This window comes from Eumetopias jubatus, unplaced genomic scaffold, assembly GCF_037043125.1.
Source record: "Eumetopias jubatus isolate StellerSeaLion01/CBP00866 unplaced genomic scaffold, mEumJub1_p1.0 scaffold_6, whole genome shotgun sequence".
Classification (NCBI taxonomy): Eukaryota; Metazoa; Chordata; class Mammalia; order Carnivora; family Otariidae; genus Eumetopias; species Eumetopias jubatus.
This window is the reverse complement of record NW_028274812.1, coordinates 108,909,339-108,980,867: the sequence shown is the minus strand read 5'-3', so window position 1 is coordinate 108,980,867 and position 71,529 is coordinate 108,909,339. Positions and strand designations below refer to the sequence as shown.

The 71,529-nt window shown below is 47.0% G+C and overlaps 1 protein-coding gene and 1 pseudogene across 3 annotated transcripts; one reads left to right on the top strand and one right to left on the bottom strand.

Annotated features, from left to right (window-relative positions):
- Positions 1-288: 288 nt before the first annotated feature.
- On the top strand, positions 289-11,348 carry NCR2 (natural cytotoxicity triggering receptor 2). 3 transcript variants are annotated; one of them, XM_028097913.2, is made up of 6 exons: positions 289-473; positions 805-903; positions 1,052-1,393; positions 6,336-6,465; positions 6,582-6,692; positions 7,338-11,348. In XM_028097913.2, the coding sequence occupies exons 2-6, from the start codon at positions 813-815 to the stop codon at positions 7,519-7,521; spliced, it is 858 nt and encodes a 285-aa protein (XP_027953714.1). In that variant the 5' UTR covers positions 289-473; positions 805-812; the 3' UTR covers positions 7,522-11,348. The 3 variants fall into 3 exon arrangements, with proteins under 3 accessions (XP_027953714.1, XP_027953713.1, XP_087880123.1); XM_028097912.2 differs by lacking the exon at positions 289-473 and having other exon boundaries at positions 586-903; XM_088023997.1 differs by lacking the exons at positions 289-473; positions 7,338-11,348 and having other exon boundaries at positions 586-903; positions 6,582-7,331.
- A 26,818-nt stretch (positions 11,349-38,166) lies between these two features.
- Positions 38,167-38,891, bottom strand: LOC148164124 (uncharacterized; annotated as a pseudogene).
- Between the last annotated feature and the right edge of the window lie 32,638 nt (positions 38,892-71,529).

The window sequence follows — 71,529 nt, the reverse complement described above, 5'->3', positions numbered from 1 at the left end:
CATTCACTAAAGAAAGAGATGCCGGAGTCCTGCGTCTGTTTGTGTAGCAATTACACAACCAGCGCTCTTGTGCCCACAGGGGGCAGGAGTTGAAGATTTAGAAGTAACTGGGGGTCCAGGCTCTTGAGTTCTACCCCCCCGCCCCTCATTGACCCATCCCTGCCACCAGCCCGGCTCTCTTTGCTCCCAGCCTTATTTTCCCCTCCTTTGCACTTTCTTACTGGTATTGAAACTCCGCCTGCTCTCCTCTCCCCTCCAGCACCTATAAAACCTCCCAGGGTGGAAACACATCACTGACTCACCAGGCAGGACTGGGCATGAGGTTTCTGACCAGTCCCAGGGCCAGTGGGATTTAGGGTTCTTGCTCAGACCTCTGAGTGCCCCTGAGCTCGTCACCCACCTTCAGCGTGGCTTTCCCTGGAGAGGGGGGCAAAGCCAGGGTCCTGCAAAGAAGAGGCAGTGCACAGAGAGAGGTAGGTGGGCAGCCCATTACTTGACCACAGCTTCCTCCTGGCCATCCCAGCTCCTCCCCCAAGGGCAGGTCCTGATGGGGAAGGGGCAGCTGGGCACAGAGGAGAGGAGCAGCCTCTATGGAGACCCAGGAGCCGCGCTCCAAGCAGGGCTGTTGCCTCCACGTCCAGCTTTGCACCTGCCCCTGGAGGTCTCTGCTTCCCTCTGCGTGCAGTCAGCCTTCCCCAGGTCTCCCGCTCCCCAGGCTGGCCTTGGCCTTTCTCGTTTTGTCTATCTTGGAAGCACTGGAAGAGCTAAGCAGAGTGAGACCAGCTCCTGGTTCTCTCTCCCCAGTGTCCCCCATGTCTCCTGCCACCAGCCCACAGGGAAAGGGCTGGAGGGTCTGGAGAGACTTACTCCTGCTTCTGCTGCTGCTGCCACTGCTGATCCCAGGTGAGGGGGAAGGGAAGAGCGTGGGGAAGAGAGGAGAAGGTGCTATGAGGACATTTGGGACAGTGGGACGTGGCACTAGTGCTCTGTGCGCGGGGATGGCTGGTGGAGCTGATGCTGGTGTGACCCTGACCTGCAGCCTGCTCTCCAGGCTCGTGGGCACTACCGGAGGCTCAGCATCTTCACCGAGTGGCGGGGCAGACGCTCTCTGTGACATGCCAGTACCCCCCCAAGGGCTGGCCCTACGAGAGGAAGGGCTGGTGTAAGGAGCTGTCAGCGTTCAAGTGCACCAGGCTAGTCGCCAGCTCCAGTCCCGGCAGACTGGTTCAGGCCTCTCGATTCTCAATCTGGGACAACCCTAGTGCTGGCATCTTCACTGTCACCATGACTGGTCTGAAGGAGGAAGACTCGGGACACTACTGGTGTAGAATCTACCACGCTTCCAGCAACTCTGTCTCTAAGTCCACAAGATTCTATCTGGCAGTGTCTCCAGGTAAGCCCTTTCCCGGGGGTCCCTTCGCTCCCTCCTGGTGCCTCCTTGTTTCCTAGCCCCCCCATCCAGTTCTCCTGGGAAAGCTGTTGGGAACAAGTGCGCGCGCGCGCACACACACACACACACACACACACACACACACACACACACACTTCATTTGCTGTCCGTCTTGATGATTTACAGGCCTCCTAAAAGATGCTCAAACAGATCATTTGAGCATGCTGACCAGCCTGAGCTCCTATGACCTGGCCACAGGGGAGCCCAAGACTGCTTGGCATTTTTAGAGAAGGCACACTATGTACCTGGCACATAGTAGGTACTCAGTTAATGTCTGGCCACTGGCCACAAACTGCCCCCCACCATGTTGGTAGCATGTTGGGCTGTCCATTCCTCCTGGCCCAGATCAGCAGTCAGCAAACAGGTCTGAAAGCCAAGGATAGTTTTTAGATGGTTGGAAAACAAGTAAAAGAAAAATAAGATTTTGTGATACATGAGAATTCTAGGAAATTCAAATTTCAGTGTCCAGAAATAAAGGTTTTTTTGGGAACACAGCCATGCCCATTTGTATATCTATGGGCTGAGGCCATTGTCATGCTACAGGAGTGAAGTTGAATAGTCCCAACAGAGACCATATGGTCCACAAGGCTAAAAGTTGTTATAAAAACGGACCACGTTTTTCATTGCATGTATGCATGTAGGTGATGGATGTAGTTGCTGAACATTCTAGTCGTAACGTTGTTGTGCCTCAGTCATAACTGAGCAAAAACTTAGAAGTGAAATAGCAATTTCCCATATTAAATGCCATCCACACTTTGAACAAACACCCTGTATATCCACACTGAAGGATTTTAATGTGACAAAAGAGTATTCTTTTTGCTTGTTAACTTACCTAATCTGAATGACACTAAGACACCATAACTCTTCAGAGAAAATACATTCAAATTGTTTAAATGTTTTGTTTTATAGACTTATAATAGAATATATTCTTATAATAGAAAACCGGTCTCACAGAGTTATGTTGACAGAAATCCAGGAATTTTAAATCAATTTCCACAAGCTCAATATTTTTATTTTTAATTTTTACAAAAGGAAGCGAGTGATGTTATATTTTCAAAATGCATCCTCAATCCTTCATCAGGAGCTAGTTCCAAAATTTATCTTATGAAGTTATGTTTATATTTAAAATATCTTTTGATGAAAAAATGGATTCTGGATCTATGAACTTCCTATCACATATCTTCTTTTGGCAGAAAATAAAATTGAAAACATTGTATCAAATTATTAAGGTTTTTCCATGAGTACTTTTGCAGATATGCAATATCAAAATCATCTCCTGTTCTGTTGATAATTGTTACCAAATTAAGAACATGCTGTAACAACTCATAGAAACTTCTTCTAAGCCTCCAACTTTTGTTTTTGCCCTGAGATTTTGTTAGCCACTGAAAAATATGTTGTGTTCTTCCCTTGCATGGAATAACCTCAAAGCCCTAATATAAACAAGGCTGACTGTGTGATTCACATCTTTAAAAAGTTGGTCATAACTCCATTTCAATCTTGCCAAAACATCAGAAGCCGTTTTCATAGATCAAACATTCTCAACAGAACTCTCCCCCTCGGTAATCACTGTGAACTTAGCATGCAATAACAACCATGCAGGGTTTCCACATTATCACATCATAAAGAGAACGATTTCAAATTCAACGCATTCATCTTTATGTAATTCACAATTTTTACCACTTTGAGAAGCACACAGTGGAGGTCAGCTGGTACTTTTTTATAGCAAGTATCCTTAATCTGAATGACCGCTCCAGAATGTCCTCCTGCCCAAGCAGCTACAACCATCAGAACATAGTCCTACCTGAAACTGGAGCCCCAAAACTCTGGTCAATAATACAACCCTTCAGAGCTCTCTTCAGCTCAGGGTTAGTTATGTTTCTGACAATGAAGCAAAACGAGAGAGGAAAACCTCTCAACCTGTTCAAAATTGCACGTACAATAAAAAGAATAGCTACGTTTGCAGTATGTGTGCATTTTTCAAGTTGCCACGAAAAATACTTTGCTAGCTTGACTTGTTCCAGGAGCTGATCTTCCTTCTCAATTGCCAATTCCTGACGATGTGGAGCTAATGTGTCAATAGAAAGGGATGTTTAAGCTCCCTTCCTTGCCACAGACTAACAAAACACAGAGGAGCAAATACCTATAATACAGTCTTGTGATAACGTTTGACAACTGTAGATAGATACTCTGTCTTTGCAACACAAAGCTGCTACTTTACAAGAAGTCCACAGCACGTTAGAGTTTGTATGTGAAATACTGACTGCTTTTAAGAACTTTGTAATTCAATCCTCTTTTAAAAAAAAAGTTTATTTTGAATTTGTGGTTTTATGTTTTCCACGTAAATGTCACTTGTTTTCATGATGTATTTGTTCATTAACTTGTTCATCTTAACAGCTAACTCGCTGGGTTTTAGTACTTCATTCATTGTAACTACAAAACTCATACTATAGATGAGTGTCATCATTTCCCATGGCTGTTGGCACAAATCTCCACAAAGGTAGTGGCTTAAAACCTCACAGATTTATGATTTTACAGTTCTACAGATCAGAAGTCTGGAAGGGGTCTCACTGGGCTAAAATCAGGCATCAGCAGGCTCTGCTCCTTCCTGAAGGCTGTTAGATAGAATTCACTTCTTGCTCATTCAGGTCTTGGGCAGAATTTTGTTCCTTGTAGCTATAGGACCAAAGTCCTGTTTTCTTGCAGACTATGGACTTTTCAGCTTTCACAGCTTCTAGAGGCTGCCACATCCCTTGGCTTGTGGCCCCCTTCCTCCGTGCTCAAAGCCAGAGGCCCTTTCCCAGCTGCATTTCTCTCTTACTACAACTGGGAAACACTCTCTGCTTTTTTTTTTAAGACTTCATCCATTTACTTGACAGAGAGAGAGAGCATAAGCAGGGGGAGCAGCAGAGGGAGAGAGAGAAGCAGGCTCTCCGCCGAGCAGGGAGTCAGACTCGGGGCTCGATCCCAGGACCCTGGGATCACGACCCGAGCCGAAGGCAGACACTTGACAAACTGAGCCACCAACTGAGCCACTGAGGTGCCCCCACTCTCTGCTTTTAAATACTAATCTTTAGAGGGGGCCCACCGGGAATATCTCTCCACCTCAAGACCTTTAACTTTAATGGCATCTGAGAAGTCCCTTTGGCCATGTAGGGTGACATTCACAGGTTCCTGGGATTAGGTAGGACACGGACATTGTTCTGCCTACCACAGTGAAGGATTACATTTTCAAATAAAACCAATGCAAACCCTTTGGAATAACTTCAGAAGGGAAAGTATCTTTAGAATTAATTCCACTATCACCATTTGGTTTATTATTACTGAGACATTCAGAAAACAGATGGCTTTTCTTGATAAAAAGCTCAGTGACTTTGTTTTGCTGTTAAGTATTCCTTGAATGAGCTAATCACTACTCTGTCTTATCTAATCATGTTAAACTCTAAATTTTTTTAAAAGGATAGATTGAAAATTTCAATGATTATAAGAATAACAAATTATAAAAATAATTTTTTCAGGTTTTTATACACTTTTGGGTTAGAGTTGACCAACTAATGTTCAAATGTCATGGTCTTGCTCTGCTGTCATGTACCTTGCCCCATATGGAGCCCTCCGTGACAGGGTGACAACACCCAAACTGGTCTATATCCTGTTCAACTGCACCAGTTTACCAATCACATGCTTGGACCTTGAGGCAATGTCAAACTGATATAAAAGTTTCAAGATCCTTACTCCCGATTTCTATATTTACCTTGTGCAGGCAGGTCATAAACAATTTGTGGACCGGGACCAAACCATAGATCACACACTGTAGCTCAGGACTAGAATTTTCCCTGAGGGTCCTGAGGACCTCCTCCAGTTTAGACGTAGGGGTTGCTCCTGGTCATCACTCCAGGCAGCCTCAGAGAGAGTGCCCTTGTGGGACAGGATCATGTCCACATGTCCGTTGGCCTGGGACTCTCTCCAGGGAAGTCCCCAGCCATGAGGTATTCCAGTATCAAGTACTCTTTCCTCCATGCCTCCTCGGGCCCTGCCTCTCTCTTTTCCCCAGCTTGGGGGACACTGCTCCCCTCTTGGGCCCTGGGTGGGTGTGCAGATCTAGCTGAGGACACTGAGAGACCACAGTTCCTGTCACAAGGTTGGGGCTGACACCATCTGTTTCCCTTCTGGGCCTCACCCACCCCCGATAGTCATTGTCTTCTCTGTCTCCTTGATAGCCCCATCACCTTTCCAGAGGTGACCTTCCACCAGCCTCCATCAAGAGCTCTTAGTGTTGGTAGGTCTGGGGACTTTCTGGGAAGGCAAGGCAGTGGGGATGGGGGACAGGTAGCTCACAAGGTTTCAGAATCAAGAGGGGGCCCCAGAAAAGGTATTTACACAGGCCACTGAGGCAGTGGGGCCTGCAGAAGGGCTTAAGGTTCTGTTGCCAAACCAGGAAGGACAGGGGTGGGAAAGCAGCCTTAAAGTTCCCCATAAGGGACCCCCTTCCCCTAATAGCCCCAGAAGTATGAGGAAAGGAACGGATGCCAGAGATGAGAGCTGCTTAAAAACAGTGACTGTGTCTACACTCAGGAAGGCTGAGAGCTAGAGAGTGCCCTTCCAGATGTGTACAAATGCTTGGAGGGAAGCCCAGGCGTCCTGACTCCTCTTCCAGGGCTCTTCCTAGATCCAGGAACACGCCCACAGGCACTGGATAGAGCCTGAGCTGCAGCTCTCTAGTGTTGAGCCACAGGACTTCACAGCCCAGTCCCACCACCACGAATTGGTTTTTTCCAGGGTTGATGGGCTGTTCCCAGTCCAGCCCAGGCCCCTGCCCCATCTTTCCTACCAGCCAGAACAGACATGCTGTCCCACCAGCTAATGAGGGTTCTTTCTTTCTTGCTGACAGCTCGTGCCTCCACACAGGCCATCCGGGCTTCTGGTGAGCTGGTCTCATCACCGACCCAGAGCTCTGTGCCCCCCACTGGAAGAGTCAGGGTGGCCTCCGGGGCTTCCTCTGCCCTCACCGCCCCTTCACAGTGAGTTCAGAGTGGGACCCTCTGGGACCCTCTCCCAGATGGCCCTGGCTCAGGGGCCCGCAGGTGAGACTGCCCCCCAACATGCTCCTCTCACCTTCTTGTCCCCTGTCCTCCAGGCAACAAAACTCCACCCTCCAGTCTCACCCTGCAGCCCCCAGTGCTCTGGTCCCCATGCTCTGTGCACTGCTTGTGGCCAAGAGCCTGGTGCTATTAGCCCTGCTTGTCCGGTGAGTGGGTTTGCTTGGGCTTGGGGGGAAATGGAGCAGGGAACAGCTTCTGTCCCTGGACCCATGGTCAGACAGGGAATCAGCCGGCAAACACAGAGACAGGAAAAATTATACCCAACAGAGGGTTGGGTATTATTATACCCAGTCCAGAGGAATCCCTCACGGACTCCATCCATCGTGCGTGCTCACTAGTGGCTCCCCTGTGTCTCTCTCGAACTCAAGTGCCTTGTCCACATTTCTCCATCTGTTCTTCCCCCGCCTCTTCTCCTCCTCCTTTCCTTCCCCTGCCCCTCTCCCACTCTGATTCATCCCTTGTCCTGTACCACTGGCCTGTATACAACCTCCCACCGCCTGCCCTTCCAGGAAGGTCTACCCAAAGCCACCAACCCAGGGCACCTCACAGGGCACAGCCCCTTCCCAAATGGCGAGGGACAGAGGCTGTGCACGGGACAGGACAGAGAACCGTGCCCTGGGGAGCGGGGAACGCAGGAGGGGGAAGGTAGGTGGGGCTGGGTGAAAAGCAAGACAAAGAGTCCCGGTGGCAGGCTTGCTGAAGGAGGGACGGGCTGTGGGGACAGAGCAACAAGATCCAAGAGTGGATTTTTCACTTTCTGTATTTCTACCCCCCTCCCTACCCCGTCTCAGAGCCTTAAGGAGTCCACGTGTGCAACATAGAGGGATGTGTCTGATGTGCGCAGCTCGGCCCAGACTCCAGGCCTTGGGGTCCAAGAAGGATGGCCATTCTCCCCCAGGCCCCCGGGGAGCCCCTGCCTGGCCTCTGAACCCTTCGCTCACTGCAAAGAAAAGGCAGAAGTCCCCCAGAGCTTGATCCAAGACCCTTGACTACACCCCTCACTCCAGGGCGGAGGATTTCCCAGCCTGGCCTCCTCCCAAGATCCAGGCCCACTAGTGGCTCACAGGCAGTTGGCATCTGGGACAGCACCGTCCAAGTACGGGAGCCGAAGGCCAGTGCAGCAGCTGCCCACCAAACGCGAGCCAGCGCTGCGGGCGACTCTGACTCCTCTCCCCACCGCCTCCTCCCCAGCCCTGCTCCTCATGCCCCTGCTCCCGTCCTCCTGCTCCCCTCCCCGTCTTCCCTCTCCCTCCCTCCTCTCCTTCCCCTCCTCCTTATGCCCCTTCTTCCCTCCCCTTGCCCCTCCTATCTGCAGCCCTACAGCTCAGCCAAGATCCCAGGTCACTAACACCTCCCTCCCTATCTCCATTTGCTCAGCCACACTCTGCCAAGACCCTCTGTTCTGCTTCTCTCTGTTGCTTCCACCTCTCCCTCCTCTTCCTCCCACTTTGCAAATCCCCACCACCGGGCACTTGTACACGGCCAGTCTGTCAATCACCTAACTGGTGTCCTGCCTTTGGTCCCTACCTCCTGGATTGTTCCTCCTTATCCATTCCTTCTCAACAACACCCCTGTGCACTTTTACTACATGGGGGTGGAGTCCAGTGTCATGACTGGGGCCTCATGCTCTGCCAGGTTCGGCCACCCTTTGTCACCATGTCACTGTGCACCCCCCGTGCTGCCCGTGTCACTGCCACCAAGATGGCTGCAGGCTCTAGAGAGGAGTGACCCTCCTTTTTCCTGTGCCAGCTGAGCAGGAGGCTCCACAATAGAAACCAGCCTGGTGTGACCCCAGGCTCTGCCCCTCGTAGGGCTATTGTCTCTCTGGCACTTACTCTCTCAATGTCAGACTTTCCAGACTGAGCCTCTTTCTTTTCCCTCCTGTTCTTCATCTATTTTTCTTTATTCCTCTTTCTGGGAAAGTTCCTCAAGTTTATGTTCCAGCTCTTCTATTTGAAGATTTACTATTTATGCTACCATATCTTAACATTTCTAAATGGTCCATTTGTTCTCTGAATGTTCCTCTACAGCATGCATGTTTTCTTTGGGGACGCCATTTTTTCTTGGGCAATATTAAAGTTTTCACTTTTGAGGGTTTTTTTTTTTAAGCCTTGTGTATCTTCTGTTTCCTCCAAATACTTTTTCGTATCTTCTGTTTTCTCCTTTCCTTGACCTCTGTCTTTCCTCAGAACTTTCTGGAAACCTGTGCTGCTTCTTGGCAGCCCGTCAGGAGTTAAAAGCTTGGATGCTCCATGTGTATTACAGAGCTTTATGGACCCTACATTGATTTGGCGAGGGCATTGTTATGGACTGTTATGTACCCCCTCTCCATTTATATGTTGAAATCCTAAACCCCCCGCCAGATGATGGTATTTGTAGGGGGGCCTTGAAGGTGACTAGCTCATGAGGGCTCCTCCCTCATGAATGGGATTGGTGCCCTTATAAAAGAGGCCCCACAGCATTCTCTGGCTCTTTCTACCATGTGAGGACACAGCAAGTAGACAGCCCTGTATGAAGCAGGAAGTTCTTGCCAGACACAGAATCCACCGCCAACTTGGTCTTGGACTTCCCAGCCTCTGGAACTGTGAGAAATAAATGTTTCGTAAGCCACCGAGTCAATGGTATTTTTGTTACAGCAGCCCAAGTGGACTAAGACAAGCCCGGCTGCATTTTTTTTCTCTTTGACAGCTCAGTTTCTCCAAAAAGGCTCTTTGAACTGTCCTCCTGGGGGTGGAAGCCTGGTTTTAGGCACCAACTGTAACAAAGCAAAGGGGCCTCTCTGCCCAGCATCTGTTTTCACTCACTTGGGCACCAAGTGGAATACACTTTCTCTCTCCATGGTGCCTGGTGCCCTGACTGGGCGTCTGTGTGACTCAGCCCTCGTCAGAGGCTAACCTGCAGGTTGTCAGCGGGGCTTAAAGAGCGGAAAGAGAAAGGATGTGGGCAGTTGACCCACTCTCTCTGTCTCGGGGGAGGCAGAGAAGCTACAAGTCCGACTGCTTCTCAACCCCAGCCCCCCACTTGTAGTCTGCATCCTGGACTACCCACGCCTCCAATTTCTAGGGCTTTCTGGGCTCCTAAGGTAAAAATGACTCACTTCTTATTTCTCCTACCCCCACCTTTCTCTGGTCCACTAAGGTCACCCAATTGTTACCCAGCCTTAAGACATCCATGGAGCTCCCTCTCCATCCTTGAAGATGGATTTATATAATTTTTACCCATTTACTACCACTTCCCTCACACAGCTTCCATACCTCCTTAGCAGGAGCAGACGGGACTAAGATTTTTCCATCAAACCACCCCTCCCCACTCCCACCACCATGGGCAGGACTGAGCAAGACCCCAGATCTCCATTTGCTCCTGTAAAGACTCCTGGCCCCTTCTCCACCCCGCCCCCCTACAGCCAGTGCTGGAACCCCTAGACTTGTGGTTTCATTCCTTTTTCCCTATCCATCCCAATCATAAGAGCCCAGGGCTCCCTGGTCCTCCCTCATCACCCAGGATCACGTTGCAATAAGACCTTGTGAATTCATCAAGTTAGCCCCATTTCCCACTCTTCCCCAAATCTATCAATCTTTTCTCTCTGCCCTCTGAAACATGAGCACTCGTGGTCTCAACTTCTCTGTAGGTCACCTTCCTATGTTCACTAAAATCTGCCTCTCTTCTGAGAACACTGCTCTCTCTGTAGTTGGGGACATTTCACTTTCCTTCACCACAAGGCCTGAGGTGGGAAGGGTGTCCTCTTCACTCCTCATTGCCACTTCCTTTCTTATTACCCTCCCTAAAGCAGCTCCACGATTTGATTTCCTGTCATCAGACTATATCATAGACCCCATTATTATCACATCTCCTATACAATCTGGAGTATCCCTCTTTCTTCTCATTGGCCTTAACCCCTGGCTCATGGTCACTCCCATGGCTCTTGTCATCATCTTTGGTGAGCTGGGGCCCACTTGGACTCATAGATGATCCTTCCAAATCCCTGGCCTCCCAGTTCCTGACCTCCTCTCCCACAATGATCACATCCCCTTCCCTGCCTTGGCCACCCATTCAGATGGTCAGCAGGAATAGCAGCTCCCCTCCTTGCTCTCAACTCGGAGCACCCACTTTCCAGCCACCACCTGTCTCTCTAACTCAAGCCTACTGACCTGATCACAGTGCCTTTTCAACACCACTGGGATCCCTGATCCACTAGTCCTGCCATTTTGTTCCCCTCCCTCAACTCACTCATGGTTTCCTTTCCCTTGGATTCCATGGCCCATCCTTACAATCACTCTTTGGCACACAGTTTCAGTTTCTTTTCCCCCTCTGCTTTCATTGAACTCCCCTGGCACAACTCCAGTCCTGGTTGTATCCAGCTTTCCATTGCTCCATCCTGCATCTTGTCCTAAAGCTGAACATGGCTGGGGAAAACCAACCTATCATGGGAAGTGTCTCCCTGTACAGAAATGGTCTCCATTCTAGACCTCTAGTTCACACAACCCTCTGGACCCTCAAACTCCAGTGTCCTCTCTTCACCCTCAGCTGGTGCCCTTGCATCTAAACTCACTGAGAACAACAAGGCCTATTTGGTCCAACTGCACCCATCAATCATCCCCCTTCTGTACCCCAAGTGCATTCTCTTCTCCCTGTTCCCATCACAGGCCAAACTCTCCATATAGGACCCATCCCATCTTCTCTTGTCCTACATAAGAAAATTGCTCCAGAAGTTTGCCCCCCTCTCATGTGTCATGACAACCAGAATATAAATGGGCTATGATGTATTAAAAACTCTCTCTTGACCCCACAGCACCTCCACCTACTGCTCCATATTTTATTGCTCTTTATGACAAAACCCATTAAAGAAGTTTTTCTCAGCTCCCAATATCTCTCTATTTGTTGTCTCTTGAACCCACTCCAATTAGGCCTTTGTTTGTACCACTCCCTGAAACATCTTCCCCCAGTCTCCAGTGACTAACTCCTGAGGTCAGTCCTCAAAACTCATCATATTGGAAAGATGAGCAGCGTTGGCTATGACTCACCACTCCTCCCTTCTTGAAATGCTTTTTTCCCCTTGGCTTACAACAGTAACAACAAAATCTTGTCATTTTCCTCCCAACTCATTTGATGCTGTGTAATAATTTACCCGAAAAGTTAGTAGCATAAAACAACAAATGACATATTTATTATCTCAAAGATAGGTCTGGAGGGGGGAGTCAGAAATTTGGGAACATCTTAACTGGTATTCATGATTCAGAATCTCTCATGCATTGCAGTCAGGATGTCAGCAAGAAATGGGTCATCGGAAAGCTTGACAACCGGACCACTTCCAAGATGGCTTACCCACATGGTTACCAGGACGAGGCCTCAGTTTCTCACTATGTGGACCTCACTTCATGATGTGGGAGCTAACTTCCCCAGAGTGACTGATCCAAGAAAGACTGAGGAGGAAGTCACAGTGCCTTTCATAACCTAGTTTCCGAAGTCACACACACTTCATCAGAAGCTGGTCGCTGGAGCCAGCCCACACTCAGAGGGAGAGGGATGGGGCTCCACCTCTTGAAAGAAGAGACATGGAACCCCCGCAGTACCTCCTCTGGCCACAAATTATTGAGGTTTCTCCCACATTCAAAATACACTCAATCCAAAATACACTCAAGGGTGAAGGGAGTCAAAAGGTAAAAATGAAAGATAAAGAAATGGAGAGAAGAAAGATACACACAATCCCCTCCAGAAGCCTTTGTAAATCTCACTTGAATATGGTGTTGGCAAATTGGTCCAGAAGTTTGTCGCTTAAAGGTCCAGAAGATTGTCACTTAAATCAGGCCCAGGTATGGATGAGGCTCCTTTGGTGCAGTTCCTTACATACAGCTCTTCATGTGCAGTTAGTTCTCCATATGAAGACCTGTGGATGGAAGAGATGAGTTATCTGCCAGATACAAACCCAACATACAGTGGTGATACAGGCCTGGGCTAGCACAAGAGATATCCCTGGGAGGCCAACAAAGCACTGATCCATGGAAAAACTGGAGCTCTGCTGGACAGATGTTGGAAATTCCTTGATTTGGACTCTGCCCTGCTTCTACCTGGGAATGATTCATCGTGGCTCTTGGCCCCTCATGCTGGGCTCCTGGGTCTGCACTCTGAGGCATCCTTCACTTTCCATGAAAGGCAGCCTGTATGTACATCTTCACAGTATTCTCAACCTGATTCCTTCCAGTAGAATTGGGAGGATGCAAAGGCCTTTTTTAAATTTTATACTCTGTTCCTTTCAGTCCAAGCTGTCTTGTGAATATCGCTCTCTAAAAAATGTGTGGGTCTCCTGTGATTCTTATTGAAATCCGCTAAGCCATACTCACAAATCTCTTCAAGATAAGGTCTCTTCCCTATGTTGGGCTTCTGCTGAGAAGCTGAGGGGTCATATCTTTTAGCATCATAGAAGCCCTTGAGTTTCATTGAAGGAATCCATGAGGCACACACCCTCAAGCTCCTTAAGGGGCCTTTGTCTAAAGCATTACCTTTATCTTTCTCAGTTCCTAACAAGGGATTCCACAGCCACCCTTGGTTTCATCTTTAGACCACATTTTCCTGAAAGCGCCCTGGGTTTCACTTCAGCATCATTCGCTGTGTGGAGATCCTGAGAATTTTCAAAGCCATCAGGATCCAGCTCCTTTGTGTTGAATAGTCCTGCCTGTAGTTTACCTCCCTGCACTCACAGTTTCCAATAAGCCACAAGAGGAAACCAGACAGCATCCTCAACACTTCGCCCGGAGACCTTAGCTATACCACCCAGGTCGTTACGTATTTTTTCTACTTTCCACATGACTGCAAGTGGCAATATTGCTAAACCTTCTGCCAGTACACTGCAAGGATTCCTTCTCCTTCTCCCCTACTGGCTCAGTGAATTTGGAGAATGTTCTTTAAGTCTCTATGCCCAAGCTCCTCAGCAGTAAAGGGAGAACTGATAATAGCCAAGCTATTTGGATTACTAAGTAGGATGATATATATTGGATTACTAAGTAGCATCAGATATATGGAGGACACAATGAACAAATGCTGAGCTTTAAGAGGGAATGAAGTATAGTAAGAAGAGGACTCACCTGTTCCACAGCAGGGGCAACTCAGAGCTAATTTCAGCTGAAGGCACAGAGAGCCTACAGGGAGTCGGCTCCTTTTCTTGGTGGACAGCAAAGAGGAAAACAGGAGAGAATCAGGGTGAAGAAACTGACCAACCTAGGCCCAAAACACATGCATATTCACTGACAACTCTCTTCGGGCCAGCAGTGGCCAGGGGTAGCCTTCTTCCTTGCTGGGAGGCTGTGGTGACCAAACCAGTGTAATGGGATGGGAAAGGGGTTGCCTCTGCATCTGGGTGCTGTTCTGACACAGTGCCTGTCCTCCCCTTCCTGGATTCCTGCTCTGATTGCAGGTGGGACATGCAGTGGAAAACACTGATGGAACTCAGGAGTCCAGATGCCAGTAAAGCTACCTGCCACTTTCAGTAAGTCATTGACCTTCTCCAGACTGGTTTCCTCACCTGTAGGGAGATAAATATTACCACCACACTATTGGGAGGACTTAGATAAACAATGCAAATGGACAAGCCTTGCAAATTATAAAATTATGTGATTATATATTGTTTCCTAAGTTTTCTTCAAATTCTTTTTTTGTTTGTTTTATTTTGTTTCTTAAAGTTTTATTTAAGTAATCTCTACACCCAACATGGGGCTCGAACTCACGATCCTGAGACCAAGAGTCACACGCTGCTCCACCTGAGCCAGCCTAAGTTTTCTTCAAATTCTAAAACTGTTCTGCATTCCCACATTTGATCTCCAGGGAACGAACTTCTCCACTTTGCCCTATTTTCTCCATCATCTCCCTTCTTATCCTCAGTTCTCCCATTGGCCCCTGGATGCCCAAAAACCCCCGTCAGTGCTGTTCTAAGCAAGGAAGGGCACTGCATATAAGCCCAGTGAGCAGAGGGGCACAGGGTGAGCAAGGCTTGGAAATAAGACCCCGATTAATTGTCTCAGCTCAGCCCTGTATAAGCTTAAGCGGGTCATTGCCCCTCTCTGAACTTCTGTTCTTCTCTGGAAAACGAAGGGGATGAAGACGAGTTCTAAAGCCCCTTCCACAGGAGGCTAAGCCGATGGGCATGAGATGAACTTTCCTGCACCTGGCTGGGTTGCCAGGGACAGAGCACCATGAGATACAAACAGACAAAAGGAGCCAGCAGCCCTTGAACTCAGAGTCTATAGGTGGAGGGGCCCCCATAGAAGATTCCAGTGTGGACAGAGGGAAGGAGCAATGGCGTGGGAACAAAGTCGGATGGGAGTGGCTGGGGAGGGGATGGGAGAAGAGGAACACTGGTGAGCACCAGAGAGTGGCAGAAGGAGCCCAGCAAGGATGAGTGTGATATTGCAATTTATAATACATGTTTATTGTGGTCTTCATCCACGGTTCCTGCTCACAGCTGCTAAAATCCTTGGAATCACCTGAGCGATCAAAGCCTCTTTTTTTTTTTTTTAAAGTAGGCTCCATGCCCAGCATGGAGCCCAACATAGGGCCTGAACTCAGGACCCCATGATGAAGACCTGAGCTGAGATCAAGAGTCGGACACTTAACCGACTGAGCCACCCGGGTGCCCCAATCAAAGCCTCTTTTGCTCCTGAGATGGAAGCATCTTTTGTCATATTTGGTCTCTGTCCCCAGTTCCCAAAATGGCTTCAGAGCCATAAAGGTGACATGGGTGACTTGTTATTCATAACAAGCCCCTGGCCACCACCTCTGAGTTTATGTTAATGTGCTGACGTTTGGAAACCCCCTAAGGATGAGGGCTGGTTGCCAGGGGAACCAACTGTGGTTAGAGGGTTGGAACTTCTAATCCCAGTCCCTGATTTCCCAGGAGGGGAGAGGGGCTGAAAGTTTAATCAATCACCAATGACCAGTGATTTAATCAATGGTGCCTATGTAAGGGAGCCTCCAAAAAATCCAAGGAAGGATGGTGCTTGCGGCACATCCACATCAGGGAACGTGAATGCTTCCACGAGCCCCTGTATCAGGCCCCAAGCAACCCTGGGACAGAAGCTCTTGCACTCTGAAACTTGCTTTATGCATTGCTTCCTCTGACTGTTGCCTCATACACTTTAATATCCTTTGTAATAAACTGGTAATCCTTTATAATAAACCAGTAATCTAGTGAGTCAACAAGTTTTCTGAGTTCTGTAAGCCACTCTACAAATTAGTGGAGCCCGAGGAAGGGGTCGTGGGAACCCCCGATTTGTAGCTGGTTAGAAGCACAGGTGACAACCTGGGACTTGTGACTGGGGTCTTTAGTGGGGGCAGTCTTTTGGGACCAAGCCCTTAACCTGTGGGATCTGATGCTGACTCCAGGTCCAAAGTGTCAGAACGAAGTTCCACTTGTGGAACACCCAGTGTCCATGAAGAATTGCGTTAATTGCTTGGTGGTATGGAAAAAACACGCATCTTAATGAGGAGCTTTGCTATGGAGTCACATTAGTCTTTGGAGTAGCCAAGACCTCATGAGCTCCCTAGCGAGGACACAGGTCCCAGGAAGGGGCTGAAGCCCCTGTCCCACCCTAAGAGTCTGGCAGCATGCTGGTACCCAGGGACAATTCAGGCTCCCAGGTGTGGGATCTTTTCCTCAGAAATCCACCTCCTGTTTTTGTAGTCCTCAGCCTCCATTCTGGGTTCCTTCGAGGACCAGGCTCCACACCAGGTCCAAGGAGGGGCATTCTGGGGAAATCGGCGGTCTCGCTTGCAGAGATCAGAATTTCTGCTCATATGGACTGGGTAGTACAGCCTATAAAATGGTTTTTAATTGCATTGGCTATGATAATGTTAATCTACTATGTAGCAAGAAGCTCTTTTATTTTTTTTTTCAGAGCTGCATACTGAATTATTTAAGGGTGAAATGTCAGGATATCTGCAATTTATTTTAAAATACTTCCTCATAAAGAATACAGTGAGTTAAAAATAAAGAAGTGGAGTGGAGTACCTGGACTCTGAGCTCCAGTGACCTGTCTGCCGCAGGCACATCCTGCTCCTCTCTGGAAATTAGACAAATGCCTCCTCCCCACCCCCCCACCAGACCCCATTCCCATGGAGAGGTTACAATAAAGCACTCTTTGAGGCCCACTGATGAGAAAAATGCAACCCCTTCCAAGGGCTGACTTACCCCCACCGCCCCCCCCCCAGCAGCCCCGATGACTGATACACCCAAGGGTTCTACCTGGGTGTCATCAGATGCAAATGAAGCCACCATCGGAACCACAGTCCCAGCAACGTGCTCAGGTCTCTATGAGGCCCTGGCCTTGACACCAGTTGGCGGATCTCTACGAGGGCTGCGTCTAGAATCTCACACATATCACACCAGGTTTCTTGGGTTTTTTTTCTCTTTCCTTTGTAAATTATGTATAAACATCAATATTTTCCTGATTCTAAAACCTCTGAAATTCACTAAAGGAAAATCTGTTAGATTCTTTCATCTACTTATTTTTTCAAGTGACATGTCACAAGCCTCAGGAGGTTGGACCACAGAGGGAACTAAGGTATGGGCTGGGGCAGGGGGGCAGCACTGAGGCTGCTTCTGCCCACCTGAGCCAGCCCCTTCCTCTCCCACCAGCCCCTCTGAGGACCCTGGCCCGGCACGCTCTCCTCCCTCTGCTCTCAGCTCTCCTCTCGCCACTTTTGCCCGAGACCCTCCCTGCACCTCCCATCGTCCTTCACCTCCAGCACCCACAAGACCTCCCAGTGTGGACACACATCCCTGGCCCAACACTTAGACCTGGATAAAAGGCCTATGGGGCTGAATGGGACTTAGGACTGTGGTCAGGACCCAAATGACCCTCTGACTCTGTCATCTGTCTTTAGCCCATCCTTCTGGGGAAGAGAGGTAAAACCAACACCCAGGAAATGACAGTTTGCAGAGACACAGTGTGCAGAGAGAGAGAAAAAAGAGTGGGACAGTGCTTAGTTGACCACAGTTTCCTCCAGGGACTTTTCAGCTCCTCCCCTGCCCACCCAGCGCTCCTGCCCCTCCCAAATGGGGAGATGAAAGCTGGGACCAGGGGAGCCAAGAGCATCTCAGTTTCCTGTGACTGCTGTGTGTGGGCGGCAGGGGAAAGGTGATGATTCTCAGGACCCGGAGACGATCCATGCCCCTTAGGGGAGACATTCTCCTGGCTCCTCTTTGCTCCTTCCCTATTCCCATAGAGCCCATTACCCCATGCTTCCCACTTCCCCAAAGGAAGCCTTTGCCCTTGACAGGAGATGAGGGGTTGGGGAAAAGGGTAGGAGAGAATGTCGGGGATGGGAGAGGTGGGGCAAGGAGAAGTAGCTCTGCAACCAGAGGGTCAGCCAGGAGGCATGTTCCGGCTGTGGGGACACAGCTGGTTGCTCCCTTCCCCCCGCCCTGCAGGGCCCCTGATCTGAGGCATTGTATTCCAAGCTGCTGGGGAGAGAGACTGGACCCTGAAGGAAAGTGGCGGGTGCCAGCCCCAAGAAGAAGCACAAAGGAGAGAGTCTCAGCAAATCTCTGTGATCTTCCAGTCACTGGCACAAGGCAAGACTCAGCCCAGGACAACAGGTCTGGCTTCACCCTCACCCTAGCTGGGCTCCAACAGGCAAGCTCAGGCCCGCTGTTGGGAAACACAGTGCTCCCTGCAACTGTTGATATTTTCACAGATGAAACCTTCCCTGAGGAAGTGGGTCTTCACGGGCTTCAGTCTTCTGCTCACCCACCCTTTCCCCAGAGGACTGCACCCGCCTCCCCGCAACAGCTCCCCTCCCCACCACAGAAGCCAGGAAGAAAAACACTGACAGATTTATTACCTAAAAAAACAATTTTTGTTGTTAAAACAGAAACAACAGATCCAAAATGGAGTCACTGTGCTAAGCCCCATCAGCAAACCAAGACTTAATACCTAACCTAACTGCAGCTTCCGCCCCTCCTGGGAACCAGTCAATATGGAGTTACCTGGTCAGGGCTGGTGAACACTACTTGATAGAGCCCTGCCTTCCACTAGTGAAAGGTGACCTTGCCTGAAACACTCCTTGCTAGACACTTCTTATTTCTGCCCCCTTCTGCCTATAAAAGCATTTTGTACATTTTGTACAGCTCCTCGGAACATCTTTCCAGCTACTAGATGGGATGCTGCCCAATTCATGAATCACTCAATAAAGCCAATATCTTTAAATACACTCAGTTGAATTTCATTTTTTTAACAATGTGTATGATAAAGAACACCACAAAAAATATTTTTTAAGTGACAGGATAGAGAAAATAATACATGTTATACAAAGATTAATATCTGGGATGTATAAAGAACATAAAATCAAAGAAAAGGACAATGCTCAATGGAAGAAACAGAAAAGGTAGAAACTACAATACAAAGAAACACCCAGAGAAAATTCATATGTACGAGACAGGATCCATTTTATCAGTAAATGGGAAAATGCAAATTAAAACAATGGGGGGAGGATCATTTTTCACCCATTAAGTTAATAAAAATTTCAAAGATTGGTCATTTCCAGTGGTGATAAGGTTGTGAGAAAATTGATAGGAATATAAATGAGTGCATCCTTTTAGGAAATCAATTTGTCCAGATTTATCAAAATATTAAATGTCCTTCCCTTTCCTGCAAACAAGTTAATCATTTCTAGGGTTTCTGTGAGAGAAGAGAATCATGCGTGCACAAAGCCATATATAAAAGGTTGTTTGTCACAATGTTTTATGTAACAGTAAAACTTCAAAATAAATTAGTCATGAATAAGAAAGGAAGGAAATAAATGATGTATCGTCTCTCGTACTGCGTGGCAGGTTACAAAGAATGAAGCAGAACAGAATGCACGGATCAGATTGCCAAGCTATATTTAGGCCCCCCAGAAATCAAGCTATTGAGTAACACATCATAGTACCTCATTATTATAAGTTAAAAAGATACAGAGATAAAGCCATATCCATAGATACTGTGTGTGTGTGTATGTGTTTGTGTGTGTGTGTGTAAAAAAACAGGAAAGAATGTGTATCAGGATTACATGCTCACAGGAGCCAAGTCTGGGTAGGGGGTGTGTGACAGGGATGTGAAGGGGGACTTTCACATTTTACTGAGTATCCTGCATTTGAATATTTTTACAATAATGTGTACTTGGGTAAGATAAGATGGAAATTTGTTTGTGACTGTTGAAGCAAATGGACAATGAGGAAGTCAGAGGTCACAGCAGTTTGTGCCACCAGCCTTTGCCCCCAGGAGGGCAGTGGAGGGATGTGTGCATCCTGTTGACCATGTCCCACGGTGACAGGATAGTCTCAATGTCCTCTCTGGAGGCTCATCTTCCACGTGGTGTGTGCTCTCATGAGTTGCCTAACCCTTTAATTGCATATTTGTTCTGTCACCTCCACCATCCAGTGAGCTCAATACCACCAGCTGAAGCCCTACTCCATGTCCCACCCCTGACTTCTCACTAACTATACAAACAGCAAGCATTCTTTGTGTACTTTATATTCACACAAAGACCCAGACACAAATGCTCATAATGCCCTTATTCGTAATTGCCAAAAATTGGGAACAACCCAAAGGTCCTTCCACTAGCAAACTGTAGTACTTTCTTTTTTTAAAAAAGGTTTTATTTATTTTAGAGAGAGAGAGAGAGAGCGTGAGCAGTGGGGAGGGGCTGAGGGAGAGGGAGAGAAAGAGGAAGAGAAGCAGACTCTGTGCTGAACATGGATCCTGACACACGGCCCAGTCCCATGACCCTGAGATCATGACCTGAGCCAAAATCAAGAGAGAGAGATCTAGAGAGATCTTTGGATCATGAGATTGAGCCCCTCAGCGAGCCCCACACTCAGCAGTCGATCCTTAACCAACTGCACAGGCACCCCTGTAGTATTTTCATACAATGGAATACTAACCAGCAGTACAAAGGAACAAACTACCAATGCACGGACAAAAAAAAAATTGATAAATCCCCAGTGCACCTTGAAAAAGGTCAGGTTCAAAAGGCTAATTATGCCTCTATTTTAAAAAAAAAAAGGCAACATAGTACATGATTCCATATATCTGACATCCTGGAACAGACAAAACTATTGGGACAGAAATCACTGATTGAGGGAATTTGGGTGGGTGGGGAGATAAGTCTGTCTATATCTGGGTTGGGTTGATTGTTCCATGACTATGATTTGTCAGACTCCTAGAACTGTACACTATGTATGTAAACCATACCCCCAACGTAAATAATAAAACAGAGACATTTGTCTCATGTCAAAGAGCCTGTTCACTGCAGCCTCCTCTGCCCGATCCATGCTCATGGAGCACATCTAAGTGGGGCTTTCTTTCCTTCCATTCCCATCATTATTCCTTTTCCCCCCTCTTCTTCCTCTCTTTGTTCTCTACTAGCTGAAAGCTCCCACCAAATGTAACCCTACATGCACCCTTGTACAGACACCCGTTGGAGTGATGTGGTTCTTAATGAAGGGTAAGCACCCTCTCTCAACAGAAGTTTGTCCCTATGTCTTCCTTCTGCAGATGGAGAAACTGAGGCCCCCAAGAGGAAAGGGAGCTCCCCTACTGTGTCCACGCTCTGTGCTCCCAACCTTCCTACCATGTGGCCTTCAGAGACCATTCCAGGGGGACACTGAGAGGGGCTGTCATGGTGAACAGCTTACCTTAACTGTTCTAGAGTCTTCCAACTGCAGTTTGACCAGGAGGTAACAAAACAGAAAGAGATTATGGGAAAAACATGTCCTTTCCAACAACCTCTCCACTATGCCCTTGTCCCAACCTTCTTATCGGAAGAGGTCTATGTGTCTGGGAAGAGAGACTGGTTTTTCAGACTGACCCCAAGTTTTGCCATGATATTAAACACAACCTTAGCCAGCTTCATCTGTCAGCCTCTTGAGCAACTATCTCAGCGAGAAAGTGTCTCTCAGGACTTCAGGGATTCAGAAATTCCACTTCTGTAAGGTATCCCATAGATACACATATGTGAAATGACATATCACAGCACCATGTGTAGTTCCAAAAGACGGACAACCACCTAAATGTCCAAGCTATTATACATCGTTCAATGACATTCTCTGCACTTTTGCAGGATGAGGAATTTCCCTATGTACCAATAAAGAGTGATCTGCAAGATATTTTGCATTTGGTTAGGTTCAAAATTCTACCTATAATATGTTAGCTTTTGTATTTTTAAAAATGTGGAAATTAAGGATTTATACTTACATTCGTTTAGAAAACTCTTGAGGAAAACAATAAACCAGGGCACCTGGGTGGTTAAGCATCTGCCTTTGGCTCAGGTCATGATCCCAGGGTCCTGGGATCAAGCCCCACATGGGGGTCCCTGATCAGCAGGGAGCCTGCTTCTCCCTCTCCTTCTCCTTCTCCCCCGCTTGTGTTCTTTCACTCTCTCTGTCAGATAAATAAATAAAATCTTTAAAAAAAAAAAAGAAAACAATAAACCAATAACAACGGTTTGGGGGTAGGATAGAAGTAAGTGATGGGGGACAGTGTGGAATGGAGATTTTTCACTTTTTAGATATATTTTTATTTATTTTTTGAACCACTGAAGTTTTTCAAACTTAAATTTTGAAAAATGATTGTACAAAACTTCTGTGTCTGGGAAGATGGAGTGGATATACTTTACTCTCTTCTTCCCTCTAAGGAGAACACAAACTCCTGGACATTGTTGTATATAAAACAAACACATGACTGCAAGGTGGAGGGAGAGAAGCATCAGGACCTAAGGAGCAGCACTGCAGCCAGTTCCCTGGGTTCCTTTTTACCTCTCGCATCCCACACTGGGTACTGAAAAAATGGCAACTCAGAAGGGCCACCCATCACAAGAAAAAAAAAAAAATGCCCGCTTCCTCTGACCAGAGGACCAGGAAAGGGCAGTCTACTTTTAGGCACCAACCGTTCTATCCCAGCCAAACCCCATCCCAGCAAAGCCTGAGAAGGGAGCCTAGACCCCACTCTCCACAGCCAGGCTGTAAGAAGGCACCCCCACCACCTAGTGGTGGAGCCAGGGAAGGCCAAGTAGGAAGCCAGGACCTTCTACTTCTGGGGGTAAAATCAGTGGCGACCACGTGGGGAGACTGGACTTCCCCTCCACCACTCCTCTGACAAAGTCCTGTAGTGATGAGGCGCCTCTCCCCGTTCCTGCGGGGTGATGTCCGAGGACTAGTGGAGTCCAGGAGGCCAAGAGGAGAACCTAGACTTCCACCCCCACCTGGCAGTAATAAGGGGACACCCACCTTCACCCAGTGTCAGAGAAGGCCTGCTAAAACATAAGATTTAAATAAGATCTGGTGTCTTGGGGCACCTGGGTGGCTCAGCTGGTTGAGCATCTGCCTTTGCTCAAGTCCTGATCCCAGGGTTCTGGGACTGAGCCCTACATCTGGCTCCCTGCTCAGCGGGAAGCCTGCTTCTCCCTCTGTGCCTCTCTCTCTCTCTCTCTTTCTCTCTCTCTCAAATAAATAAAATCTTAAAAAAAAATCTGATGTCTTATAATATAACACCCAAAATGCCCGTGATTCAATCGAAAATTATTCATCTCTCCAAACACCAGAAAGATCTCAAACTGAATGAGAAAAGATAATCAAAAGACACTAACACTGAGATGCATAGATGTTAGAATGTGTTTGTTAGCAATTAGGTAATTATTGATAAATTAGGCTTAAGTTGGCCATTTTATATATATATGTAAAAAAATCTTTTAAAATATTAGCAGATAGAATTCAGCAATATATAAAAATTCTTATATACCATGACCAAGTGGAGCTTATTCTAGGGATGCAAATCTGATCCAATATTTGAAAATCAATCAGTATAATTCACCATATTAACAGGCTAAAGGAAAAAAATCACATTATTATATCAATTGAGGTACAAAATACACTTGAAATTCAACATCCATTCATGACACTCTTAGAAAACTAGAAATAAAGTGGAACTTCCTCAAGCTGATAAAGAACACCTATTAAAAAAAACCTACAGCTGACATACTAAATGGTGAAAGACTGAGCGATTCTCCCTAAGATCAGGAACAAGGCAAGAATGTCCATTCTCACCACTGCTATTCATATAGTACTGGAAGTTCTAGACAATGCAATAAGACAAGAAAAGGAAATAAAAAGCATACATATCAGAAAGAAGAAATAAAATGTCCCCATTTGCAGATGACATAATGATCTATGTAAAATAAAGTCCCAAGGAATCTACAAAAAAAAATTCTAGAACTAATCAGCAAATTCAGCAAGTCACGGGATACAAGAATTAATTGTATTTCTATTTATTAGCAATAAACATGTGAACATCGTCATTAACAATCCAACACCATTTACAATCACTCACAAAAGGTAAAATACTCAGATATAATTCTAACATAACATGTGCAGGAATTATATGCTGAGAGCTCAAATGAAAGAAGTCAAAGAAGATCTAAATAAATGGATTGCAAGACTTAATATAGTAAGAATGTCAGTTCCTCCAAAATTGATATAGAGATTTAATGTAATTTCTATTAAAATCCCAGAAAGACATAGACCAGATTCTTCTAAAACTTGTGTGGGAGGGCAAAGGAACTACAGAGCCAAAACAACTCTGAAGAAGAAGAATAGAGTGGGAGGAATCATTCTATCCAGTTTCAAGGCTTAAATTACAGTGCTGCAGTAATAAAACTGGGGGGTATTGGCAGAGGGATCAGTAGAAGAGAACAGAGAACCCAGAAATAGATGCACATATGATTACCGGCTGATTTTTTTATTTGAAATATTATTAATTGAAAAACATTTGACATATAACATTGTATATATTTAAGATGTACAACAGACTGATTTGATACATTTATACACTGTAACAAGATTGCCATTGTGGTGATAGCACCTCTATCACATGACATAATTATCACTTCTTTTTTTATGGTGGAAATAACTAAGATCTAGTCTCTTTACAAGTTTGATGATTATAATACAGTATTATTGTCTATATACATCAGATCTCCAGGACTTGCTTATCTACTAGGTATGCACGCTTAAACAACATCTCTCCTATGCCCCCAGCCCCCAGCCCCTGTAACCACCATTTTACTCTGTTATGAGTTTGGCTTTTTTAGATTCCACATATCATTGATATACAGTATTTGTCTTTCTCTGTCTGACTTATCTCACTTAGTATAATGTCTTCAAGATCCATCCATGTTGTCATAAACACCCAAATGACTTTTTGCAAACATATAAAAACAATTCAATGGAGGAAGAATGGTCTTTTAAATGAATAATGCTAGAGCAATTGGATATCTAAAAGCAAAAAACAAACAAGATATTTGATCTAAACCTCACACCTTATACAAAAATTCACTCAAAATGGAACACAGGGTTAAATATAAGACATAAAACTATAAAAATTTAGAAAATGACATAGAAGAAAATTTTGGAGACTTAGGGCTTAGTGAAGAGTTCTTAGATGTAACGCTGAAAGCATGATTCAATCCATAAAAGAAAAAAATCCACAAATGGACTTATCAAAATTAAAAACTTTTGCTCCACAAAAGACCCTGTTATGACAATGTTAAGACAATCTACAGACTAGGAGAAAATATTTGCCAATCACACATCTGACAAAGGACTCCTATCTCAATATATCAAGAACTCTCAAAACTCAACAGTAAAAATAAATAAATAAACAATCCCATTAGAAAATGGGCAAAAGACATGAGCAGACATCTCACCAATGGCAAATAAGCACATGAAAAGATGTTCAACATCATTAGCCATTAAGCAAATGCAAATTGAGACCATGATGAGATATTACCATGCACCTCTTAGAATAGCTAAATTTAAAAATAGTGACATTACCAAATGCTGGCAAGGATGCAGAGAAACTGGATCTCTCATAGATTGTTAGTGGGAATGTAAACGGTAAGCTACTCTGGAAAATAATTTGGCAGTTTCTTCTAAAAACTAAACATACACTTAACGTAAGAAACAGCAATTGCGGGTGCCTGGGTGGCTCAGTCAGTTGAGCAGCCAACTCTTAATTTTGACTCAGCTCATGATCTCAGGGTGGTGGGATGGGCTCTGCACTCAGCGGGGAGTCTGCTTGGGATTCTTCCTCTCTCCCTCCGCCCTTCCCCTGCTCGTGCTCCCTCTCTCTCTAGAATAAATAAATAACTCTAAAACAAAAAGAAAGAAAGAAACAGCAATTGCACTCTTAGGTAATCTATTCTAGAGAAATAAAAATTTATGTCTCCATAAAAACCTGTACATAACTTCATAGCAGCTTCATTTTGATAGCCAAAAACTGAAAACAACCCAGATGTTCCTCAGCAGATAAACAGTAATACATCCACGGAATATTCAGCAATAAAAAGAAATCACAGGGAATCAAACTACTGATACATGCAACAACTTGGATGGATCTCAATATTTTTTTTCTGAGTGAATTTAAAACAGTTTCAAAAGGCCACATACTGTATGATTCCATTGTATAAAATTCTGGAAATGACAACATTGTAGAGATGGAAAACATTAAGAGTTGTCAATGGTTAAGAATACTGGTGGAGGGAGGGATGGGTGTATGTATAAAGAGGGAGCACCAGGGAGATCTTAGTGGTACTGGAATAGTTCTCTATCTTGATATCTTGATTGCAGTGGTGGTTTCAAGAATCCACACAGGCAGGGCATGGGTACCCAAGACCTCTCTGTACTATCTTTGAACTTTTTATTAATCTATAATTATTTAAAAAGTTAATAAGCTTCTTAAAAAATGATTGTAGGAGTCATTTCATGTCTGTCTTCTCCATTAAACTGTGAGCCCTTCAAGTCTTGAAGAAGGGGAGGGGCGGGCTGGGGGAGGGCTTCCTCTTGACTCCCCACACGGCCAAGTGCATGGCAGGCCCTTACTAAATATTTGTTGAGGGTAATAATCCTGGTGTTAGGGGGACACAGCTCTGGGATGTTCTGCAGCCAGACCCTTCCATGTCTGGTCTCTTGGAAGAAACCTTTGTCCAAGGAAGGCAAGAAGGTAGGAAGGAAGATGCGGCCGGCGGCAGCCATATCCTAGTGCACTAGGGGGCAGCAGAGGATGGAGAACGGTTCCCAGCTCCGCGCTGAGACTGGCAGCATCTCCTGGGAAGGGCACAGGCTCTGCCCAGTAGTCCTCTGCCCACCCAGACAGCTGCAGGTGCAAAACCAGCTTGAGCAGTCCCAGGGCCTGATAAAGAGAGAGCCCCAGTGCCAAGCCAAAGCATGGGTCTCCCAACCTTGGGATTAAAGTTCGGGAAGGCGAACAGAGTGGGCTCAGTGTGGTCATTCCCTGCGTCCCCTTCTTTCGTGCCATCTGAGGTTCAGGAGCTCCCCACACAGAGCACCTTGCTGTTCGTCGTCAGGGTCAAGGTTGCTCAGCCAGTCTGAATCTCAGAGAGGAGACAGAGACCTCTGACACCCCCCGCCCCCCAGGCAGGACAGAATTGTGCTGCTGTCCCTGAACCGGTCTCCAGCTGCAGACCCATATGGAATGCGTTCAACGGGAGCAGGTCAAAGGACCTTGAAACACTTCCAGAGACGGACTTGGAAGCTTAGGGCACCTGCTAAAGACATTTTCTATGATTCTTCAGGGCCAAAGGGAGGGACAGCTTTCTAGGATAGAGGTCAATATTTCCCTCTTAACACACTCTGTGGGCAAGAGAGAGTGAAAATGGGTAAATCACTCTGCCACTTACTAGCTGTATGTTTTTAAACAAAGTACTTTGCCTCTCTTGGCCCCAGTTTCCTTGTATGTATAGTGAATGAAATCGTAGTTCTCTCTCCGGGAGTTACTCTGATGGTTAAATAAAGTAACTGAAGCGCCTCTCAGGGCACCTGGCACCTGGCACGCCATCACTAAACCTGTTCCTGCGCCCCTTGCGGTCTCTGGTACGTTCTGCATCCTGTACCGACTCCGGCTGCAGTATCGTCCTTGGCCACCGAGCGGCGGTGCGGGACCACAGTGCCGGTCTGAGCACAACCAGACTCACTCTGCGGAAAGAACGCCGCAGCCTAAAGAGCGGCGGAATTGGAGCGTCGGGGAGACTATGTCTTACCCTCCTGTGCCAGAGTTGCCCTCGATCCGACTCTCCAGCGTCTCCACAGCCGGTAAAGGCCCAGGTAGGCAGGGCAAAGGCAGCAGGTGGGGTGGGGAATCCGGAATTGAAAACGCCAGAGATCCTCAGGTTGGGGATCCTCGCCCACAGACCAGACACCCGAGCTGGCAGATTTAGAGACCCTACCCATTGTCCCATTCCGGAACCTTCCCAAAAGTATGGGTGGGAGGGACAGAGTACCCTTCACGACATCTCCTGGGCCCCTTCTGGAGCGATCTTACCTAAGCTTGTCTATTTGCTATTTTGGACGGGGACACATTTAGAGATCTGGGTTAAGACACTCACAGACCTGGAAACCATGGACAAGTTAGTTAAATTCTCTTTGTTTATCATTTTTAAAAACACAAACTAAGTTGTTTCAGTCCCTGCTTAAAAATTCTCCAGTGGCTCTGCAATCACACCTGGTATATAATCCCAAACTCCCCACCATGACCTACAAAGCTGGGCCTGACCTTCCATTTCACCTCCTTCCTCTCTCCTCCCTGCAGGCTGTATCCCAGGCTTCCCATGTCTCCACCACTGCACTGCCAGCTCCCTTTGCCTGGGACTCTGTCCCTCCAGCAGTCTGCATGGCTCATTCCCTTACTTCATTCAGGCCTCTGCCTCCTCCCCAGGAGGGTCTCTCCAACCCAGTATAATCTTTCATTCCCCGCACAGAGGACTGCCCTGCCTGACATCATATGATGTGTCTGAGTTTATCTGTTTCCTGTCTTTCTGTCCCAGGAGAATGTAAGTGCCCAGAAGGCCAGGCTCTTGGCATCCCTTTTCTCTGTCAGTCGGAGCTCACTAAATATTTGTTGAATAAATTCATGACTTAATGAATTAATCTACAAATGTGGAAGCTCAGGAAGAGTCGTGGTGGTGACAGCTCTTTGTACATTTCATTCACTACATTAGTGCACCTCTTTTGTGCCTCCTGTACAGGCTCTTAGGTGTCATCGTTGTTCTTGCTCATTGTCACAAAGAGAATGGGATGGGAAATAAATCTGATCTGGGTCCAAAGTGCAGACCCTGGGCTCAGTCCATCCTCTTCCCTGCTCTCTTCCCATTTTTGGAGGTAGCCATCGTGCCCGCGGAGAGCAAAGCCTCTGGGCGCTACAGATGTTCCAAGGGGAGGCGGGCGGTCTCTGCACCGTCCCCTGCCCCCATTCAGCCCTCTGGCCCTGAAGTCTCAAAGATGCAAGAGAGAGGTAAGAGATGCCCCTCTCCCTCTCTCTCCTCCATCCCAGATTGTTGCACGCTCGTCCCCTTCCCCTGAGAGCCGGGTCGCCCGGCATTTGTGCCTCCGTTCCGGCCCAGGGCGGCCCGAGCCTCCGGAGATTCCTGGTTAGGGTCACAGGATACGCGCCGAGCAACACCGGCCTGGAGCACCGCGTTCTCCCGGCGGCGGGAGGAAGGCGAAGAGCAAGAGGGGCCCGCGCGCGGCCGTAGTGGGTGTTGGCCAGACCCGGGAGGCAAACCGCGTGGAGAGAGGGCGCGGCGGGAGGATAGCGGAGAGCCGCCGGCTCCGGAACGTTTGACTGCGAGCCCCAGCGGTTGTGCGCGCGAGTAACAAGTGTGCAATTTTGTGTGCAACTGGCGTGTGCACGTAGGCGCCTACAAGCTCCTGAGCAGGCTGGGTGCACGGAGCTTCAGCGTTCACACAAAGAGCGCTTAGATGAGGAATATTTAAATGAGGGGGGGAACAGGAAAAGTCCCTGGGAGCCTGGGGGATTACAGGCGCGAATCTCAGCTGGGTTCAGGGCGCCGCTGCTCCGCGAAGGGACCCGCCGCCCGGGCGAGAAGCGCGGGGAGGGAGATTGCCTGGGCCAGCTTCTCGCCTATTCTCCGCAGAACTTTTTCCCCCTCCCTCTTCCCTCGCGCTGCCTCTCGCGGGGCGGTCTCCAGGGACTGTCTCTCACATCCATTCTCCTTTCCTCCTTGATTTATGCTGCAGAGTGGAACGACCTTCCCTGACCTCATTTTCATGACGGCGCGAGCACACCCGGAGCCGGCTACGCACATTCCGGAGCAGGCGCGCGCCGACACTCACACACTCACACGGGCACACACACACCCGAGACCTGGGCTGCAGGACCCTGCCCATGCTTGAGTTCACACCAGCTCCGCCACTATTCTGGGCACTGCCGGGGCTGTGGACGCTCAAAGAATAGATCCTCATTAGCATCTTGCTTTGAATATCATTTGCATTTTATATCATGTCAAAACGCTCAGAACTCTCCCCAGCCCGCACCTCTCCCCAGAGCTTGAGAGTCGTGGGCCTCCAGCTCTAGCCCCTTCCCTGTGGGCCGAGCAGTTGCTGGCTGCACCCTCGCGTGGCCAGAGCACCACAAACACCCACAGCCCCAAGAGGGGCTTAACCTCTCCTGAGCTCTTGGCAAGTTCCAGGCCCTGCGCTAAGGGTTTAGGTGAATGATCTCATTCAGTCCTTGCAACAACCCAAAGAGCTAAGCACTACGTTGTATCCATTTGAGAAAAGAGGAAACTGAGGCACAAAGACGCCTTGCTCAAGGTCAAGGAGCTAAAACTGGAGGAAGCGGAACTGAAATCCAAGGCCGCCGGACGCCGAAGCCCGAAAGCTTAACCGCTTCGCCGCCCTGCCTCGCGCAAGGTCAAAGCTAAGGTAACCGCGACAGAAGAAAGTATGTTTTCCTACGTAGAAGAAAGTCATTCTCCGCCCCACCGCGACCCTTCCCCCACCCTGGCCGCGAGGGGACCCGGGCGCATTCCCCCGGCGGGGGCTCGCAGCGCCCTCTCGTCGGGCCGCCCCTTGTCCTGACCCCTTTCCCAGCGAGGGCTCGGCCGAGTCCGGCCGCCGTGCTCTCGAGGTCTTCTGTCGGCGCTGGCTAGTTAAGAAAAATAAACAACGTTCCAAATGGAGGCGATTCCTTTCAACCCAAGCCCCGCCGCCTGCCAGAGAAATGCAAACAGCGGGGGACGGCCCGAGTCCGACCGGGCCCCCGCGCCCGAGCTGCGGGTGGGAGGGCCGGGCTGCGGTAACCCGAGCCGCCGCGCCGGCTCCCCGCGCGCTGCCCTCAGCCTGCCCCTTCGCCCCTGACCCCGACGGCGGCGCGCCCGGCCCGAGCCCACCTTCGCCGGCGCCCCCCACCGGGCCAGGCCCCCGCCTCCAGAGCGCCACCCGGGGAGCCCCAGCCGAATCCCGCGCCCTCGTGGCCACATGGCTCCTGTCGGCATCGCTCCCCTGCGGCGGCCGCGCGCCAGGCCTCAGTCCTGGGATCATTAAACACCAAGACGAAATGGCAAGGGGTGTCAGAAACCCGCCTGGCAAACTACTGCCTAGTGAGTGGATTGGCAGGGGGGGGGAGGGGCGCTACCTCCGAATGTGTCCCCTTCCCATCCTGTGGTGCGCGGCCGGGAAGCTAGGGGCGCCACAGCACAGTAAGGCCACCGCGGGCCCGACGAAGCCGAAGCGGTAGTGTGCTGGGGCGCGCGGGGTGCCCTGCCCAGCCCAACCAGGTGAGCGTCGCTTCTCTCCCGAGGCCTCGTCCTCCCCAGGTCTTCCGCGGCGGGGAAAACTTGCGTCCCGGGCCGCCAGGGGGAGCCGAAGGGCGAGTGAGGATGACCCCGCTCCTGTCCAAACCCCACTTCGAGGATACGCCGCTGGGTGTACCGTACACGCTGGACGTACGACAGCGCCAACCTCGTTTTTATTGCTCCCCCCTCGAATGACTCTGGGGAGTCGCCGTGAATGCATGTGCGTGCAAACAGTCCCCTGCCCCAGGCGCGGGGATCTGAGGGGATCCCGGGACCCGGGTTCCGTAGCCTCAACAACTTGAGAAGGGGTCGCTGCGTCCGGTGGCCTAGCGGCCCCGCCGATCAGAACGGCCCAGAGATTCACCCGGGCCTCACCGCTGGCGGGCCACCGTTCGAGGGGCCTGGAGCTTGGGGGTTGGAGTGTTGGGGAGGGGCGGTGGCGCACCCGCTTCCTCCGAATTCCTTCATTGCGAAGGTGGGCGGTGCAGAGAACGGCCGGGAATACCCAGAGCAAAGCTCCCATCAGCTTCTCGAGAATCGGGGACAAGCGAAGGCGGGGACCCCAATGGCCTCCGGCCCCCTTTAACCCCTGCTCCTTTTCTCGGGACCGGCGTGTCGGTCTGTCGGTCTGTCTGTAGTGAGTCCCTGCCTCCGCTTTTCAGCTCCGACTATCGACTGCGTTTGGAGCCGAGCGCTCTCCTGGGAGCCGTACTCACACACGTGCGCACTCACGCGCGCGCACACTCGTCACACTTGCAACTCGGCGTCCCGGGTTCCTGGGCGCCGCTGCGCCCGCAGTTCAATGGCTGCCGCGGCTCAAACACCTCTGGAGATCCTGGCCTTGACTTTACCCCAAGTCTCTCGACCTGAACGGCAATCAATACTCCTTTTTAAAAGAGTGCGGGATCGTTCGCTTGCCTCCACCCGCCTCCCCAAACACACACGTATACACCGCATCGGAGATTTCCTTTCTCGAACTTTCGTGAAGGGGCGAAATAAAAAAAAGAAAAGAAAAGAAAAGTCCCCTTTCTTGAGGATTTCCTATCTGGGCTCCAAACGGGTATTTTTCTCCCATTGAAGTAAAGAGAGGAAAAAAGTTTGCTTAGAGTGTAGGGGGAGATTAAAGTGGACATGAACGGCATCACCCCCATCTCTCCCCTGATTCGATCCCTTTCCATCAGCTGAAACCAAGCAATTCGGCCAGAAAGGATTCCGTTCCTTTGAGGTCCTTCAAAAAGGCCCACTTCGGAGCTGGGCGGTCAATCTGCGCTGCCAGAATCCCTCCCCACCCCCAATCATCGCTCCTCCCGGAGCCTGCGGTGCAGACGTGACCTTAAAGAGGCCCCGAGGGAGCGGGTTGGAAAGCCCAGCTCCCGGTTCCCGGGGCAGCGTTTGACGTGTCAGCCCCTCGCTCTCCTCCTTTCCCCCTCCTCTCAGTCCGGTCCCCCTCTCCCACCCCACCCAGACCCTCGCGTGGGACGCCGACACCGATCCAGGGGAGAAGACGCGACTGACAGTTAAATTGCAATGTAGGCCGAGGGGGGGGGAAAGGGACCGTGTTTCTTTAACGGGCCCTGCAGACAAAGCGTCTCCCCTCGGAGCGAGCGGAGTCGGGCGCAGCCGCGCGCAGACCTGTCAGCGCGTCTCCCGCGCTTAGGAGAGAGTTTGCAAAGTCATAATTATATCTCTTAACCTGTCTTGCTCTCTGCAGAAGAAGGTCCCATTATATTGAAATGAGATTATTAGCCATCAAATACTTTCTTTCTCGGGAGTTGTTTTTTTTTTTTTTTTTTAAATTCAAATACCTTAACGACATGGCAATTGCATTTTGATCAGATTTAGTTGGCTCCCCAGCCCGGTGCGGGAGCCGGGGCGGGAAGGCAGATGGTTGGGGAGGGAAGGAAGGGGGGTGCCAAAAGAGTTTGCAAAGAGAAGCTACCCTTCTTTCATCCTTGCCTTAGGTCTCAACTATCTGGTGGGGACCTGTAGGTCTGGGGAGGGAGTGTGAGGTAAGGGAAGTTGGCGCAAGGTGGTGGGACGTTTTCTATCCCTTCCAGATTGTCTGCTTAAACCGCTTCTTTGAAAATGAAACGGGAGTTTCAGGTGGGGCGGGGGCCAGGCTGAGTAAGTTTCAGGGCTGCAGGAATAGGGGTAGGTCTGGGGCACCAGGTAAGGATTGAGACTGGAGCTGGCGGTCGTTCAGGCTTAGCTGTTTCCGCGCAGGTTGGTTCAGGGCTCCTGCCAGGTTCCTAGTGAATGGAATTTCAGTATGTGATAAATGGGTTTTGCTCTACGCCCAAGGTCTGTCTGGTTTTACCTAAGATTGTGAGCCCCTTGAGGGGGAAGCCCATCTTGTTTCCAGACTCTGGAAACCCTGTCCCTACTGCCAACAGAGCCCTCCCCCCAGTCCTCTCCCTGGATTGGGGGGGTTGTTGCAGGGAGGAGGCCGTGAGGTGGAAGATTTTCCAGACTCTAATTGTAAAGCCCCTCACTTTGACTTCCCCTGGTGAGAGGAGCAGCCAGGCTTCTGTTTTCCTTGGCTTCAGCCCAGACTCAAGGAAAATATAGGAAGCAAGACAGCTCACCAGTCCCACCTCCCCCACATGCTTCACATGCAATTCTGGTGGGTCCAATGGTGCATCTAGTTCCACTCCATCACCTGCCAGATGACCATCTTTCTTCGGGTACTCAAAAAACAAAATGGCATCCAGAATCCAGAAACTTAGCTTCTAGACCAGGCTAGAACCATGCCACTCACCTTGGACCAGACAACCCCTGTCAATGAACCTCAGTTTCTCCCTGTGCATAAGGAGAGTCTTGGACTTGGGATCTGTACCATCCCTTTCATCTCTGACATTATTTACCTATAAAGAAGGTTCTGAGTAGAGTGGTCATCTAGAAGAGTCCAGAAAAGCCATACCACTTCTCTCCTCCCACCTCTTCAGAAAAGCAAGGGAGTGGGTGGGGGGGGTAGTTAAGTATGGCTCTAAAAGTCTCCAGATGCAAAAACTTTGGGAAAATTTCAGTGTCTACTGAAGCTGAAGCATGCATACTTATGAGCCAGCAATTCTATAGGTAGGCATTGCTCCAACAGAAATGTATAGTGTGTTCACCAAAGGACATATACAATAACGTTCACAGCAGCACCCTTCACAATAGCCCCAAAGTGGAAACTACCAAGTCCACTATCAATAGAATAAATAAATCAATTGGTATAGGCACACAACAGAATACTACAGAGAAAAGAACGAACTATTGCTATATGCAACATGGATGATTCTCACAGACAATATTGGGCAAAAGAACCAGACATGAAGGAGTACATAGTACATGTTTCCATCTATTAAGAGTTCAAGAAGAGGCAAAAGGAATCTATGCTATCAGAAAGCGAGATGGTAGTTACTTCAAGAGAGGATGAGGAGAAGGGAGTATGAGGGAAGCTTCTGAGCTGATGGTGATCTGATTTTTTAAAAATTTTATTTATTTATTTATTTGAGAAAGGGAGCGTGCGCACACACAGAGGGAGAGGGAAAAGCAGAACTCCCCTCCATCATGGAGCTGGATCCCGGGACCCGGAGATCATGACCCAAGCTGAAGGCAGATGCTTAACACTTAACCAACTGAGCTACCAAGGTGCCCCTGGTGATCTGATTCTTGATCAGGTTATACAAGTGTGTTCAGTTTGTGAAAGTTCATTGAGATGTGCACCTATGCTAAATGCATTTTGTGAATATATATTTAAGCTTCAAATTAAGATTTTTCTTCCCCTCAATCCTCAGTTTCACCCATACACACTCCTGTTCTAATGTCTCAAACCCCATAATAGCAGGAAGCCAATCACTAACGTCATACTGGACCCTCCTGCCCTTGCTCAGCACCATGGAGCATCCACAAATGCCCTCAAAGGGTTTTTGGTCTAGTCTGGAAGTAGACGAACTTAAGTGAAACAATTGAGGAAATATCCAGTGGTATAGAGTGAATAGTTTATGATCCTGTGAGCCGACAGCCTGGATTTGAATTCCCTATCCACCCCTTACCAACTGTGTGACCTTGGACAAGTGACTTTACCTCTCTGGATAGTATCTGAAACATGGAGAGGACCATACATCAACTTGCTCACAAGGCTGTTGTAAGGATTTCATCAGATAATTTGTGCAACAGCAACAGGTGCTCTGTAAATGCTGGACGCTATTCTTACCGGGCATGGTGGCAGCTCCGGTTCAGGCTGACTCAGAGTTCAGAGGAGGGGGGATGAGTATAAGCTGGGGAGGAAAGGCTGGCCGAGAAACAGACAATTTGAGCTGCGGAGAGGTTGATGAAAAGGGAGCTTCAGAGGATCATCTGGAGCAGTGGTTCTCAACCAGGGACAGTATTGTCTTCCGGGGGCCATTTAGCATTGTCTGAAGACATTTTTGGTTATCATAACTCCGAGTGCACTATCATAACTACAAGCACATGGTAGCTAGAGGTCAGGGATGTTGCTAAACATCCTACAATGCACAGGGCAGCCCCCATAACAAAGAATTATCTAGTGCAAAATGTCAATGGTGCCAAGGTTGAGAATTCTTGATCTAGGGGATAAAAAGGATTTGGTGGCAAAGGAAAGGCATTCTAGGACAGAGAAGGGTGTTTTCTGGAAGACCCGATATGAACTGAGGGGAGGTGGCATTAGGGAGTGCCCAGAGGTGTCCCAGTTCTGGTCTTCATCCCTCAGGCTACAAGTTCCTCATTCACCTCCCTGATTTCAGAACTTGCTGGGGGTCTAGAAGGTTCATCCTGGACCTGGTTTCTTTGCTGCTCTCAGGAGAGACTTCGATAAAGCAAAGCAGATTCCTCTGAGATTTGTAAGACCACAAGCATCCCATCTGCACTGGAATCACAACTGAAGGAAATCTCTAAGGTCTAAGAGACTCATGGGGAGGGACTTGTCCACTGCCCTGCAGTGCATCTGGGAAGGCTGGGACTCAACCCTCGAGTTCTATCATTGATGTATAGCAAGTTAGGGAGGAAGAGATTGCAGATATTGATTAAATAACCTAGAAGGAGGGATGCCTGGGTGGCTCAGTTGGTTAAACATCTGCCTTCAGCTCAGGTCATGATCCCAGGGTCCTGGGATGGAGTCCTACATCGGGCTCTTTGCTCAGAGGAGAGCCTGCTTCTCCCTCTGCCTGCTGCCCCCCCCCCCCGCTTGTGCTTGCTCCCTATTTCTCTCTCTCTCTCTCTCTCTGTCTGACAAATAAATAAATAAAACCTTTAAAAAAAAAACCTAGAAGGGAAAACATGACATTTTTTAAAGGTCAAAAGGAAAGTTGGCACTGAACTTCGGAAGTGCCCAAGAGAACTATGTGATTCTCTAGGGGCAAGTATAATTCCAGGCCCCAGAACCATGATTCATAGTCATGGGATTCTAGAAAAGAGGGAATTGACATTGATTAATCAAAAAAGTTCTTGCCTGAAGCCATTTGTCTATTCCAGGCACTGTTCTTAAACACTAAGGACACAGCACAGAACAACAGAGGCAAAGCAAACCTTCTTGGGGCATATATGCAACAGGAGGAAAATGATTGAAAAAAAAAAAGGCATAATGTAACACCAGGCATTTAGTTGAGCGCCTACTATGGGTTGGGTGTTATTTATAAATATTCTCAACTTTGCAAGAAACTTGAAGATAGAAATTCCTTCCCCCAACTTAAGATAGAGAAACAGGCTCAAAGAAGGTAAATGACTTTCACAAAGTCAAAGTCATTTATTGACTAATAAGTGGAAGATTCAAGATTTGAACTCGGGTGGCCAATTCATGATAAAAACACTTAGTAAATTTATAAGGAACATCCTGAACCTGAAAAAGACTATTTACAAATAAAACAAAACCCTACAGCAATCATTATATTTAATGATGAAATAGTGAGTTTCATCCTTTAGATCAGGACAAGATGTCCACTTCAACTTTCAATTCAACATTGCATTAGATATCCTAGCTAGGACAATGAGACAAGAAAAAGAAATAAAAGGCTTAAAGATTGGGGAGGGAAAAGTCAAAATATTATTATTCATAGATGACATTAAGTTGTACATAGTAAACCCAAAAGAATTTACAAACTACTAGAATTAATAGAATTAACCAAGTCACTAAATGCAAGTGATAAACTCAGATAAATTATATTTCTTTATACCAGCAACAAAAAATAGAAAATAAGATTATGAAAAGCAATGCAGTAATAGGTGGGTAATATCTAAAAGGTATGTGGTTTCTTTGCAAGGTGATAAAATGTTCTAAAGTGGATTGTGATGATGATCACACATATCTGTGAATATATTAACGACCATTGAATTGTACACTTTTAATGGGTGAAGTATAGTATGTGAATTATATCTCAATAAAACTGTTCTTTTAGAAAAAAGATGAAGGTGAGTGTTGCAGAGGCTCTCCTTCCTACACTACCCATCACCAGTACTTAGAAAAATTCCTTATAAAAAATACAATTTACAGCAGCAGCAAAACTTATCCAGTGCCCAGGAACAAATGTAATGAAAAATGTTCAAGACCTCTACACCGAAACTACAAGCCATTACTAGGAGAATTTAAGGACCTAAATAAACATAGTGATATACCATGTTCAGGAATGAGAAGACTCGTATTTTAATGATACCAGTTCTCACCAGACTGATATAAAGATTCAATACAATTCCAGTCAAAATTCCACCAGGTTTATGGATTTATGGAAATTGACCTCAGGTAGTTCTGACTCTATGGCCCACTGGAACTGGACACTAGAGAAAAAAATCCAAAGGTCACAGTACCCCCTATACACAAGGTAACAGGCAGCCATAACTAAAAAACCATTAACACCCTCAATTATAAGATCAGGACCCTGAAAAACCCAAGTGGTAGTAGAATGAGAAGATAAAATATATTCTCAGTTCAAACAATTACTGTGCTTTCAGTAGATATGAGAGAAAGACCACAATTGACTAAATACATTTTTATTTAAACAAGAATGGTAGAGAGGACTGGGGCACCCTCTGCAAGCAATATCATTGGAGAGATGGCTCTTTGGCTGGGGAGATGGCTCTTTCCCAAAGGGATATAGGGTGCAGTAATTTCTCTGGCAAGGACTGGGGGAGTGGGTCAAGAAGTCCCCGGGGCCACACGCCCATGGATACCAGCTTGTGCAGTGGCATGGCATTGCAGGAAGTTCTTGACCTGTGCCAAGATAGCATCTGGGACTTGGCCTTGGCCTTGGGCTTTAGAGAACTCTGGGAGAGTTGAGCCCTGAAGATAATCACTGGAGGAGACAGCTGCTTCTTCCCTTTTGACAAGCTAGGGAACACCCAAGAGGCTGGGCAGGAAACTGGAGGGGTCGGGGGTGCAGCACTGCTTTGGTCCTCAGACTACACCCACAGAGGCAGGGCTCAGGGCCATGGAGCACAGAGAAGCAGAACTTATTCCCCAATGAGAGAGGGGGCAGAGCCCTTAGGCTTTCCTCTGCCTCCCATCTTGATCCCTTGGGGTGCCTGGCTTTCCTAAAAGGGGGGAAGTTCAGATCAGTTGAAAGAGAAATAAAGAAAATGCAAAGACAGAGCCCCCTCCCCTCCTCCCCCCACACCTGGTCCCAGTACAGTACTCACTCCGCCTCTTTCCAAAGGAAGTTGTCTTCCTCCAGGTGCAAGGACTTAGAGATGGATTCTACAACAGGGTGTCTCTTCATTTTCTCTAAAAAGAAGAGAAATAGAGAAATTGAAAGCTGGGGCGGGAGTGAGCTGGTGACTAGAAATATCAGTGAGTCAGAGGAGTTTTCAGGGGAGAGGAGGGTGAAGGATAAGGAGGAGAAGTCTGATTCTTCAGGCTGGAGGATTAGAACCTCCCACACAACCTCTCTCCCAACACACACCTCTAATAGGGGAATCAGTCAGACTTACTCTTTTATAGAGTCTGGGGTGTGAACTGAAATGTGAGAGGGGATGAGAGGAAAGATGTAATTGAGAGAGAAGGGGGAATTCTCTTTTCCACCTCTTGCAGTGTCTCTTTGAATCCATGGAAGTCCAGGGACTGAAGGCCTCTATCCCTACTATGATGTCACTGATGGGTTGCAGCTACTCAGTTCCAAAGACCCCATGTTGAGTCACTGAGCTGTGGACCCCAGGTTCTCCTTGGAGCCTAGAAGGTCCTGCTTCTTCCCCTGGTAGTACACTAACAGCATCAGTTCCAGAAACAGGTCAGACTTTTCTTCACTTTCATTCCCATGTGCCCAGCACTGTGGGACCTGACATGAGAAATATGGCACTCTTCCTGATCTCATGGAGCTTGCAGTCTAGTTGGGGAGAAGCACACACAGGACGCCGTGTAATGCCACTGGTGTGTGCCCCCCATATGCCGAATTGAGTGTGGGTTTGTTTTTTTTTTTTAAGATTTTACTTGTTTATTTGACAGAGAGTATAAGCAGTGGGAGTGGCAGGCAGAGGGAGAGGGAGAAGCAGACTCCCTGCTGAGCAGGGAGCCGGATGTGGGACTCGATCCCAGACAAAGGCAGATGCTTAGCCAACTGAGCCACCCAGGCACCCCAGGACTGAGTGTGTTGGCACCAAGAGATAATAAGGTTGATCTCCACAGGCTGGGGTGTCTGGAAAGCTTTCTGCTGGGGGAGGAAGAGTGGAGTTGGGTTTAAGAATGGATGAGATTTGGGTAGAGGAACCAGGAAAGAGTAGCTGGAACAAATGCAAAACAAGATCAGGAGCCAAGAGGCCAGCTTGGCCGGGGCGAGGGATTCACATTTTATGGGAACCAGGCAAAAAGAGGGCTGGAAAAGCAGCGTGGAACCCTGGTGGGAGGGTCTTAGTTTCCAAGGTGAGGATTTAGGGCTTACTGAGGGTAATGGAAAGCCCCTGGAGATGAGCTAGAGAATTCTATCAGCCAGCGTCCCCACAGGAAACAGATGGCACACTCGAGTTTGAAGAATTGAAAGAAAATTTGATGGTGTATTAAGTTTCCTAGGGCTTCTGTAACAAATAACCACAAACTGGGTGGCTAAAACAGCAGACATTTACTTCTTTCCCAGTTCTGGAAGCCAGAAGTCTGAAATGAAGGTGTCAACAAGGTTAGTTCCCTCTGGAGGCTCTGAGAGAAAACTGTCCCATGCCTCCCTCCTAGTTTCTGGTGGTTGCCTGCAATCTTTGGTGTTCCCCTGGCTTGTAGCCGAATCATTCCAATCTTTGCCTGCATCACCATATGGCCTTCTTCCTTGTGTGTTTTCACATGTCCTTCTTACAAGGACACCAGCCAATGGAGTTAGGGCCACCCCAAATCGGTATGACCTCATCTTGACTAATTACATCTGCAAAAACTCTCCTTCCAAGCAAGATCATGTTCTGAGATTCTGGGTGGACATGAATTGGTGGGGAAGACACCATTCAACTCAGCACAAAGGGACTATTATTTACAAAGGTATATATGGACAGATGGGGGAAACCCCAAGGGATAGTGCAGTGCCTGGGGCTATAAAAGCAGAGAGATGTAACCACTTCTAAAAGGCAAGGGGAAGGAGTAATTAGAAGAACCAGGAGGAGAGTCAGAGAAGGCTGCCTTGAGAGGAGCTGTGACCTTTGGTGAAGCCCAAAGCAGCCCTGTGGGGAGGGAACCAGGGCAATAGGTGCTCTGCCCTCACTCTGTTCCCTTGGACCTTTAGTCAGGCTTCCATTCCAACATGAAGCCAGAAGGCATGAAAGCCATGATGTAGCCCATACAGATCATACACCCAAGGTGGGCAAAATGGGTTCTGGAAAGACAAGTGGAATATGGCAAGTATAAGGGGTTGACAGTCGGCAAGACACATTGAGAAGAGGCAGATGAAGACCCAGGAAAGGGTAAAGGTCTGGACAGGGACTGTGGGGTGACAGTGTCTCCTCAGCCCTCACATCCGGTCTTCTTTAGACATCGGTCATGTGGTTGAGCTTGAGGCACCCATTTGTGTCAGGACAGGGAGCCTCAGGGGTAAGGGCCCCAGCCCCTGGGATAGGAGGGATAATGGGGTGACTGAAAATATCTCAGTCCACATGCTGGCCTGGGACCAAATTTAATCATAGTCACATTTGTTGGCAGACTCACTGTTTTTGAAACTTGAATTTGAACACCTTCAGGTGGGTCCTTCTGTTCAACTTTGCCCTCAGCCTCACCCATTTCCCATTATCCCATTCAGGACACACTTAACTCTTGTCCATTACCTGCCCAGCCCCTGGAGGCATTTGAGTGTTCAACCTCTACTTGAAGACATAGAGTGGAGAGAGGAAACAGACTAGCCTTTAAGATGAGGCTCCCCATCGCTGTGCATCCCCACCCCACAGGGCAGAATCCTCTGGGGGATGGGGAAGGGGGACCGGCCCCTGAACATCAGGAAAGACCAGATGAAGGTATGGGCCAGGTGAAGGGCTGGAGAAAAGGCTTCTTTAAATGGAAACATTTCCTGGGAAGCCCTCAACTTTTGTTTCTGGCACTTATTTTCTGTCAGGGAACTTAGACAAATTCTCTAATACCTCTGAGCCTCAGTTTTCCTTTCTGTAAATAATGATGCCCATCTTGTAGGGTCGCTGTTAAGGATGAGATGAGATCATTCTCATTGCCAACTATGCCATCAAGGACAATGGAAGTTATTGTCTACTTGCTATCTGCACTTCCTCATCTCCCATTCTCTAATTTTAAATGAATTATTCCACCAAAATGAGGCCAGTCAAGGTCACCAGTGACCTCCACATGGCCGAGTCCAGTGACCAGTTCTCAGTCCTCATTGTTACCACCTTATCTGGAACACCTCAGGCTTTCTATCTTCTTGAAATACTCCCTTCATGTTGGCTCTGGGACATCTCACTCTCCTGGTCTTCCTCCCACCTCCTTGGCCATGCCTTTTCAGTCTTTCTTGCAGGATCTTCTTCTTCTTCCTGACCTCTTTTAGATTCGGTTTCCCAGGGCTCCATCCTTGGGACCCCCCTGCCCACTATCTACACTCACACCCTTGGTGATTGTAGGAGTTTCCTGGAACTGCTATGACTAAGTACCACAAACTGGGTGACTTCAACCAACAGAAATGTATTTTCTAGCAGTTCAGAAGCTGGAAGCCTGAAATCGGGGCACATGCTCCCTCCAAAGCTTGAGGAAAGAATATTTTCTTGCTTCTCCTAGCCTCTGATGATTGCCTGCAATCCTTGGTTTGAGCAGCGTAACTCCTATATCTGCCTCCATGTTCACATGTCCATCTTCCTCTGTGGGCGTCTGTATCCAAATCTTCCTCTTCTTAAAAGGAAACCAGTCATTGGATTAGGGCCCATCCTAATGCAAAATGATCTCATCTTAAGTTGATTAAACCTGCAAAGACCCTATTTCCAAATAAGATCACATCCATAGTTCATAATGGACATCCTCTCTCTCAGGGGTTGCTTCTGCTCTTGATGCCATTTGTGGTTTGGAATTGCTTTATTCATTCATTATCAATTTGCATTTATTGAGCACTTCCTATGTGCCAGATACCCCCTAGGCTCGAGGAAAATAAAGATAAATAAGAAATAGTCTCTATTCTGCAGGTATTCCTAATCTAGTAGGAAAAGGGACAAGTAAACCACATATGATCTATGCATAGGGGACAACCTTCTTGAGCCCCAGAGAGACACCTAAACCAGCCCCTTAGCATATCAGAGAGGATGGCTCCAATCCCACACAGGAAAGCACCACCAGGTTTCCCCTTTTTTCCTCCCACCATCCCATAGGCACCCAGAGCTTCTTTCAATCCAAACACACCTCTGTTGAGATTATGCTTTCATATCTTACCCAGTGGTGAGGATTACTGCATATTTCTTGAAACGTATCCATTCAAAAAAATATTTTTTTATTCAAGAAATACTTAGTGAGGCAAAACTCCTGCCTTTATGAAACTTATGTGCTATTGGGAAAGACAGATAATTAATAAATAAGCAAATATAATTTTAGTGTAGCCAATGATATGAAGAAAAATAAAGCTAGGTAAGGGAATAGCGAATGATGAGAGATACTATTTTATTTTTTTTTAAGATTTTATTTATTTGAAAGAAGAGAGAGAATGCGCACATGTGAGCATGAGTGGGGGGGACAAAGGAAGAGGGGGAGGGAGAAGCAGATTCCCCACTGAGCAGGGAACCTGCCCGCTCCGCAGGCTCAATCCCAGGACCCTGAGATCATGACCCAAGCTGAAGGCAGACACTTGACTAAGCCACCCAGGTGCCCCGAGAGACACTGTTTTAGATGGAGTTGTCTAGGAAGCCCCTCTAAGAAAGTGACATTTCAGTCTGCATCAAGGAAAAGAGTGCAGTTTCCTGGGAGAATGATTTTCCAGGTAGAACAGGAAGGAATAGCAAGGAGGCCAGTGGGGGTGTGGAGAGGGTGATGGGTGTGGTGAGGTCAGAGGATAAGCAAAACTCACACCACAGGAGGCTGTGAGAGCCTGGGTGAGGACCTGCACTGTATTTTAAGTGTGAAGAGATTTGAACAAGAACAGCCTGTCCAGCCTATCTTTTAAAGATGGCTCTTTGGACTCTAGGGAGGTAGAGATGGAAACTGAGAGACCAGTTATCAGGCCCTGTAGTGGTCCATTTGGGTGTTTATGGTGGCTGGACACAACACTAGTGTTCTTGGACTTCATCTTGAAGGTTTTGGGGCCACTGAATTCTTTTTGAGCAAGAGTTTGACATGATTGGGTTTCTGTTTCAAAACAATCACTCAGACAGCAGGGAAGATGGATTGGGAGATTAAGAGTGGACAGGATAGGCGACATAATTTGCAGGGCCCAGTGCAAAATGAAAATACAGGGACACTTCTCAAAAACAAGTACAAATTTCAAGAAAACAACAGTAGAGCATTAAACCAAGTGCTGGACCCTCCTAAGCATGGGACCTGTGGGGCACTCATCCACAAAGCCCACTGTGACACTGGAGGCATAAAAGGTTTCCAGATTCCATCCCTTCACCTCTTGAATACCACCCAAAATATAAAATAAAGCAAGAAACAGAAACACAACTACATCTTCAATAGAATGAGGAGACATTTAAATCCTTGAAGCACAATAAGAAACAGAGCAGATGGCAGAATGGCATATGACCTAGCAAAGAAGAAAACTCAAACCCTATATCTGCAGAGGTATCATGGAGAGGAAAACCTACTGGCCTCAGAAAATTTAGGAATGATTAAAAAATGGGAGACACCAGCTACTGAAGAAAACCAAAGTGAAGCAGAGGGCTAGACACAGGGATTATTTGAAACCCTGCATAAAGGAGTAATGAGACCATTCTAGACACCCACCTACTGCTTACAATCAGCCAATCACACCTTCCCAAACCTGCAGGAGACCTGACATTTGTTCTGGAGTTATGGTATGAACCAGGGAGGCTCCAAAATGGGAACATCAAAAGGTCCGAGAAAATCAAACCAGAGTCTGTATGGTAATGAGCGCCCCAGGTCCCTCCCATCTCAGTTCCAGACACCAGCAGCTTGGCTCCCACACAGGAGATGGAAGAAGCCTTCTCCAGAGAAACCAAATGGCCCCAGAGAAAAGACTGGCAAACTCTGGCATTTGGAATTCCCAATAAAACAGCCAGCTGGCCACCCGATCAAGACACAGCAGTCCACAAGCTCATCTATGCAATTCCAATCAGAAAAGTCCAAAAATAATCAAATATTTAAGAAGACTCAAACATAGGAAAAAAAATAAGGGGAAAAAAGCTCATAGAGAAAAGAAAGAATTCTAGGAAGCAGAACAATTCAAATAAATTTTAATTCATAGCCTCAGGAAGATAACAAAAGATATTGTATCCGTGACACAAAAAAACAGGATACAATATTTTTAAAAAATAAAAAGGAACAAAGAACAAATTAAAAATAGTAGTCAAAATGTAAAAGTCAGTAGTAAGGTTGATGATAAAGTCAATGAAATGTCCTAGAAAGCAGAACAAAAAGATAAAGTGAGGGATAATAAGAGAGAATAGATAAGAAAATTAAAGGATTAGTCCAGAGGATGAAAACTGACTATTAGAATATAATGAAAGAACTGAAACAGGAAATTGTAGCAGGTTGTATTTCCCAAAGATGGCTGCAACACCTCATATCACACACACTTTTCTCAAACCTTGCCATGCCCCTATTAAGAGATACTATCTAACTCCCTTGGCCTTGAAACTGGAAAGGTCTTTGTGACTCTATTCACCAATACAGTATGTGACTTCTAAAGCTAGGTCATCAAAGGCAATGCTCCTTCTGCTTTGTTTGCTGGAATAATTTCCCTGGGGCCCCGAGCTGCCATTCGGCAGTCCGATTGCCCAAAGGCCACAATGCTGTAAGGCAGACCAAGCTATGCTATGTGGAAGGATCACACTGGCTACCATGAGAAGAAGGTGGGGCAGGGGTGTAAACCCCCAGGTACTCCAGTCCTCACTGTTCCAGCTCCAGCTACCATCTGACTATAATCTCATGAGAGAGAACGACTTAGCTGAGCTTTCCACAGGTCCATAAGAGGTTATAAAATGATTGTTATGCTTTTAGGTCACTAAGTTTTGGGGGTGATTTGTTAAATAGTAAATAAGAACATTGCCTAAGAGATAACAGAATTCCTCAGATCGAGAGATACAAGTTGACAGACTTAAAAAAGCCCACTGAGGGCCTGGCATAATTATTGGAGCCACCAGAGGGCACAGCATTTGAAATTTCAGAACAAAAGGATTCATTTAAAAAAAACCAAAACTTGTTTTTAATGGAGGGAGTGAGGATTACATAAAGTGGGGCAATGACACAGAACAAATACCAGTCTGGTTCTGAACTTCCCCAGGGTAACAACAAATGCTACAAATCAATGGATCAATGTCTTTGCATGAAGTAGGCTATGCTCTGGTAACAATAAATCCCCAAATTAAAACAACAGAAGTTTATTTTTTGCTCACATAATAGTCCTGGATGAATGTTCAGGTAATAGGCAGGCTCTCTTCCATGGGACCTGTGCTCCTTCCACATTGTGGCTCAGCCATACCACAGGCTCCCTCCAGACCTTTTTTGGACCGTGGGCCCTTTTGGCTCTCTGATGACACCTGTTGACCCCTTCTTAGGATATTTTCAAGTCCACAAAACAAAACTCATACTAGTAAAAACCAATTATGTCGACATATAGCTAACAAAACATAAAAAGACAACCTGATGTAGTAATTATTATATGTTTCTGTATTCATTCAATAGCTAACAAGAGAACACATTTAAAGCATAGGTGAGTTAAAGTTACATTTATTCTTTAAAGACATATCAGTGTGAAGACTGATTACAATTGTGGCCTGCATATCAAGGAGAGCTAAAGAATTCTTATTTCAGGGGCACCTGGGTGCCTCAGTCAGTTTAGCATCCAACTCTTGATCTCAGCTCAGGTCTTGATCTCAGGACCATGAGTTCACCCCTGCATTGGGCTCCACGCTGGTAATGGAGCCTACTTAAAAAAAAAAATTCTTATTTTAATCACCCCCACATTGCCAACCTTTGACAAACAATGAAAACCACTTACTTACCTCTACATATTAACTGACCAACAACTGCAGGCAAGAATTATTGGAAAGTAGCATAGATATCTGGCTCATCAATATGAGACCATGTGACTTCAAAATTTGGTGGCTAAATGCCTCCCCTGCTCAGCATCGGCCAGTTGTGTTGCATGACTATCTGTCAAAAGAAAGACTGCAATTATGTGCAATCTAGTGGCAGGTCTAATAACTGCTGTAATTCCTGAGTACTGATGAATTTAATGATATTTTGAGATATCTGAAACAACTGTAACGTGATATGAAAATATCCGTGATTTCTACTGGTGACAAAGTCCCAGGTACTGCTAATACTACTGTGTTTTGTAAGCTCATTCATAACAGAAACAAATGCTAAATCTCAATTCAAAGTTAGGGCAAATAAAGATATACCTTTCCCGGCGGAGCAAGATGGCGGAGGAGTAGGAGACCTGGATTTCGTCTGGTCTCAGGAATTCAGCTGAATAGGGATCAAACCATTCTGAACACCTATGAACTCAACAGGAGATCAAAGAAAAGAATAGCAACAATTCTCTGAACAGAAGAGCGACCACTTACTGGAAGGTAGGACATGCGGAGAAGTGAATCCGAGGCGATATTCGGGAGGATAGACGGCAGGGGAGGGGGCCTCCGTCGGCCGCTTCTGGCAAGTGATAGAGCCTTGGAGCACAAAATCGGAATTTTTAGAAGTCGGCTCCGCTGAGGGACGTCGCTCCAGTGGCTATGCGCGGGGGGGGGGGGGGTGGAACCCTCAAGGGACAGTGTGGTCTCAGGACCCTCGGGGTCACAGAAAGACCGGGGTGCCTGAGTGCGGCAGAGCTCCCAGGTATCGGAGCGGGGAATCCGGCTGCAGAGACGGAGCCGAGGTGCGGGCTCTCAGCTCGGGGTTGCCATAAACTGTGATCCGCGGCCCAGTCGGGCCACTGCTCCTCCAGCAGGGACCCAACAAGTGGCAGATCCAGGGAGACTCCCCTTCCTCCCCTGGGAGGAGCGGCACAGGAGTGCACCACAGGGATCTGCTGGGTTTGGAGACTCCACACGGGGTCGGGTGCCAAAAACAGAAACGCTCGATCACAGGCCAGGTGAGCACGGAGTGCTGCCAGAGACCAGGGAACGGGAGTGACTGGACTGCTTTTCTCTGGGGGTGCACTGAGGAGCGAGGCCCCAAGTTCTCGGCTCCTCCGGGGCGGAGATTAGGAGGCCGCCATTTTCACTCTCGTCCTCCAAAGCTGTACGGAAAGCTTGCAGGGAACAAAAGCTCCCGAGAGCAAACCCGAGCAGATTGCATAGCCCGGAAGGGCAAGGGCGGGGCAATTCTGCCTCCGGCAAAGACGTTTGGGAACCACGGCAACAGGCCCCTCCCCCAGAGGATCAGCGCAAACAGCCAGCAAGCCAAAACCAAGTTTACCGATCAAGGAGAATGGGAGAACTCCAGCGCTAGGGGACTACTGCACATGGAATTCATGGCTTTTTTACCATGATTCATTAGTTTTTCAAAGTTAACTTTTTTTAACTGTTTTTTTTAATTTTTCTTTTTCCCTTTTTCAACCAACATCTTATCAATCCCTTCTTGAAAAAAAACACATTTTTCATTTTTAGAGTCATATTCTATCCCTTCATAGTAGATACCCTTATTTTGGGCATATATATATAAGTTGTTCTCTCTTTAAAATTTTGAGATACAATTTCTTCAAACAGATCAAAATACACCCTAAATCACTAGTGTATGGCTTTGTTCTAGTCTCCTGCCTGATCACCTTCTCTCCCTTTTTTTTTCTTTTTTTTTCAAAAAATCTTTCTTTTTTCAAACAACTTCTTCTCTTATCAATTCCTTTTATAAAATCTTTTATAATTTTCATCTTTACAGTCATCTTCCATCCCTTCATTGTATCAACCCTTATTTTGTATATATATAAGTCTTTCTTTCTTTAAAATTTTAGGAGGCACTTTCTTCTAACAGACCAAAATACACCCAAAATCTAGTGTGTGGCCCTGATCTATGCACTAGCCTGATCATATTTGATCATATTCTGTTTTTGTTTTGTTTTGTTTTGTTCTGTTTTTATTTGTTTTTATCTTTTTCTTTTTTTTCTCTTTCTTTTTTCTTTCTCTCCCTTTCTTTTCCCCTGGTTTCAGGTCTTTTCTGATTTGATTAGAGTAGATTTGCTGAGGACGTTGTTAACCTGTTAGCATTTTGTTCTCTCATTCATCTGTTCTCCTCTGGACAAAATGACAAGATGAAAAAAATCACCTCAGCAAAAAGAACAAGAGGTAGTACCGTCTGCCAGGGACCTACTCAGTACGGACATTAGTATGATGTCGGACCCAGAGTTCAGAATCATGACTTTAAAGATACTAGCTGGGCTTGAAAAAAGCATGGAAGTTATTAGAGAAACCCTTCCTGGAGAAATAAAAGAACTAAAATCTAAACAGATCAAAATCAAAAAGGCTATTAATGAAGTGCAATCAAAAATGGGGGCACTAACTGCTAGGATAAATGAGGCAGAAGAGAGAATCAGCGATATAGAAGACCAAATGATGGAAAATAAAGAAGTTGAGAAAAAGAGAGATAAACAACTACTGGATCACGAGGGCAGAATTCGAGAGATAAGCGATACGATAAGATGAAACAACATTAGAATAATTGGGATCCCAGAAGAAAGAGAGAGAGGGGCAGAAGGTATATTGGAGCAAATTATAGCAGAGAACTTCCCTAATGTGAGGAAGGAAACAGGCATCAAAATCCAGGAGGCACAGAGAACCCCTCTCAAAATCAATAAAAATAGGTCAACACCCTGACATCTAATAGTAAAACTTACGAGTCTCAGAGACAAAGAGAAAATCTTGAAAGCAGCTCGGGAGAAGAGATATGTAACCTACAATGGTAGAAACATTAGATTGGCAACAGACCTATCCACAGAGACCTGGCAGGCCAGAAAGGACTGACATGATATCTTCAGAGCACTAAACGAGAAAAATATGCAGCCAAGAATAGTATATCCAGCTAGGCTGTCATTGAAAATTGAAGGAGAGATAAAAATCTTCCAGGACAAACAAAAACTAAAGGAATCTGCAAACATGAAACCAGCTCTCCAAGAAATATTGAAAGGGGTCCTCTAAGCAAAGAGAGAGCCTAAAAGCAGCATAGACCAGAAAGGAACACAGACAATATACAGTAACAGTCACCTTACAGGCAATACAATGGCACTAAATTCATATCTTTCAATAGTTACCCTGAATGTAAATGGGCTAAATGCCCCAATCAAAAGACACAGGCTAACAGAATGAATTAAAAAACAAGACCCATCAATATGCTGTCTGCAAGAGACTCATTTTAGACCCAAAGACACCCCCAGATTGAAAGTGAGGGGGTGGAAAACCATTTACCATGCTAATGGACACCAAAAGAAAGCTGGGGTGGCAATCCTTATATCAGACAAATAAGATTTTAAAACAAAGACTGTAATAAGAGATGAGGAAGGACACTATATCCTACTTAAAAGGTCTATCCAACAAGAAGATCTAACAATTGTAAATATCTAGACCCCGAACATGGGAGCAGCCAATTATATAAGGCAATTAATAACAAAAGCGAAGAAACACATTGACAACAATACAATAATAGTGGGGGACTTTAACAGCCCCCTGACTGAAATGGACAGATCATCTAAGCAAAAGATCAACAAGGAAATAAAGACTTTAAATGACACACTGGACCAAATGGACTGCAGAGACATATTCAGAACACTCCATCCCAAAGCAAAGGATCTTGTGCCCATGGAACATTCTCCAGAATAGATCACCTCCTAGGTCACAAATCAGGTCTCAACCGGTACCAAAAGATTGGTATTATTCCCTGCATATTTTCAGACCACAGTGCTTTGAAACTAGAACTCAATCACAAGAGGAAAGTTGGAAAGAACTCAAATACATGGAGGCTAAAGAGCATCCTACTAAAGAATGAATGGGTCAACCAGGAAATTAAAGAAGAATTAAAAAAATTCATGGAAACCGCTGAAAATGAAAACACAACTGTTCAAAATCTTTGGGATACAGCAAAGGCAGTCCTGAGAGGAAAGTAGAGAGCAATACAAGCCTTTCTCAAGAAACAAGAAAGGTTTCAAATACACAACCTAACCCTACACCTAAAGGAGCTAGAGAAAAAACAGCAAATAAAGCCTAAACCCAGCAGGAGAAGAGAAATAATAAAGATCAGAGCAGAAATCAATGAACTAGAAACCAAAAGAACAGTAGAACAGATCAACGAAACTAGGAGCTGGTTCTTTGAAAGAATTAGCAAGATTGACAAACCCCTGGCCAGACTTATCAAAAAGAAAAGGGAAATGACCCAAATCAACAAAATCATGAATGAAAGAGGAGAGATCACAACCAACACCAAAGAAATACAAACAATTCTAAGAACATATTATGAGCAACTCTATGCCAGCAAATTAGATAACCTGGAAGAAATGGATGCATTCCTAGGGATGTATCAACTACCAAAATTGAACCAGGAAGAAATAGAAAACCTGAACAGACCTATAACCACTAAGGAAATTGAAGCAGTCATCAAAAATCTCCCAACAAACAAAAGCCCAGGGCCAAATGGCTTCCCAGGGAAATTCTACCAAACATTTCAAGAAGAATTAATACCTATTCTCCTGAAACTGTTCCAAAATAGAAATGGAAGGAAAACTTCCAAACTCATTTTATGAGGCCAGCATTACCTTGATCCCAAAACCAGACAAAGACCCCATCAAAAAGAATTACGGACCAATATCCTTGATGAACATGGATGCAAAAATTCTCACCAAAATACTATCCAATAGGATCCAACAGTACATTAAAAGGATTATTCACCATGACCAAGTGGGATTTATCCCTGGGCTGCAAGGTTGGTTCAACATCCGCAAATCAATCAACATGATACAATATATTAAGAAAAGAAAGAACGAGAATCATATGATCCTCTCAATAGAGGCAGAAAAAGCATTTGACACAGTACAGCATCCTTTCTTGATCAAAACTCTTCAGAGTATAGGGATAGAGGGCACATACCTCAATATCATAAAAGCCATCTATGAAAAACCTACAGCGAATATCATTCTCAGTGGGGAATTGCTGAGAGCTTTCCCCCTAAGGTCAGGAACGTGGCAGGGACGTCCACTATCACCACTGCTATTCAACATAGTATTAAAAGTCCTAGCCACAGCAATCAGACAACAAAAAGTAATCAAAGGCATCCAAATCGGTAAAGAGGAAGTCAAACTCTCACTCTTTGCAGATGACATGATACTTTATGAGGAAAACCCAAAACACTCCACCCCAAAACTGCTAGAACTCATACAGGAATTCAGTAAAGTGGCAGGATATAAAATCAATGCACAGAAATCAGTGGCATTCCTATAAGCCAACAACAAGACAGAAGAGAGACAAATCAAGGAGTTGATCCCATTTACAATTGCACCCAAAACCATAAGATACCTAGGAATAAATCTAACCAAAGAGGCAAAGGATCTGTACTCAGAAAACTATAAAATACTCGTAAAAGAAATTGAGGAAGACACAAGGAAATGGAAAAACATTCCATGCTCATGGATTGGAAGAACAAACATTGTGAAGATGTCAATTTTACCTAGAGCAATCTACACATTCAATGCAATCCCCATCAAAATACCATCCACTTTTTTCAAAGAAATGGAACAAATAATCCTAAAATTTGTATGGAACCAGAAGAGACCCCGAATAGCCAGAGGAATGTTGAAAAAGAAAAGCAAAGCTGGCGGCATCACAATTCCGGACTTCCAGCTCTATGACAAAGCTGTCATCATCAAGACAGTATGGTACTGGCACAAAAACAGACACATAGATCAATGGAACAGAATCGAGAGCCCAGAAAGGGACCCTCAACTCTATGGTCAACAAAGCAGGAAAGAATGTCCAATGGCAAAAAAGACAGTCTCTTCAACAAATGGTGTTGGGTTGGACAGACACATGCAGAAGAATGAAACTGGACCATTTCCTTACACCACACACAAAAATAGCCTCCAAATGGTTGAAAGACCTAAACGTGAGACAGGAGTCCATCAAAATCCTAAAGGAGAACACAGGCAGCAACCTCTTCGACCTCAGCCGCAGCAACTTCTTCCTAGAAACATCACCAAAGGCACGGGAAGCCAGGGCAAAAATGAACTATTGGGATTTCATCAAGATAGAAAGCTTTTGCACAGGAAAAGAAACAGTCCACAAAACCAAAAGACAACCGACAGAATGGGAGAAAATATTTGCAAATGACATATCAGATAAAGGGCTAGTATCCAAAATCTATAAAGAACTTATCAAACTCAACACCCAAAGAACAAATACTCCAATCAAGAAATGGACAGAAGACATGAACAGACATTTTTCCAAAGAAGACATCCAAATGGCCAACAGACACATGAAAAAGTGCTCCACATCGCTCGGCATCAGGGAAATCCAAATCAAAACCTCAATGAGATACCACCTCACACCAGTCAGAATGGCTAAAATTAAGAAGTCAGGAAACGACAGATGTTGGCCGGGATGCGGAGAAAGGGGAACCCTCCTACACTGTTGGGGGGAATGCAAGCTGGTGCAACCACTCTGGAAAACAGTATGGAGGTTCCTCACACAGTTGAAATTAGAGCTACCATACGATCCAGCAATTGCATCACTGGGTATTTACCCCAAAGATACAAATGTAGGGATCAGAAGGGGTACGTGCACCCCAATGTTTATAGCAGCAATGTCCACAATAGCCAAACTGTGGAAAGAGCCAAGATGTCCATCGACAGATGAATGGATAAAGAAGAGGTGGTATATATACACAATGGAATATTATGCAGCCATCAAAAGGAATGAGATCTTGCCATTTGCAATGACGTGGATGGAACTGGAGGGTGTTATGCTGAGTGAAATAAGTCAGTCGGAGAAAGACATGTATCATATGACCTCACTGATATGAGGAATTCTTAATCTCAGGAAACAAACTGAGGGTTGCTGGAGTGGTGGAGGGGTGGGAGGGATGGGGTGGCTGGGTGATAGACATTTGGGAGGGTATGTACAATGGCGAGTGCTGTGAATTGTGCAAGACTGTTGAATCACAGTTCTGTACCTCTGAAACAAATAATACAATATATGTTAAGAAAAAAAAAAGAAGAAGAAGATAGCAGGAGGGGAAGAATGAAGGGGGGGAAATCAGGGGGAGACGAACCATGAGAGACGATGGACTCTGAAAAACAAACTGAGGTTTCTAGAGGGGAGGGAGGTGGGAGGATGGGTTAGCCTGGTGATGGGTATTAAAGAGGGCACGTTTGCGTGGAGCACTGGGTGTTATGCACAAACAATGAATCATGGAACACTACATCCAAAACTAATGATGTAATGTATGGTGATTAACATAACAATAAAAAATTAAAAAAAAAAAGATATACTTTTCCCATCGAAGTTTATAGAATCCCCTGAACTTCTGGTCCATGGACCCCAGGTTAGGACACTTGCTCCAGAGCCTTCATTCATATCTGCAGCCAGCCAGTAGAAAAGGAAAGTACACAGGATACCATACAGGGGACATCTTTATGTGCCAGGCCTGAAACTGGCACACATCATGTCACTCACATTACACTGGAGAGAATTTAGTGGTTGCAAGTCCCAACAAAGAAGACTAGAAAATACAACCTTATTTCTGCACTTATAAAAAAGAACAAGAACAGATTTGGCTACCCAGCTGGCAGTAGCCATGTGACCCTCTTGCCACTCATAGAACACACTCGATCCCCTTCCAAAGGAGTTAAAGCAAAGCCCCATCTAGCTTCTGCACTCTGCTATATCCACATGCTCTAGGTGATGCGCAGTCTTTTCTGTTAAATCTGATGGAATTTCTACTGGTCCAAAGACTTAGGTAGGAATTCGGTTACACCCTCCAACCCTGCACACATCCAATATATAGGATAATTGTAATGAAGATTAGGAAACACCGGCAGTCCCTGGTCCATAACAATGACGGGACCTGCTGGGATCCCCAGACTTGGCAATGGAGGTCAGTCACTTCATGGGAGCCTGGATCTTCTTTCTGGAAGGAACTGTCCATTGTATTCCACAGCCTCTGCTCTGCCCTCTGGGAAATTCTCCCCTGTCCGTTATGTCCTGTGGCCTCACCTGAAGTGGTTGACGGGAGGGTTCTCCATTTTGGGGGTGCCCGTACTTTCACAGCCCACTTGTTGCTCATGGAAGCTTGGGGATCCAAGTGTTGTTTTAAAGGGTTTTTTTAGGCCATTTTTGTGGTTTCCTTGGGAATTTAATTTCTTCCTTCAAATAGATTTTTGATCTATTTATTTCCCATGGGTTACATGTGCTAGTAACCACATTCAAAGTGTCCTAGCCATGATTCTTAAATCTGTTTGTTGGGTTTTTGCTTCTTGGGCCCCATGCCAATCTCTGTCAAATTAATATCAGCTACTGTAAAGTCATCTGTAACAAGAGGCTTATTAGAGAGGCAGTGTCCTTGCCACAGGGCTAGCCAACCTCTGTTTAACTGAGATGACTTTCACAGTCTTGCAACTTATTTGGTCTTATCATCTCCTCTGTGGGGTCCAGACACTGTTTATTCAACCCTTAATCCCTGCTTGCAAACAGACCAGTGCTTTCCTGATGACAACCTCTTAAGTGAGGACTAACCAACGACAAACCTTGCCTGCCTTTTTCCCATCTCTTCCATTCTAGGTGCAGTCTCAGTAGAATACTAAATTATCCCTGGTATTAGTTTTACCAAACACTTTTACACCAACATAACAAGTATCTCTAGCTCTCCCTCCTGCCACGTCTTTTTTTTTAAATTTATTTATTTTATTTGAGAGAGAGAGAGCATTGTGGGGAAGGGCAGAGGGAGGGAGAGTCTTAAGAAGACTCCATGCTAAGTGTGGAGCCCGACACGGGGCTTCATCTCACAACCCTGAGATCATGAGCTGAGCCGAAACCAAGAATCAGACACTTACCGACTGTGCCACACAGGCGCCCACCCTCCCCCACCCCCCCAGCATCCCGTTATATCTGTTTCCTCACCATTTACCCCTAGCCAATACCCCTTGTTTTAGTTTCTATGATGACATCACCCCACGCCTAGAATCAATTTCTGTGCTAGTTTAGGGTAGGTCAGACTACATAACAAATACACCCCAAAATTTCACCTGTTTAAGCAGTAAGTGTTTATTTTTAGCTCACACACCATTCCTGGGAGGGTTGTTCAGGGCAGGACAGTTCTCCATGTAGTGATTCAGGAACTGACACACTTCATCTCACGGCTCTGCAAACCCCTAGGATCCCATTTTCATTGTCTCCATCCGTCTTGCTGGAAGCGAGAAAAGCAGAGAAGAGCAGGCAGAGGAGAGTCTGAATGAGCCAGGTCTGGGATTTTAATTTCCATTAAAGAGAACTTAAACTCATGGCCAAGCTTCATTGCCAAGGAGGCTGAGAAATGTAGTCTAACTGTGTGCCCAAGATTTTGGTGAACAGCTAGGTTATTTTCAACCTACCCTTGTATACCCAGCCCATTTATCAGTCACATATATGGATGGTAAAAAGACATTGCAGACACACAAAATCTCAAAAATAAATCTTCCAATTAGCCCTTTCTCAGAAAGGTACTAAAAGAGGTGTTCCACCAAAAAGAGCAATTGAACCAAAAAAGAAGACAACATGGGATCCAGAGAATGGGGATCAACAATTGTATAGATTTAGAAAGCCTTCAGTCCATATTAGAGCAGAAGTCTGAAGGGCTCCAGGAGAGCTCTTTCCAAGAAAAAAGGAAAGTGAAGCTGATGAATTATATTATGGTGTGACAGGGTGGAAAATTGTATTAAGGTACATCATGTAGAAAGTTGTTGAGGAATGAGGAGAATTCAGTCAGGATTTCAAAGGAAACTAATTCCTTTTTTTTTTTTAAGATTTTATTTATTTTTGACAGAGAGAGAGTGTACAAGGAGGGGAAGCAGCAGGCAGAGGGAGAGGGAGAAGCAGGCTTCCCGTTGAGCAGGGAGCCCTATGCGAGGCTCAATCCCAGGACCCTGGGATCATGACCTGAGCTGAAGGCAGACGCTTAACCGTCTGAGCCACCCAGGTGCCCCAGGAAACTAATTCCTAAAACGAAATGATTACTAAATTTAATGAAAACAAGTTTTATGATAAAAGAGATTCAATCATAAAACACTATTTAGCTCAGCAGTGAGCAATCTTGACATAATCATAAAATTGAAAACAGTGATAATAGACTTAACCAAAAATTAAAATGTGATCAGGAGCGTTTGGAGAAGGGGGTATACATGAGCCAAACTCCTCATAAGATACTTATTAGTCAGGATGGGTGACATTATTCTACGGTAACAACCCCAGATCTAAACAAATGGCACAATATAATAGAAGTTCATGTCTTTCACATTACACTCCCCAAGTGGGTCGTCAGGGGTTCTGCTCCATATTCAGGGACTCAGTCAACTTGTAGCTCCACCATCGGGAACATGAGGTACCCCAGTTCCACGGTAGAACAGACAAACCAGAGAAGCACTCGTGAACCTTTCCTGTCACAGAAGTGATATTTGTCACCTCCTCGGACAATTTCATTGACCACAAACAGTCACATATCCCCATCTACCAGAAGGACACTCGGAAGTATGGTGGAGGAGCCCTCGTAATGTTCACCAGGGGATGTTTACAAAACAATCTAAAATGAATGAATCAAGAGACAGTATCGTATGCATATCATTTCAAAACATGGAAATAAGGACCAGAACATGTTGAAAAGCTAAAAGGAAAAGTGAAAAAGTTTGGGAATGTTGCCCCTGGTGAGCCTGGCAAAGCAACCAGCATGGGGAGCAAAGCAGGGCGGGGTACAGAAGACTGCTGGGTCGTGTTGTAAGCTTTTTAGCATTGTTTGACTTTTTCAACTATCTGCATGTACTGTTTTTATTAAATTGTATAACTTATTGTTTAAAGTTGCTTGAAAAATAGAAACTGGAGCCAGGGAGACTATCACAAACAAACCCTCTGTAACCCCATCATAACTGCAGTCAATGTTGGACAACCAGTCAGAAGTTTGCAGAACCCCCACCCCTTCCCTGGTTGCTCCAAGGCTAACGGCATGGCTTGGCAAGCTCCTTCCCTGCATTTTTTTCAGGAGACTTGAATTTGCTTGGAGAACCCAGGCACTGTCTTCCGGCTTCTGAGAGGCTACAGCTCTCCCTTACTGTTTGCCTCACACTCCTCAATCCAAAGGTTCTTCTCCTTGTGAAGGTGAATGCAAAATACTCACTCTGGCTCTTATCTACTAGTGAAACCCCATTGCTCGAAGACTTTTCAACTTGGCCTGACAATGCCTTTAACTTTCTTTTTGAAAACTTCAGTCAAGTTAGGATTCTGACTGATGAGTTTCTACTTCCCCCTTTTGTCCTTCCGTGCTCTTCTTACCGCCTCTGTCAATGTCGTGGTAACACCAGAGCATTCTGGAAGACTCTCTATGCCAGTCCTTAGGATGTCTCCTCCTCCCTGGGCTCTGTGTAATGGCCAGAGAAAGCATCAGTGAAGTACATTTGATATGGTGTCCTTAATAACTCTCATTTGTCTTCTTAGCAAAATAGTCTAGGCCCTTTCCAATCTGACCCCATCTTCTTTTCCTCCCTCATCCTTCCCTGCCCCCTTGGCTCCCCATGTTCCAGCCTCTTCCCTCTACTTGCTGTTTCCACAACCTGCCAGGAATCTTGGGCTTCCATCTTGGCTGCTGCTGAGCTCCCTTCCTGGAATGCTTTTCCCCCACTAGGTTCCTCTCCCTCAGATTAGGAAGCCTTCCCAGATTCCTGGCAGCTGCAGAGGGAAGGGAAACCTGCCTGTTAGGTTAGAACAGGCAGTATGAGTTCAACACCCACTTAGGGACTCCAGAAGTGGGAAAGTCACTCAGTTCTCAGAGCCCTGCTTTCTCAGCTGAGACATTAGGGTTGCTCTGGGTTATCTTTTACATTTCCTTCAGGTCTAAGTCTAGCCACATCCCTTTCCCCTCGCCATGAAAATTACTCTGAATTGTAATTTAGCACAAATTCCAGAGCTTGAGCCAAACAGCCTAGATTCAAACCCCAGCTCTACCACTTACTAGCACTGTGACCTTGAGCAAGTTCCTAAATTTCTCTGTGTTTCATTTCCTCACTATTTAATGGGGGATATAATAGTAATTGTCTCATAGGATTGTTGTGAGGAATAACTGACATATATTACACATATACATACGCTGTGACACATATGAAGCCCTCCATAACCACTCTAATAAGACTTTCCTAATTATTATCATTGACTGAGCAGTTTGAGAAACAGAGCCCCATCCACTCTCTCTCCCTCTCTAAATCCCCAAAGCCTACAGTTTTACCCAGCATGCATAAAATACTCCATCTTTTTTTCCCAATGAAAGGAGAAAATTGGAATAAACTGCACTTGTATCAGTTGAGTTAGGTTTCAAGAGCTTCGCCTAACCCCTTGAATTGTCTTCCCTTTCAGAGAACCACTGCGCCAAATCAAATTATGTCTGGCTCTCCACTCAGCATTTGGAAGACTTGAGGGGCGAGTGGAGGGGGTGTAGTTGGGAGGAGCGGAGCTCATTTTAAGCTTACGTGGGCCAGTCTCTACCTCTGAGACCTCTACAGATGTACCAGTCTGTGAATTTAAGAGACCAGAGAAAACACATCCCTGGAGGGCTGGGAGTGCTTGAACATTGAGCATACCCAGGGGCTCTCAGGGGGTCACCCCTCTTTGGGGAGACCCAGGCAGCACTAGCCCTCCCTGAAATGTACAGAAGGCAGGTGACTTCTTTACTGCAGACCACTACCAGGAGATGAGGGACATTGGGAAGGGAGAGGTGGGGAGGACAGTCCCTGCATTCCCAGTGGGCAGCCTGGAAGGCACTGCAGGCCAGGCAAGGCAGCGGGTGGGCAGAGGTGGGAAAAGCTGGAGCTGCTCAGGACTACAGCAGTCCAGGTCAGAATCAAAGAGAATGAGTGAGGAGGGCATAGAGCTGGGGAGTGGGTCGGAGAGGACCCAAGAAAGCTGTGGAAGGGGGCAACTCTCAGGAAACCCTGGGGGAGAGGTGAATGATCCAAACCAAGATGGGTGCCTCTACCCGTTGCATCCATTGCAGGTTATTTAATAAAGTGTTACCAAAGTGACTGCAATTTCCATGCTAATGTACCAGTGTCGCACAGTTCCGCGTCTTAACCTCATTGCTGGGGCTCCGGAGGCCCCCTCCCACCTCCGCCTCCCCAGCCCGACGTCCCCCTGCAGCCACTGGGGCGGAGCATCTCATTTTGCTAGAATGTCATCCATTTATCAAAGGACAGGATTAGCCCCCCTCCTCCACATTCGGAAGGCAGAGTCTTGCTCTGTCTAATTTGAACTTGGCAACAGCTTAGGTTATTAACCTACTGAAATAGCCTCCAGGGTCTCCCTCTCACACCATGCTGCTTCCCCCATGTTCCTCTAGGGCTGTGAAACTTAAAGATTTCCCATCTCCAGATCTTTAGATGTGGATAAAAGACATCGCTCTTCCCACTTCTGTCTGGGGCTAGATGGGGGCGCAGGGGCATTCGTGGTGAGCAGAGGGGCTGTGCAGATGCTCTCTCTAGGACACGGGGAGGCAGGGAAGCCGCTTGTGATGAGATGTGGGGAGGCAAGGAGAGCAGTGGGTGGAGTTCTGAACTGGGAGTCAGAAAACCTCAATTCAGGATCCGATTCTGCCACTCACTCAACCTTTGACTTGGGCAAGTCAATTTCGCCTCTCTGGGCCTCAGTTTCCCCATGTCTGAACTGAGAGAAAGGGATAAGAACCAGGGGTTCAAGCACTCAGGAAAACCCAGAGGTCAGGTGGGTTGCCCGAATGAGCAAAATGGCTTATGTACAATAATGAGGTACAGTAGGCAAGTTGGAGGGGACGTGTCCAAATTAAAGGCATTCAAATTTTAGAAATCAAGATTTCACCAACCGAAACAGATCTGCTGGACAAATTAGACCCAAGAATCACCAGTTTGTAGCCTTTGGAAAGTCCTTTGAGGTCCCTTCCAACTGCAACATTCTACCATATAATCATCTAACTAGCAAGGCCCATCTTAAAAGTGTGCCAAGTAGATAAAGCATGGATCTGGAAAATAGGTCTCCTTCCCCCCACCCCACCCCCAACCCCTGACATACAACTGATTTACTCTCTGAAGTTCCTTTAAAAACTGTGGATAGATCAAAAACTAATGATGTAATATATGGTGATTAACATAACAATAAAAAAATTTTAAAAAAACTGTGAATAGGTTAAAAAATGTCAACAAATCATTTGACACTCCTCCCTTCAAATGGTAAAACCTAATTCTCCACCACTTGTGTGTGCATTGGGCTTATCAGCTTGGTTCTAACAAACAGAATATGTTGGCAGTGACAGTAGGTGAGTCCTGAGACTAAGTCATAAAAGGCATCATGGCTTTCTCTTCCTCCTCCTCTTTTTCCTCTTCCTCCTTTTCCTCTTCCTCTTCCTCTTCCTCTTTCTTCTCTCTCTTCCCCTCTCTCATCACCCTCTCTGGAGGAAGCCATTTGCCATGTCATAACACAAAAAGCAGCCCTATGGAGAGGCCAGCGTGGCAAGGAACTCACGCCAACAGCAGTGTGAGGCAGCCATCTTGGAAGTGGATGCCCCAGCCCCAGTCAAACCTTCAGATGACTGTAGCCCTGGCCAACACCTTGACTTCAACCTCATGAGAGACCCTCAGCCAGAATGAGCCGGATTCCTGATCCAAATTCCTGACCCACAGAAACCACGATATAATAAGTTTTGTTTTAAGCAGCTAAGTTTTGGGAAAATTTGTTACACAGCAATAGATTGTAAGTACATTAAGGAAACAAACTTCCCATTCCACTTTCCCATTTTCCACAGTGAAAGATAAGACAAATCACATTCTTAGAGAGAGCAAAAAGTCATAAATATGCGCCAAAAAGAGGAGAAAAGCAGAGAGGATGCTTCATGAGCAGAAGACAAGCTTTGCTGGCTTAATCATTTGCTCAAAAGCAATACTGGAATTACCATAAGTAAATGAATTGTTAGAAACAAGGTGCTGAGCTGTATTACAAATCGTAAGTCAATTCCACCTAATTTGACTGCCTGCTGGACACCTGGCTTCAGATGGCCTGCTGTCACCTCAACCTTAACCTGTCCCATTCTCAGCCCAGCCTTTCCCCCTGTTTTCATGTGTCAGGCATGGTGCCAACCATGCATCTGAGGCCCAAAGCAAAGAGAAAGCCACCTCAGACTCCAACTTTATGACAAACTGTAGATTTCACCTGAAATATTTCACAAGTTTAATGACAGCAGAGAAAACAGGGAGAGAAGTGGTTCTCTAAATTTTTCAGAGTGCTTCCATTTGTTCAAGGACATGCATATCTGTCTTTCCACATGTTCTGATTATCTACTACCGTATAACAGGCCACCTTAAAACAGTGATTTAAAATAACGCTCATTCATTTTGCTTATGAATCTTCAATTTACACGAGGTTCACCAAGGACAACTCCACTCTGCTTCACAATATCTGGGGTCCTAACCAGAATATGGCTGGAGGCTGGACAGCTGAAGCTGCCTCATACCAGTCATTCTGTTAAATATTCAGGAACTTTTGCAAGCCATTAGTAGCTCAAAATCAGCCCTAGTGGGACTAGTTACAACCAGAAATCAACAAACACCATTAATCAGGGCACTTTTTTTCAGAGAGCAGGTTTCCCAGTATGCCACCACTGTTGGCCATAGATCCATCAGTCTCTCTCTCTCCATCACATGGCTGGCTTGGGCTTCCTCACAGCATGGGAGTCTTGGGGGGGTAGGCTTTTTACAGGATGGATGGCTTCCCCCAGAGCAAGCATTCCAAAAAATCTAATCAGAAGCTGCACAGTTTCTTATGACCTAACCTCAGAAGTCTCAGAATGTCACTTCTCTCAAATTCTATTGGTTATGCAAATCACTAAGACCTACCCAGATTCAAGGAAAGAGATTAGACTCTGCCTTTCAATAGGAGGAGCAACAAAGAGTATGCCACCATCTTTAATCTACACCAGTCTAGTAAGGGAGACTATGATGTAGCAGAAGGCTAGTGGACCATTCCTCAAAAGATCTGAGTCTACCTCCTATCTCTACTTCTTACTACATGTGTGCCTTCAGCAGGTCATTTAATTTATTTGAACCTCTTTTTCTTCAGACACTAAACAGAAAGAAAGGGAAGGCAGAAGGGAGAGGAAGGGGATGAGGGAAAAAGGAGGGACAATAACCTTTCTCCTGCCTTCTTTGTAGGGTTATCATTAGGAGCAAGTAAGATCATTTTTTTAAAGATTTTATTTATTTGACAGAGAGAGAGAGACAGTGAGAGAGGGAACGCAAGCAGGGGGAGTGGGAGAGGGAGAAACAGGCTTCCCGCAGAGCAGGGAGCCCGATGCAGGGCTCGATCCCAGGACCCTGGGATTATGACCTGAACCGAAGGCAGATGCTTAACGATTGAGCCACCCAGGCACCCCACCAGACCATTTAATATACCTATACGTAAATTAGCCCACCATCATTTTCAGATATGTTCTTCAATTGGGTGACCACACCATTCATAGTTCAACCAGGACACTTTGCAGAGTGAAGGGGAGTGGTATCACAAACTACATTACAAGTGGAATCAGGACAGACCTCGGCAAACCAGCTTGCATGGTCACCTCACTATAATAAATATGCCAGTTTTCAGAGAAGAAACTGAGTAAGGTGAACTGGGTCAAATTACCCAATGGTAAGCACTTAGTGGGGGGAAAGTAAGACAACATTCTTGAGGAGAATTTATGAAGTCCGAGATCTAGCTAAAAATTTCCATGGAATAAGGTAGACTATAAATAGATACATAAAGTATAAGTGAAAGAAAAAAAAAAAGCTTTTTCCTCTACTCAAGTCATTTCTCCATTGCCAATGTCAAGTTGTCTATCCAGGTCCCAACTGGTGTTCTCACCTCCAGTCTCACCTCTACCCATTTTTCCAGGGTGATCCCCACCCCTGGAGAACTCTATGGAGGATGTGTGATGTCCTGTATTATCCCCTGGCATGATCCCTTTGATGGCTGTTCCTCACTTTTGGAAGTTATCTTCAACTCCAAGCACGTGCAAGCTTGCCATGGTCTGGCCCTCCTCCTACCTGTCTCTCCAGCCTCCTCTCCTGCCCCACTCTGGCTTCACACTTTATTTACATTCTAGAAATTCCAAAACAACTTTTATCTCCAGGCATGTGGTACTGGAGTTTATACCATGATGCCTCTGTCTGCCGTCCTTTCAGTCTGGAATGTTTTTTTCTGTTTTCTTTGCCTCTGCAACAACTCAGGAGCCATTTCCTCAAGGAGGCCTTTCTGGATGCCCAAGGCTGGGGACAATGCCCTCCCAGTGCAAACACTTCTGGCCTTGGAATCCTGGAATAGTTAAAGGCACAGACAGGGCTCAGACTGCCTGGGTTTGAATCCCAGCAAGTTATTTAATCAACTTGTGCCTCAGTTTCCCTATCTGTAAAATGGATCTAATAGGACTCACCTCTTAGGACTAAGTGTATTTGTTGTTGTTGTTGTTAAAGTAAGCTCTAGGCCCAAGGTGGGGCTCAAACTCACGACCTCAAGATCAAGAGTCACATGCTCTACTGACTAAGCCAGGCTGGCGCCCTATAAGTGTGTTAATAAAATACACATATCACTTAACACGGTGCCCGGCACATATAAAGTATTCAATAAATAGCCATTATCCTCTTCTGATGTGGCTTGCATCTGGCACCCAAGGGCAAAGATTGGATCCTAATATGTGTTGGCTGAAATGAACTGAGTTTAGGAGCTCTTGGAGTCCTTTGGGGAGACTAGAAGTCAGAGGGTGGCCAGGAGACTAGAAGAAAGACTAAAAGCTGTAGGGTGGACTAAACAGAGAGACACTGCAACTGGAGTCTTAGGGAATGGGGTGACTTCCCGTGAAGAAAAAGGCTTCCTTTTGCACAAAGCCATGCTCTTCCTCCTTCCCAAAATCCCTAGGAAAACCCAGCTCTGGCCTCCCTGGGTCTGCGTGCCCTTGTCACTTCTCTGTACGTGTCTCTTTCTCCCTGCCCTGTGGCTCTGTCCTGAGATGGGGCAGCCTCTGAAGTCCTGGTGTGCAGACTCACACACGTGCCTAGCCTCACGCTGAGACAAACAAAAGTTATAAAGCAACTTGAAATTGTTTTCTCGCTCCAAGTTAGAGGGCTGGAGGTTCCCCCCTCAAATCTCAGCTTCCCCTTCTCTGGCCTTGCATTTCTAAACACACCCAAATTAAGATTTTATGAGCAAACCAAGTTATACATAAAACATTTTTACATTCCTAAACTGACAAAGTGATTTAACTGTGTAAAGGGCACTTAAATTCTAAGTATTACATGTGCTTCAAGATTTCCTCCAATTTCCACCTAGAAAGAAAGAAAGGAAGGATTTTGAACAGTTCCAGAATTACCAGACATTTTGCTGCTGGCCCTTGAAGGGTCCTGTCCCCCGAAGAGCACTCTGGAGCTGGGAGAACGGAGGCTTCACCCAGTCCTTGGTGTCCAGACACCAGAGGTTCCAACACCAGCTTCTCCCCACCCTGTGCTGACCTTTGTCAGGACAAGAGGGTGTAAAAATCTCGGGTTGCCTCTGCGAGTCAAGCTTCCAGAGGCCAACATCAGCCTAGCTACCAGGGGTTCCAGCATCTTCCAGCCCTTCTTCATGAGGATGACATGAATGCCTCCTCTCTCCCATGGTGCCTCTTGGCAAATGCCTAACTGCCTCATGGGCCCATTACACCCTGTAAAGTGTTTCACTGGGCCAAAGAAGAGTGGGAGAGAAGCCCATCACCCCACCAGGGTCCTACCCTAAGTCCCTCTCAAAGCCGATGGGTGGATCCAGAATGGGAAGGTGCTAGCTAGTAGATAACAGGAGATGGTCAGAACTGTACCAGCAGGGATTTGGGCTTAAGGTTCCTGATAGTTGATGGGAGAGATGAAGAACAAGAGCTTAGAAATAGATGCTTCTAGAGTAGGCACCCACTGGGATCTTAACATGAGAGGCAGTTTGACCTAAGGGCTCAGATTTAGAGTCACTCAGTGCTGGGTTTGAATCCTGACTCTCCTCCTTACCGGCTGTGTCCTCTGGGAAATGTCCTACCATCTTGAAGCCTCAGTATCCTCATGGGTAAAATGGGGGTGCTAGTAATAGTGCCCACACCATGGGTTTATTATGAGGATTAAATGCAAAAAGGGCTTCACAGACAGTTTGGCTCTGTCTGTGAGTAAGTGCTCAGGAAATCTTACAATCACTATTGTCACTCCCAAGGTTTGCGATCCCTTGGAACAATAAGACTTTACCTGCCTTTCTACCATACGAGGCAGGTGTCCAGTTCACTCCACCTCACAAATTCCTCAAGAAACTCCTGCAGGTCCTCCAGCCCCAGCCAGGACCCCAAGGCACCCCAGTTAGGGCCTCCACCCTACCTCCTTGCCCATCCCACCCCAGCTCAAAGAGTGAGGGCTCCAGCCAGGACCCCAAAAACCTATCCACAACTCCCCAGCTCCAAGAAAGTGGGCTCCAACCAGGCAGAGCCTTAATGAGATGGAAGATTTGGGCTAATCCTGAGCCAAATGAGGGTCTAATTCGTGCTGTAAAAATCTGTCAGCTGCTAGTTAACAGCTCCTCTAGCCCGACCATGGGGGGAAGGGGAGGCCTCTGCTCGCAGGAGCATTTGGGCCTGCACCTAGGGTGTTGTTTCTCTCCCTTTTCCTTGTTTTTTTCATTTTTGGAATGTGAATATAAACTTTATGGAGGGGCCTGGTCTCTGTTCACACCGGGTGCTAATAGCCCACAGCTGAAAGCAGAGGTGCAGAGGAAAACGGGGAGGTGGCGCCCCAGAAAGCAAGGGGAACCAGGAAGGCCGGTGGAGGGGCCCAGGAGGCGGTGGAAGGATATTTAATATTGAATTTGCTTTTTTTTTTTTTTTAATGTGGAAACTTTTAGACACAAACCGGCCCCTGTGTTTAAGACATTAAAACATCTTTAAGCATTTTCTGGTTTGAGTTTGCTCCGCAGCCGTCCTGGTTCCTGGAATGTATTTTATTTTTCTTTTAAGTCGGTGAGAGCAGAAGGAGAAGGGGGGCGACGGGGCCGGGGGGAGTGCATTTTCAACAGATTTTTCTTTTTCTTGTTCCTGGGGTGGGGAAGAGGGCGGAGAAGGAGAGAACAGGGCTCCCTGTGTCTGATCCTTAATCCCCAGGAATCCCGCTCGGCCTTTTGGGCCCGATGCACTTGCTGACACGAGAAACCCGTGTACATTCCCCGTCCTTGTCAGGGGCGTCGCCCGCCCTCGGGCGGGGGGGAACCCCAGGAGCCGCGCTACACGCTGGGTCTGAAGCGGCGCGGGCGCTGGGGACCGCGGAGCAGCGGCGCGGCAGCAGAGCGCACAGGACCGGCCGTGGGCGGGGCGCCGGGGGGGGGGGCAGGGGGGGCAGGCGGGGCCTCGGAGGGCAGGGGGCGCGGCGGAATCTTGTCCACTTCCGCCTGGCACCGGGGCCGGCCTCTGCTTCGGCCGCCTGGGCCGGGAGCCACGCGTGGCAGGGACCGTGACTCACGCAGCCCCGAGGCCGCGCTGGAACGCGCACGTGCGGCGAGGGCCTGAGGGGACGCCCGCAACGCCCCGCGCCGGCGCCCTTGACCTCAGGGAGCAGCCCTAATGCCCTAGCACCAAGGACCCGGGCGTCCTGAAGGAGGAGGCCCAGAATCCGCCTTCCTGGGCCGCCCGGTCTGAGCCAGGACTCAGAAGAGTCGGGGCGAGAGACTGGCTGGGATACCCGCGCAGAAACTTGGCTTTCAGAGGAGACGCCCGGGCCTGGAGCGCGACTGGGACTTAGATGGGGTCCCCAGGCCACTTCTTCAAAAGTAGGGCAGTCACCCTCGCACAACCCCGTCCTTAAGACGGGGCCAAAGAATTGGCAGCCCAAGGACGGAAGCCTACAGGAGCACGCAGTAGATGCCCAATAATTGCCTAGTTGGAGTCCTTCCATCAGTGGCGAGTCAAAACTTCATGGCCCCCACGGCCCCAGCCCCACTCCCAGCTCTTCTGGCAACCCCGCCCCTGCTGAATCTGTTTTTCCAATTGAACAAGGGAGAGGTCCAACCGAAAGGGGTTATTTTTACAAGATCGGGGAAATAGGATGGAGGTGCGAAGGTGCATCTCAGAGACGCAAATTTGGCTGGCAGTCCGAGCGGTGGCAGGGGACTCATTGGAAGTGTTGAGAGAGACGGACATGTTAGGGAAACTCTACCTCTGGGAAAGTGCTCTTGTAAGGTGATCCGCCTTCCTGAGCGGCCTAGAAGCGCTCTCCCTGCTCTGGAGGGGACCCTGGCCTACTGCAGTCCTCCTTGACATTCAGGCGGGCCGGGTGGGCTAGCACAGGGCTCAGGGAGGGTCTGGGGGCAAAGAGAAGACGTGGGAGACCGCCAGGCGCCGGGGTCCCCCAGAGCCTAGTGTGGTGCCACTTCAGAGGCTGCTGGCATTGTTTGTCTCAGAGGCAGAGGGCGCCAGCCCTGCGGGAGGCGCTGATGGACAGGCGGCTTGCACTTCGTCAAAGCCAGGCACGTGAAAGACTAGCTGCAAACATGATTCGCTTCTCCTTCACCACCCGGTAGTCTTCCAGAGCGCCTGGCACGGTGCAGGGGTGAGAGGGCACATGGGGTCCCTCAGGAGCTGGCACTCCCTATGGAGGAGGAGGAGGAGGTCGGATGTAAGACCAGGGAAAGGGCGTTGCCCTGGTGATCTCAAACTTCAGGTAACCTGAAGTTACCTAAGGCGTTGACCTGGCTTTACCTAAGGACTTAGGAGGATGTACCTCCTGCTTAAGGGGATTGTGTCCTAAAACTAGAAGACCTTTACAGATCAGGAAACTAGAGCTCCATAGGTCCCCAACTGCCAGGTGCCATGGCACCAACGCAGACCCTGACAATCGCCACACCCCTCTGTGCAGGCTCTAGCCCAGCACCTGGGTGCTTGGCAGGCACTTCTGTGCGCCCAGCTAATGGCAAGGCAAACAGTGCGTAATCCACTGCACCTCCAGAAAAGAAAAGTGTCCAGGACCAGTCTTACTTCCTAAAACACTCCCTCCTGCTCCCCACTTATGGGCATGAGGGGCTAAGAGTGAGACCTCGTTCGTAAGGGGTAGACAAGACTGAGATCGCCCCCATCCTTCGCGGCAAGGAGCGATGGGTTCCCTGCGAGGGGCGACAGGGGCCTGATGGATGCTTCCCCAAGAACCCAGGGTGTGCTGGGCCCACCCAGGAAGGACAGTTCTGCCCCGCACTGCACAATCCAGGGACCCTAGAGGCGCTAACGGTTCTGCCTTGGGGACGCAGGTCTCTCTTGCAAAGCGATGGGCCCTGCAGTAATTTGGCTCTGAAAATTGGTGCCACAGAAACAGCTGAGAGCTGGCAAGGCCGGTGCCCCAAAGGGTCAGCGTCTGTCAGTCCGCATTAAGATATGCAAAGCCGAGGCGCCTGCGCAACCGCTGATGTCTCTCGGCCTGGTGCGTAATTGGTGTCAACTGTTTGATTGCGATAATTGCTACTGTCTGGGCAAGTGGCTTCCAGGCCCCAATGGGACAGAGCCAGGTCTGCAGGCGGCTGGGCCCGCTACTGGCTCCTGGCCCTTCTGCCCACTGTCCCAAGAGACCTGCAGGCCTGGGACTTCAGAGGGACTCCCCATTCAGTCTCTCCCTTTCCCTGACAGGGCCAGACGCTCTGTCCCCCCATCCACGCAAACTACATCTCCTGGGGGAGGGGGAAAGGGCAGGTTTCAGCCCCACATTTCCCACCCCTTAATAGTCACAGTAATGGTGTCCTTTGGCCACTATCTTGGCTGACCCTCACCAAAGCCTGTGAAGTGGGTCTTATGAAATCCTACATTAGAGGTGAGAGAACTGAGACTCAGGAGCTGTTCTGTGCATTATAGGATGTGTAGCAGCATCCCTGGTCTCTATCCACCAGATGCCAGTGGGTAGAGACCAGACACACACACAGAGACACACAAACACACACTTCTTCCCAGTTGTGATAACCAAAAATGCCTCCGGAAATTGTCACATGTCCCCACTTGAGAATCCCTGGTTCCACCTGGGCCCCCATGGTGTCAGGAGCCAGGTTTGGCAAGTAGAGTCACACTGTTGTGTGACTGAAAGAGTTGATTCATTCAACTCTTTCAAAGAAAAATTTCCACAGCACCTATCATTGTAGGAGAATGCCATGAGGCCTGGGTTTGTAGGTGCTGCAGATATGACTAAGGAACACTTCCTGCTTTCAAAGCTTAGCTTGGTGGTTAAACGCATGGAGTTTGCAGTCAGAGCCTGGGTTTGAATCTCAGCTGCTATTTTACTAAGTGAAGGTCTGTGCCTCGGTTTCCCCATCTGTAAAATGTAGACAGTAATAGTAACTACCTCATCGGGTTCTGATGAGGATTTAATGAGCTGTAGTTTGAAACCGTGTAGAACAGCCTGGAATATGGTAAGTACTCCATGTTTGTTAAATAAAAAAATAAAGCACTTACTCTCTGTGTAGAGGGTGGGGGTGGGGGCAAGGAGTCTTTGGTGCCTACAAATGAATATAATGTAGGACAGAATCAGGCAGGGCTAGCCAGAGGCAGCCATGGTGGAAGAAGAAATTCTGCCTGGGAGACAGAGGTGGTCTTGGAGCTTGAGGGGTGGGCAGGGAGGCTGAGTCTTCTGAGAGAAATAAGAGATTAGGACCTGGGGTCCACGTGCACTAGGAACTCTGCCCTGGTCAGTCACCAAGACAAACCATGTTTCACGTGTATGAAGTGGGAGCAGGGAAGGTGATGGTGCTCCTGAGGGCAGCTGGATTTAAAGCTTGAATGAAGACCCCCTCCTCCAGGAAGTCCTCTGTGACCCCTTCAGCCATTTCAAAACAACCCCCTATCCTCTGAATGCCTGCAATATTGCTTGCTCTACTCTTTGGCTATGAAATCAAATAAAGCCTTGTATTATCATTCTTCTTAGCTACTTACTTTGTGCCAGGCATATGCCAGCACTTTATATTTATTAGTATGTTTCAGAATGGTTATATCCTCTATCATGATTATTATTTTTATTACGCACCACACTATAGGCTAATCACTATGTGCACTATTTTATTTAATCCTCATGCAACCCTACATGTCCATTGTGTAGAGGTTAAGAGCATGGGCTTTGGAGTTTGAATCCAGCTCTAATACTTGCCAGCTATGTAAACTGGATGTTCACAACCCCTGTAAGCCTCACCCTCTTCATCTCCAAAACGGGCTTAATAAAACCTACCTCCCAAGACGGTTGTGAGCATCAAATGAGCTCATGGAAGTAATAACAAATGCTTAGACCACAGTACAGGTACAATTAAAAACTTGCTAGAGCCTTTACATTTATTAAATAACAATCATGATGATTAAAATGTGTGGCTATTTGCCTCTGTTTTCTGAATTTGCCTGGATTGGGAAGAGTTTGGGGCCAAGGTTTCTGGAATACGGGGCTGGGGCCAGGGGTGAAGATGGAAACTGCAATGGAGAACAGGGGAGGGGGGTGGCGGGGGCAGTGGGAGGGGTCTGCCTTGGGTGCAGGCAATGAAAGGGTTCATTGTAGAGAACTTGAAAACAATAATAAAATCAAGTAA

Bases quoted from the DNA above. Each gene is read 5' to 3' on its own strand.
- NCR2 (XM_028097912.2), top strand. From the start codon at position 591: ATGGAGACCCAGGAGCCGCGCTCCAAGCAGGGCTGTTGCCTCCACGTC. The intron at 6,466-6,581 runs GTGAGTTCAGAG...CCTGTCCTCCAG, and splicing joins GCCCTCACCGCCCCTTCACA to GCAACAAAACTCCACCCTCC. The intron at 6,693-7,337 runs GTGAGTGGGTTT...ACCCCGTCTCAG, and splicing joins CTATTAGCCCTGCTTGTCCG to AGCCTTAAGGAGTCCACGTG.